General features: G+C 39.4%; 2 protein-coding genes and 1 pseudogene across 2 annotated transcripts in view; all 3 read right to left on the bottom strand.

Annotated features, from left to right (window-relative positions):
* Positions 1 to 1,972, bottom strand: part of LOC103696190 (putative peroxygenase 4) — a 2,198-nt gene extending 226 nt beyond the window's left edge. The window contains exons 1-5 of the mRNA XM_089930627.1: positions 1,888 to 1,972; positions 1,173 to 1,286; positions 977 to 1,067; positions 454 to 543; positions 53 to 178 (exon numbers count right to left, since the gene is read on the bottom strand). Coding sequence (XP_089786753.1) covers positions 53 to 178; positions 454 to 543; positions 977 to 1,067; positions 1,173 to 1,286; positions 1,888 to 1,945 — 479 coding nt within the window. The 5' untranslated portion in view covers positions 1,946 to 1,972. The remainder of the gene's footprint in view (positions 1 to 52; positions 179 to 453; positions 544 to 976; positions 1,068 to 1,172; positions 1,287 to 1,887) is intronic.
* A 24,449-nt stretch (positions 1,973 to 26,421) lies between these two features.
* Positions 26,422 to 28,420, bottom strand: LOC149753438 (putative peroxygenase 5; annotated as a pseudogene).
* A 7,475-nt stretch (positions 28,421 to 35,895) lies between these two features.
* Positions 35,896 to 48,994, bottom strand: LOC103696186 (putative peroxygenase 5). Its single transcript, XM_008777724.6, has 6 exons — positions 48,737 to 48,994; positions 48,527 to 48,643; positions 48,300 to 48,385; positions 44,781 to 44,875; positions 36,379 to 36,504; positions 35,896 to 36,257 (listed from the first exon to the last, which is right to left on the bottom strand). The coding sequence occupies exons 1-6, from the start codon at positions 48,879 to 48,881 to the stop codon at positions 36,107 to 36,109; spliced, it is 720 nt and encodes a 239-aa protein (XP_008775946.4). The 5' UTR covers positions 48,882 to 48,994; the 3' UTR covers positions 35,896 to 36,106.
* Positions 48,995 to 50,582: the final 1,588 nt, after the last annotated feature.

Below are 50,582 nucleotides of genomic sequence, written 5' to 3'. Positions count from 1 at the left end.
TCAATCAACAAGTTTCCTATATGCATTGCTTCCACTAATCGAAGTAACCCACCATCCTTGCCGGTCATTAGGTTGTTGATTCGCCTTAAGCATCTCTTTCAACTCGTCAGATGTCAATGCATCAGGATTAGTGTGTGCATGCTTCTGAAAAATCTCCTCAAATTTTTCGGGAACAAACCTGAAAAGTGTAGATATTATATCAAGTCAAAGAACCTAAGAGAGAAAAATAATAATCGCTTCTCCAATAGCTGTATAAATAAAGAGTGAAAATAATTATCGATCTTGAAGTCTAGTACAAAAACTAGAATGAAACTGCTAGATGATCCAATCAACATGCTGTGCGGCTAAGGTTGATATTCTTAGTATAAACTAAAATTCTACATATATTTTAAGAAAGGAATGATATTCTTCTCACTAAAAGTACTGCAAAATTTGAAATATCTGTAAACCTACATTCCCTCAGTGTCGTAGGCACCAGAGTCACTTCCATGTTTGCCTTTTGCAATGATGGCTACGATAATAGGAAGTGTGATTGCCGGTAGGCTTCCCTGAATATATGACAACAGGAAAAGGAAAAGAAATAAGGCATTTCAACTAATGGTATATGTGAAAGCAACTGATAAAGATATAAAATATGGAAATTTATTTTCCCTAAAGCACTGATGTACATTTTTTCATAATTATTCATGTTGGTCAAGGTCCCTATGGTGAGTACCTCTAATTTTATTGGTTCATAGATAAGACAGATATAGAGAGAGAGAGACATTTAAGAGTAATTCTTTATTTGAAGATTCGATTTAGTATTTATTAAATTCACTGCCCGCTGGCACCACTGACCTGTGCTTACTAAACCGCCTTAGGTACGGTTTAAGATCCTGGGATTTATATCCAGAGAAGCCAGAATTTATGGACAGTGACCATATTCCTGAAATGCCTGACGCTATGGGAATGGAAGAGAGGGATAGGAGAAAATGACCATACATTGTTGGTTTTCGGACTGAGGAAGGCGTGGATTAAAGGGGCGCTCACGGCGGACAAGGCAACGCTGCACCCAATAGCGCGAAATCCTGGCAAACAGGAAGCAAAGAAATTAATAATGGCCGATTGAAAGAAAGGACGGCAAAATAGTATTGAGTGAATGAAATAAAAACATAAGAAAAGAGGGAAAAGACCTTCGTAGGTCTCTGTCGGGTAAATGACGCCATCTTTGTTCCTGTCGAAGAAGGACACATGCTTCTGAAGTGGAGTCATGTCAGTTCCATTGTTCTGACCCTGCCCTTTACTCCCTACAATCACCATGGCCAAAGTTACGAAAATAAAAAATAAATCACGAGACCATGTTGATCAAAAAATAATAGCGAACATACTTCTCAACAAATAAACTTCTCTCAGCAGTCACCGAAAAAATAGAGTTCTCTCAGCCTAATTTTCCAAACCATAAGAAAAATACTGGAAAAATGGAAGCATTGTGTGTGTGACACACGCAACTATCACCAACTAGTGTTAAATAATGGATGTTGATGTCTGCGTCGTCTACATCCATACGCACTTCACTGGACGTATGGACTTGATAAAACAGAATCAAAGAAAAACAATGCACCCATCTAACACTCGCTCACCCGAAAGGCAAGTGGAGGAGAGAATAAACCTAAAACGAGATCTCGTCAACTAGCCGCAAGCAGTGCTCCTAGAAGACTAGGAAGAAAGATCAGTACAAGCTACAAGAAGGAAAGGAAACACTGGTTCTTCCAACTGCTAGAGTCTGGACGGATTTCTAAGACTCAAAGAGCCACAAAATCAGAGAGGAAGATATCTCAACTGCGGAGCCCCAGTGAGATCATATAGGTTATTTGGTTGGACAGATGATAAAAATGGTTGGAAGCATACCTGGTGCAACGACAAGGAGGAGCAAGAGAATGTAGGAAGTATAGGATAACTTGGCCATCTTCGCGTACAACAACAAACAAAATCTCTTAAGAATGTCTGCCTGAAGGATGAAGTATAGCATCCGCCGCCACCTATTTATATCTACAAAATGATGGAAAAAATGGCATGGATTTATGATTTCCCTGCGTGCAAATATTTGGTGTAATTATTTAGAATCGGTAAAGATTTGCTTGTTGGTGAATTAGGCTGGAATTCTGTACATATATATTTACACAGTTGTCATGGATTGCAAATTCCATGTATCTTTATTCTTTCCTCCTTTTGCTGAAAGGAACATAAAAACTAACGTAAATAGCACATAATGCAATTTGAAGAATAAAGAGCAATCTAATTGACAGGATTAAACTTTCAAGGCCAGCACATGATTTTTTTAACACAAGCTAGATTGAAAACCCCATTATTTCCTGAAGGAAGTTCTCCAAATAATTTTTATTGATTTGTCAAAAGGGCGACCCTTCATACAATTTATTAGAAGCATATATACGACATGATCTCTCATTCAGGTATATGGCCTAGTACAAAACCATACTAAATATAAAATTTCCTAATAAGAAAGCATTCTAGAATTGTTCATTATAAAATAATATCTTTAAAAGTTGATATAGTCTTCAATTGGAATGTTTACAGGAAAATCCGGTTAAAATCTCAAAATCCTATATATTTTCTCGCATGCTTGCTCGAAAGATAGAAATAAAATAATATGTGATTGTCAAAGTTTACGCATGCTCTTTCGCAACATATATATATATATATATATATAACCTGTTTGTCAAGGCCTGCGAATCCATTGGATACTATGAAACAAGGAATGGTACGGTCCAACTAGTCATAATACACTCCAAAAATTTTACAATCCATGATATTATTTTTATTCATATTTTTTAAAAAATTCTGGGAAATGGCACTTTGTCCGGCATTTATAATAAAATGTGGAGTATTAATTTGTAGTTCTTCTTCATCATAAAATCTGCAAAATTATTTTAGTAGCATTTTTTAAAAAAAATCAGGAAATAACACTTTTCCCTCCATTTATGATAAATTATTGGGTATTACTTTGTAGCTCATTTTATCATGAAATAGGTGACATTATTTGAGCAGGTATTTTTAAAACACTTAGAAAATAATATCTTATTATGTAATTGCTAGTTCTAATTTTGTAGCTTGTCTTTATTTTTCATACTGGTAAGTCAGAAAGACTCTTTAAATACATGATAAGCTAACACATAATAAAAATGCTATCTAATAGTAGTGGGTTCAATTTGATCCCAGATAAGAATGTGTAAGATTGATTTGCCTAAGGGTCATGACCATTGATCTGACCATACTTTGTATTAAAATTATATTAAAACTATAAATTATTTGGGTAACATATAATACAAAGTATTTAAAAATAGACCACTAAATACTACTATTACTCTTTAATTCCGATAGAAATAAAATTATCCATATTTTAAAGAACTTGTAAGAGAAAATTACATACAACAATAGGACTATGTTAAAGTTATTGATAATTTGAAATACTTTAAACAAAATTATTTTGCAAATATTACAAAGAATGTATTGAAATTATTTATTTTTTTATTTTCTATCAAAGAGAAAATGATTCATTTTTTTATGAAATATCACAACATATTTCAAATGAGTATGATTCATAATGCGAATAACCTTTTAATAACTATAATAAATCTAAATTTGACAAAGTGGATTGTTGTCATGATGGTTGGGTGGTATTTAGATAACAAATGGGTCACTGTTTGATTCCTTCTAGCAGTGGTATATAAGATGGTTTTTAGATTTTTTTAACACTAGATCCCTGCATTCTATATATGCAGGCAAATCCAGAGTTATAATGCTGAACACAGTATTAGCCAACACTTATCCTGCATTTTCAGAAACTGCAAGGATATAATGGGCCTCGTTTTTTATTTTTCCTATCATCTTTTGATTGTCGGGGATTTTATGATTCTTGTAGTGTAATATGCTGGCAAATCCGGAGTTATAATGCTCGACACAATATTAGCCAACACTTATTCCACATTTTTGGAAAATGCAAGGATGTAATGGGCCTTATTTTTTAATTTTTGCTATCATCTTTTGAATGTTGGGGATTTTATGATTCTTGTAATGTACTTGCTAGTTACATTTTGTATTGCTAACCGCATAAAGCAGGATAATTGACAGACAAAGCATATTTCAGATAAAGTTGAGTGCATCACATCGTCTATGTTCGTGCTGAATTGTCCATTAATCTGATACTAGAAACCTACAATCTCCTTTCAAAAATTGGCTATATTGTATGATTGAGGAGTTGGCAATTAGCCTCTATTATACTACATATATTGCCTTGTATATGAGGGCATCTCCAAAGTAAATTAAACCAATCAAGTCATATCAAGGATCTGCGCACTCTTAAGGCACAAATCATGTCCGACCAATCTTTGTATACTACTCTCAATTGGCTCAAACCATTAAAACATTTCCAAATTTATAGATATCCACTTGGTTTCTCTAATTTGGAAGTGACACCTAAGAATGCAAATGGATTAGTTGACTTGTGACATGACACCAAAGTCCAACCAAATTTGACCTAACCAAATCCATTTTTAAGGACTCGTGGTTGGATTGGGTTCAAAAATTGAACTAATCTAATTCTTTGGATTGGGTTTGGATCTTTTATTTTCAACCTAACCTGACCCATCCCGAGCCATATATATTTTAGGTTTAATTTGGAACAAGAAGAAAAGGGCTCAATCTGATCCAAACTCAATCCGGGCCAAACCAAAAACTGAAATCATGTAAACCTCCTTCCCCTTCAAACTAAATATTTTTTTCCAATTTTTTGAATGAACATTCATTTATACTAATTCCTCTTTTCATCTCAAGAGCTACATCTCCTCTCATCTATTTTCACTTAATTATATTTAAACATTCGCATGTCATTATTTGTTTTTATGAAGTCTTATTTACAATGCCCTCACATATATAATAAAAGTATAGTTTATTAAGTTAAGAATGATCAATTACTTAGAAGACATTAAATATTTTTAATGGAAATTCAAGTTTAAGTTAGATTATTTCAATTCATTTAATTTTTTTAGTAATTTTATATTTAATATCAACTATTATATTTTAGCTATAAAAGATTAGTTAGACATCTCACCTAAACTGCAAGCTTGACCCAACTTGAATGATCCACTAAGTCAAAAAAAATTTCAATGGATTGAACTTGACCTCACCTGATTAGAGGTGGCCAGATCCTGATCACTAAAACATCAAAGTTTAGTGGTCTCCTATAGTGACCACTGCAAAAGAACTTTTAGTGGCCGCCATGATGTGGTCACGGAAGGATGCTTTTTATTTTTGCTAGTGACCACTACTAAAAAGTTGTTTTTTTTAGTGGCGGCCAAGTAATGGTCACTAAAGAGCGATATTTTAATGGTGGCCATATATCATTCACTAAAAAGTTAAATTTTCTGCAACAAACGCTAGCAGCCACTACTATAAAAACTTTTAGTGGTAGCCTCCAAGGGTCACAAGAAGAGCTACATATTGTGACAATCAATGATGGCCGCCACTAATATGTCTTTAGTGGCATTCATGCGGTCACTAAAAGTGATATATTTTGCGACAAAGTGGCCTCCACTAAAAGTACCCATAATAGGCAAGAGCTACAAAATTATATAATAATGCACTTGAAATAATAATATTTACCTCCACATTCAAAAGCCTTCAGATCTTCTCACTCCAATAGTGTTTCAATATAACAAAAATAAATAACTTAAAATGTTCATAAAACATCCATAGAAAAATATCCATATATCCTATAATCATTATTAATTTTAAATTTCAAATATTTTACATCAAGTTTAGAACAACACATACAGCTCGCAACATCCAAATGAATTAGAGACAACTTCGTAACTTCTAACTTTTGAAACCATAGCTCTCAACAATTTTACCGCTTGCCTAACTGTTTTTCTAATTCAAAAGTAAATTATATAACAAAAATAATATCATATAATGAGAACTAAAAGGTAAAAGATGATATGCATGACACACTACCGAAAAAGATTAGAAAAAATTAAAAGTTGTGAACTTTTAAATTCAGCCTATGGCCCCAGAGAACCAGAACAAGAAAAAGGCCATGCTCCATCTTCCTCAGAGGGAGCTATCGTGGAGTCATGGCCACTCCATGGGGAGTTAGAACGGTCGCCGGTTATCCCATGGTGTCATTGTCCACGATCCTCGCAAATGGTGCAACCACCCTTGGGCTTATCCGCTTGGAAGCCCCATAAAACCCATCCCCCTCATCTCTCTGAGAGCACCAAGCTCTCTTCTTCCTCTAATCCCTCCATCTCCTACTTCTACTATGGCCATCGCCCATCTCAATTGAGTTCCGCCACCTTGGGTCCCTGGTTTTCTTTGATTTCCCTGCTTCCCCTGTTCCAAGATCCAATCGTGGAAAATGCTGTCATCACCATCCAAGCTCGTCGGACTAAGCTCTTCGACTGAGATCCCACCTCTCCGCTACTTGCCGGTGAGCCCTCCTTCCCATTGTTCTTCTATTTTTGATTAAATAGTGGCCAATTTCTTCCTTTGTTCCGGACCCAAACCGAGATCATTCTCAGTTTCTCCTTCTCGCTAGTCGCTGCAGTGGCTGCCGGCCGCCATTGTGGCAGGCTGGCTGTCAACCAGACGACGACCTCTGCTAGAGTTCAGGCCCTATTGGGCCATCTCAAATGTGGGCCAACTTCGGGCCTATTGGGTCGTGCCCATTATTGGCCAAGTTCGGGCCCTGTTGAGTTGTGTCCATTGTGGGCCGAGTTGTGTCCATTGTGGGCCGAGTTCAGGCCCTATTGGCATGTGTCCAACGTGGGCCAAGTTCGAGCCCTATTAGCATGTGTCCAACGTGGGCCAAGTTCGAGCCCTATTGGCATGTGTCCAATGTGGGCCAAGTTTGGGCCCTATTAGATCATGCCCTTTGTGGGCCGAGTTCAAGCCCTATTAGGCCTTACCCATTAAGAGCAGAGTTCATTACATATACACCTTGGGCCTGTTCATCTATTATGAGGCCGTGTACAATAGTATTTTTGACTTTGTTTAGCTCTAAAATTAACAAAAAAATTAATTATATTTTAATAATATTTAAACAGGTAAATCTGATCTGCCTACCTAAAGTAGAATTTAAAACGAAAAGAGGTAAGTAACCTAATGCTTCAAAGTGTATTTCCAAATTATTTAGGGTAAATTAATTATTAGTGGATTAGATTTTGGTACATGCTTTATACTTAATTAAAAAGGGTCAGGCATGTTAATGATCATTTTGAAATTATATTATATATTATCAAATTTAGAAAATTTAACTCAGCAAGTTATCTATTTTGTATGTATATATTCTTAGCAATGCTATGATCTGGCCCTGCCAATGGATATTATTCATTGGCCCTGTCTGACTTATAATCTGTGACGAACCGATTTCGATGCCGCACCACTAGAGATTAGAATAGTGGTATTTGGATACTGTTGCCACCGGTGGTTAATTAATAATGGTTTTTGGAACTTTGTGTGATCCATACCACTAGGTTACATGCCCAGAGTATATTGATGTTGGAATTTTAGGATCAGAGTTTTTAAAAAAATACTTAATAAATTTCAAAAGAAAAATATGTTTATTTGTGATTTATTTTTTAGTTATTAGTTTGTATTTTAATTAAATATTTGGCATGCTTTGACCCCACTCAATAATACCACGGGACTAGAGAGTGCTTTAGATTTCAAATATTTTATTCAATTATTGGCATTTTAGTTAGATTAGCAAGATTATTGGACTTATGTTTACATATGTTCTTTGAAACTTTTGTAAGAACCATTTAAATAAATTAATGATTAAATAAATTTTAAAAATTTGTCATTACTTTGATATGATCTGTTGCCTAGCAAGCCTGTACAGTCCGCCGTGGAGGCGTGCGGCACCTGCCATGCTTCAGGCTTGGGGCGTGATAAATTTGGTGGTATCAGAGCCTAGATTTTAGGATTCATCGAAAAGGTTGAGAGATGGATAGGAACTAGACAAGGGAATAATGTTAATTGCTTTTAGCTAATAACTTTTTGTTATTTTGTTTGGATGACCTTATAACATTTGCCTATTTTCATTGAATCAGAATGCTGCCACATTATGCCTGTAGTCTGAATCATATAGTTGGGGGCACTCAGGGTAGAGTCCCAACTAACCAAGCGATCAAGGCATCACAAATCTCGGGGCCCGAGAATGTGGCCTTCAAAATTCACTATGTTGCCCAGATAGACAACCCAAGAGGGGGGAGGGTGAATTGGGTTTTAAATTAATTTGAATAATTAAAACGTTATGGATGATTAATTAAAAACTATTGCAAGTTATTTAATTAATGCTAAGTGCTGTGAGTGATGTGAGAGGAAGAAGAGAAGAGACAATCCAATGCAAATACAGAGTTTTATAGTGGTTCGGAGCTACTCCTTGCTCCTACGTCCACTCTCCAAGTCTCTCTTGGGAATTCACTATAACCCCCTTGGATTACAGCCGGTTGTTTTGCAAGCTCACAACCAAACTTGTTGTTTTACGAGCTCACAACGAACTCGGTCGGTTTTTCCAGGCTCACCGACTAGAACCAACCCCGATTGTTTTCCCGGGCTCACAATCAAACCCTTACACACGTTGGTTTTAACTTGGCTCACCAACCAACCTTAATCCCCTTGATTCAATCCCCCGATTGAACCAAGTAAATACAGTGTGTAAAAGAAAACAGAAAACAGCTTCTCAAAAAGCAGATAAAAACAATATGAACAATAAATGAAGTTAAGAAGCCTCAAACGCTTTTAGATCGGAGATGAGGAATGGCTTCTTGAACTTCTGGTCTCCTCTTGAAAGAGTGGTCGACTTGAATGCAGGAGGAGGAAGCTTTTAATGTTGAGAAGATGTAGTTGGATGCAGTTATTGCAGATCTTCCCTCTTTTTCGTTGAAGAACAAGTTGCAGAGTTGAAAGCTTGAATGCTTGGAGTGGAATGGTTGTTCTCTCCCTTGCTACAGTCTTCTGTGGCTATTTAAGCCAACCCCCACGGAAACTAGCCGTTACACTGCTTTTTCTGTCCGTTCTGCACACTCTGCGCAGCCTGACAATATGACCGTTGGTGGGTTGGAGTCGACTCGCGCGATCAGGAGTCGACTCGGCTGTAGCGGGAGTCGACTCAAGCTTTTCCGGAGTTGACTCGGCAACTGTTCCAAATTTGAATTAAAGTTGCCGTCACGACTGGGAGTCGACTCGTCTTGACCCGGAGTCGACTCGCCAACTTCTGGAGCTGACCTGGCAATTTTGGAGTCGGCTCATCCACAGAAGTCCGTAGATCCAATTTTGAATTTTGTCCACTCGAGTCGACTCGACTGACCTTGGAGTCGACTCGAATCTCAGAGCCCGAACTCCCGATTCTCTGTCTTTTGGCTCATCCAGTCTTGGAGTCGACTCGAACTTCCTTGGAGTCGACTCGGCTCTCAGTTTCCGAAAGTTGGTCTTCTGCCTTTTGACGTGAAGCTTGTCTTGGAGTCGACTCGAACTGTCTGGGAGTCGACTCGAATCTCAGAGGCAGTAACATGGTTTTCTGTCTGTCGATGGTCGCACAGTCTCGGAGTCGACTCGCGTATTGCGGGAGTCGACTCGAATCTCAGAGTCCATAAAATGCTCTCTGACCTTTTCTTTGTGTACCTCTTGGAGTCGACTCTTACTACCCTGGAGTCGACTCGTTGAACATTGGAGTCGACTCGCGCACTTCAGGAGTCGACTCGTTGACAGGTTCTGAGATGAGGCTTTCTGTTCTTCTTTCTGTTCTCAGTCGGAGTCGACTCGTACTAGTCTGGAGTCGACTCGAGCTCGTGCCAGTGAACTTGATACGCTTGGAGTCGACTCGTGATACTCGGGAGTCGACTCGAGTCTCAGACTTTGGTTCAGCAGACTTCTTAACTTATCCAAAATACTATGAACCAAATCTAGAGACACTTGGACAGGATTTTCACTGAAACACTCAATTGAATTCATTAGTAATCACAAGATATACTCAAATGCTTTGAGCTCATCAAAATCAAATGGGGTTTTAATCAATCACTCCACAATCTCCCCCTTTTTGATGATGACAAAACTTTGAGTATATGTAAAATGACTTGCTCAATAAATAATGAAATAAAATCCATAAATGAATTCAAATGTCTGATAATTTAATTTATCCAAGTTTGAAAGGAGTGAAACAACAAATTTCGGAGTTAAAGCTCCCCCTTTCATTTGGAATTATATAAGCCTTCATATTATGCAATCAATTGTTTGGCTTATATGTCATTAATGATTTAGCTTGATTAAAATTCAGATTCTCCCCCTCAACATATGCATTCAACTATGTTTTGATTCTCTGAATTTCCTTTTAATGCTTTGAAGTTTTTGAACTGAATTTTTTGTTTTTAGAGGGAAAATCTGTCAATTTGTTCTTGAGTAGGATTCAGCTAATCTCCGAATATTCCTTGAATAGATTCTGGAGATTACTCCATTAGGAGCCCCAAAAGAGAGATAATGAGCCTCGAGGTACCGAATCCACTTAGAACAAATTTGTGTGTGTTTTTAAGAGTTTATCTTTTTATTTATTTCCATTGATTTCTTTTACATATTTTTTTATATTTCTCCCCTTTTACACATTTTATACATATTTCTCCCCCTTTTTGTCATCATACCAAAAAAGAGGTAATCAACCACAATCAATGGCGCAACCAATCATCAAATGGCACATAATTGAAGATAAGATGTCTACTCATTGTATTGATATGAATTGAAGTAGATTTGAGCATACAATAAGTAAAGTAAAACAATACAAAACAGAACTCAAACACATCTATGTCCTCCTCGAGGATGAAGCTCCCCCTCTCGAGGATGCATCTCCTCCTCTGGAGGATGTGGCTCCTCCTCTCGAGGATGGTGCTCCTCCTCTCAATCGGCTCTGCTCCATGAGGAGGGTGACTGCATCTGTGACATGGCCAAGCTGTGTGATGATAGACGTGGTGGCTCTGCTATGTGTAGTGGAGAGCTCTGTCACCGACGCCTGAAGCCCAGTCACCGATGTCTGAAGTGCGTCCAGCTTGTCGATGAGTACATTCGACAAGCGCTCGGCTCCCTCGGTGGTGGTGTGCATGTCACGACCTATCTCCTCTCGCATCTGTCGAGTGGAGCTCGTGACCTCACTCATGCTGTGGAACTGGGCCTGGACCAAACTCCGGACATTGTAGATCTCTTCCCGTACATGAGCCGTCATGTCAGTCACGGCTGTCAAGGAAGGGACCAACTGAGAAGATACGGGTGCAGGAGTGGGAGCAGGCACCGCACCTCGGAGCTCCCGAAGCAGCTCATCCCTCACCTCTCTGACTATCTCCTGTCGCAGCTCCCGGAGCTGCTCAGGATCAATCCGGACCGCCATAGAGGGTGGTGCCGAGGAGGAAGGTCCGGCGGAGGTGGTAGGAGCAGGAGGAGTGGATGGAAGGTCTGGATGGTCTGGAAGGTCTGGGTAGTCTGAATCGGGCTCAGGACTGGGTGAAGGTCTGGTGGTCTGAGCGGTGAGGGTAGACTTCCTAACCCATACCCCCTCTCTCTTCCGAAACCCCATCCTGTGCATGGTCCCCGTACACAAGCGATCTGTCCATCGCAATGCACGAGAGGGTTCCCTCTCAGGAATGGGAATCTCGTACTCCCTAAAGAGAAGAGTAAAAATCATGCCGTATGGGAGGGTGAGCCTAGGTCTATCTAGGGGCTCACACATATACCTATAGATGAGTTTGGGGAAGTTGACCGGGGTGTCCTGAAGAATGTAAGACATAATAGCTAGGTCCCTCTCATTTACAAAATCAAATCTTTCTGTCTTAGGGAAGATGGACCTGGACAGAATACTCAAAAGGATTCTCACTTCAATAGAAAGTGAGCTAGTAGATACCTCGTCTAGGGGGGACTGAGGTGGATGCCCTAAGACGACCGTAAGGGCCTCAACTCTATCCTCAGGGTGTGCGGGAGCCACCCCTACTAATGGAAGGTGGAGGATGTGGGCAATGAGATCCTCCGTGACACGCACAGGGACACCTACTACTGTGCCCTCGATACCTCCATCTCCCCGATGGACGGTACTATAAAACTCTTGAACAAGGCCAGGGTAAGTGGGAAGGTCCAAAGTGAGGAAGTACTCTAGGCCCTGGGCTCTAAGCCTATCACCTATGGTGAACCCTTCCCGGGAGAGATAGTCAAAGTCGACATACCTCCCGGTGGTGACGGCCTTCCCGGCCAACGGCCTTGCGGGAACCGCCCTAGGCGGGGAACGAGCCGAAGGTGGTTCCCTCGCGGGATCGTGCCGCGCCTTGGAGCGCCGCTCGGGACCGGCCTCGGGACGGGACCTCTTCCTAACCACAGTCTTACGAGGCATCTTGACCTAAACGGGAAGAAACACCTAAAGGACGGAGAAAGGTCGACGGAGGAGACTCGGGACGGACAGGAGACGACCTAGGAACGGATGAAAACCCTAAGAACCGGTGAAAAATCGTCCGAACAGAGGTTGGAGACGATCGGGGACGACCTAGGAGTCGGCTCTAGGGCTTTTTGAACAGTGGCGGCTTGAAAGAAAAGTGTTTGCGAAACGACAAACCTAGGGTTAAAAAGTCGGATCCCGACTGCGAGTCGACTCCCCTGAGTCGCGAGTCGACTCGACCTCGAGTCGACTCCAGAATATGCGCGAGTCGACTCTCCTTATGCGCCTGTAGACTTCGAGTCGACTCCCGACAATGTGCGAGTCGACTCCCCCTCAGCTGCCATCTTTGCGAGTCGACTCCCGCAAATGCGCGAGTCGACTCCCCCTTAGGAGCCGGCTCTGAAACTTACTCGAGTCGTCTCTAACTTTGGCACGCACCTAAAACTCATGCTATAATCGTGCCAAATGAGGGAAAATCACCTAATTATGATCTGATTTGATGATCATTGAAAAGAAACTCTATTTTAACCATATTGTAATCATCAAAATCAATTATTCTAGTGAAAACCACCACTAGGATGGATCAATCACTCCTAATCCCCTCCTAAGCACACTAAACCTCTCTTCACTTAGGGGTTTTGTAAAAATATCTGCTAATTGATTATCAGTACAAACAAATTGGAGTGTCACATCACCATTCAATACATGATCTCTTATGAAGTGATGTCTTATCTCAATGTGTTTAGTTCTTGAATGTTGAATTGGATTTTTAGTTAGATTTATGGCACTTGTATTATCACAATTAATGGGAATTTTATCTTGTTTAATGCCATAATCTTCTAATTGTTGTTTAATCCACAAGATTTGAGCACAACAACTCCCGGCTGCCACATATTCGGCTTCAGCAGTGGATAATGCAACCGAGTTTTGTTTCTTGCTAAACCATGAGATAAGGTTTTCTCCTAGAAATTGACAAGACCCGCTGGTACTTTTTCTATCAAGCTTACATCCAGCGAAGTCTGAATCTGTGTATCCTATTAAGTTTAGGCTAGATTCTTTAGAGTACTATAGCCCAATGTTCTTAGTTCCTATTAAGTATTTAAAAATTCTCTTAACTGTAGCTAGGTGTGATTCTTTAGGATTAGCCTGATATCTAGCACACATGCACACACTAAACATAATATCAGGTCTACTTGCAGTAAGATACAGTAAAGATCCTATCATACCTCTATAAAGTTTTTGATCTACAGATTTACCTGATTCATCTTGATCTAATTTGCATGATGAGCTCATGGGGGTGCTGATTGACTTGTTTCCCTCCATATCAAACTTCTTGAGCATCTCCTTGATATATTTTGCTTGATTGATGAAGATTCCTCCTTCAGATTGTTTGATTTGAAGCCCTAGGAAGTAGTTCAGCTCTCCCATCATGCTCATCTCAAACTCACTCTGCATCAAATCAGCAAACTCTTCGCAGAGGCGATTGTTAGTAGCACCGAAAATAATATCATCAACATAAATCTGTACTAATAACATATCTTTGTTTTGCTTTTTCAGAAATAATGTTGTGTCTACATTTTTCCTAGAGAATTCATGTTCTAATAGGAATTTACTAAGTCTCTCATACCATGCTCTAGGTGCTTGTTTTAATCCATAAAGTGCTTTGTTCAGTTTATACACATGATTAGGGTATTGATGATTTTCAAAACCAGAAGGTTGTTCTACATACACTTCCTCATTAATATACCCATTTAAAAATGCACTTTTTACATCCATTTGAAATAGTCTGAAATCCTTAGAGCATGCATATGCTAATAATAGTCTAATAGCCTCAAGTCTAGCTACGGGAGCAAAGGTTTCATCAAAATCTATGCCTTCTTCTTGATTATAACCCTTTGCCACTAGTCTAGCCTTATTCCTTATAACAATTCCATTTTCATCTAGCTTATTTTTATATATCCATTTTGTACCTATAATTGGATATTCAGAAGGCCTCTCTACTAGATCCCACACTTTATTTCTAGTAAATTGGTTTAGTTCTTCTTGCATTGCATTTATCCAACTTACATCATTTTCGGCTTCTTCTATATATTTGGGCTCAAAGTGTGAAACAAAAGCTAGATGGTTATTCAAATTTCTAAGTGAAGCTCTAGTCCTAACCGGTTGAGATGGATCATCTAGAATGAGTTCCTTAGGATGCCCGTGAGCATACCTCCAAGCTTTTGTTAGCCCATGATCCACAATAGGCTCTTGGCTTGATGATGCTTCTTCAATCAATTTTTGATTATCCTCTTGTAATCCCATCTCATCTATCTTTTCTTCAAGTATTTCAACATCATCATCAAATTAACCTTCTTACTAGATGAGATGTCACTAGAGTCATCAAAAACAACATGTATAGATTCTTCTATAACTAGGGTTCTTTTATTAAAGACTCTATAGGCTTTACTAGTTGTAGAATAACCTAAGAATATTCCTTCATCAGATTTAGGATCAAATTTTTCTAGATTATCTTTCCCATTATTATGTACAAAACACCTACATCCAAAGGCATGAAAGTAATTAACTTTTGGTTTTCTGTTTTTCCAAAGTTCATAAGGTGTTTTCTTTATAATGGGTCTTAATAAAACTCTATTTAATACGTGACAAGAGGTATTAATGGCTTCTCCCCAAAAGTACTTAGGGAGGTTACTTTCACATAACATAGTCCTAGCCATTTCCTCTAGTGTTCTATTCTTCCTTTCCACAACTCCATTTTGTTGTGGTGTCCTAGGTGCAGAAAAATTATGGGTTATCCCCTTTTTACTACAAAATTCGTCAAATAATTGATTTTCGAATTCGGTACCATGGTCACTTCTAATGGCTACGACTGAAGACTCTCTAGCATTTGTTACTTCCTTATGGAACTTCTTAAACATAGAAAATGCTTGATCCTTATGCGCTAAAAACATGACCCATGTGTACCTAGAGTAATCATCTACTATAACTAGACCATATTTATTTCCACCTAGGCTTGTTGTTCTAGTTGGACCAAATAGGTCCATGTGTAGTAGTTCTAGAGGCCTAGAAGTAGAGACACATTTTATGGATTTAAAAGAGTTCCTAGATTGTTTGCCAAATTGACATGCTTCACATATTTTGTTCTTTTCAAATTTTAATTTTGGCAAACCTATCACGGAGTCTCTTTTAACTAGTTTAGTTATTGTGTCCATGCTTGCATGACCTAACTTACGGTGCCATAACCAACTAGCATCATTATCTTTAGTTTCATTTACAACTAGACATTGGTTATGTTTTGCAAGATCTTCTAGGTCTACAACATTTACATTTCCACGTCTAATTCCTTTAAAAACTAAACTATTATCATTAGGATTTGTTATAATGCATAGTGATGGTTTAAACATAACATCATATCCTTTATCACATAATTGACTAATGCTTAACAAGTTATGCTTAAGACCATCAACATATCTAACATTATCTATAAAAGTAGAAGGGGTGATTTGAACTTTACCAACACCAATGATGTGACCTTGGTTGTTGTCTCCAAACGTCACAGCACCTCCCTTCTTAGCTTCAAGGGTGAAAAATTGATCTTTATCACCCGTCATGTGCCTTGAGCAGCCACTATCCAAATACCAGTAGTTTTTGTTGACTTTGGCTGCAAGACACTCCTACAGAAGCAAATCATGTCATCTTAGGTACCCAAGTTTTCTTGGGTCCTTCATGGTTAGTCAAGTTGGTTCCTTTTGGAACCCATACCTTTTTAATTTTTCTTTTAGTTTTACTTTTCCTAAAATTACACACATTTGCTTTATGACCTACTGTACCACAACAAAAGCAAGTTATTTTCTTAATTTTAGTTTTCCCAGCTTTAACAAAGAAGTTACTGAGAAGTTTTTGTTTATTTCTTGGTTTATATCCTAAACCCGCTTTATTAAATACGGCTCGTTGATTATTAAGTATCATATTTAACTTTTCAGAACTATACGTAAACTTTTCAACTAAAGGTTTGTATTTTCCAAGTTCTTTAGTTAATGTTTGATTTTCTGCTTTTAAATCATTTAGTTCTTTTGTGAGATCCTTGTTTAAGATTTGTTTATGGTTTTTAAGTTCTGAAAGTTCCTTAGTTAGTTTTTCATTATCTTTCGTTAAGTTGTTAGTCTTCTTAATTAAGAGTTGGTTGCTTGTCTTAAGTTCTAGATTTTCTTTGGTAAGATTATCTTTATCCTTAATTAATGAATCATGCTTATGAATGTAAGTTTGGTTAGTTACTTTTAGTTCTCTGTTTTTAACATTTATATTCTTATATTCAATCATTAATTCATTAAACGCATCATAAAGTTCATCAAATGTAAAATCAAAATGCGTATCGGAAGTTACCTCGTTTTCGTTGGCCATGAAGCAGAAATTGGCCTTCTCTTCTTGTTCTTCATCCGATGATGAAGATGATGCGTCGGAGTCTGATAGGGTGGTGACAAGGGCTTTCTTCTTCTTCTTGTACTTGCTGCCCTTCTTTAGTAAGGGACACTCAGCTCTGATGTGTCCCGGCTTTTTGCACTCATAGCACCCAATCCCCTCATTTTCTCTTTCCTTACCTTTGTCCTTGCGGTAGGAATTTGAGGGGCCTCTCCTTTGATGATAGGACTTCTTGTGGTTGATGAATTTCTTGAACTTGCGCACAAGAAGTGCCTCACCACCATCTTCCTCATCTTCTTCTTCTTCACTACTGCTACTGCAAGATAAGTCTTTGTTAGATGAAGTAGATTTTAAAGCTATTACCTTTTTCTTATGGGAGGACTCTTCCTCGTTGTGTTGTTTCATGGTGAGCTCGTGCGTCATAAGGGATCCAAGAAGCTCCTCAAGTGGTAGCTTGTTCAAGTCCTTGGCTTCTTGGATTGCCGTCACTTTAGCTTTCCACGACCTTGGTAGACACCGAAGGATTTTCCTGACAAGCTCACTGTTAGTATAGTTCTTGCCAAGGCTTTTTAGGCCATTGACAATATCAGTAAACCTAGTGAACATGCATGTGATTGTTTCATTTGAATCCATTTTAAATAGTTCATATTTATGAACCAAGATGTTTATTTTGGATTCCTTGACTTGATTCGTGCCCTCATGGGTCACTTCAAGTCTGTCCCAAATTTTTTTTGCAGAATTACAAGTTGAAACCCTATTGAATTCATTACGGTCTAAGGCACAATAAAACACATTCATAGCTTTAGAGTTTAATTGTGCCTTCCTCATGTCATGTTCATCCCAATCCTTTTCTAATTTGGGTACCTTAACACCCTCTACATATGTGGATGGGATGTATGGGCCATTCACTACAATGGTCCACATCTCATAGTCTTGGGCTTGGATGAATATTCTCATCCTAGCCTTCCAGTATGAGTAGTCGGATCCATTGAAGAAAGGGAGTCTTTGGGTGGACTGACCCTCAATGTGAGAAGATCCAAATGGGGTTGTCATTTTGATCTTTTAACTCTTGAGTGGAAGAGTTTTTGGCTCTGATACCACTTGTTGCCCAGATAGACAACCCAAGAGGGGGGGTGAATTGGGTTTTAAATTAATTTGAATAATTAAAACGTTATGGATGATTAATTAAAAACTATTGCAAGTTATTTAATTAATGCTAAGTGCTGTGAGTGATGTGAGAGGAAGAAGAGAAGAGACAATCCAATGCAAACACAGAGTTTTATAGTGGTTCGGAGCTACCCCTTGCTCCTACGTCCACTCCCCAAGTCTCTCTTGGGAATTCACTATAACCCCCTTGGATTACAGCCGGTTGTTTTGCAAGCTCACAACCAAACTTGTTGTTTTACGAGCTCACAACGAACTCGGTCGGTTTTCCCAGGCTCACCGACTAGAACCAACCCCGATTGTTTTCCCGGGCTCACAATCAAACCCTTACACACGTTGGTTTTAACTTGGCTCACCAACCAACCTTAATCCCCTTGATTCAATCCCCCGATTGAACCAAGTAAATACAGTGTGTAAAAGAAAACAGAAAACAGCTTCTCAAAAAGCAGATAAAAACAATATGAACAATAAATGAAGTTAAGAAGCCTCAAACGCTTTTAGATCGGAGATGAGGAATGGCTTCTTGAACTTCTGGTCTCCTCTTGAAAGAGTGGTCGACTTGAATGCAGGAGGAGGAAGCTTTTAATGTTGAGAAGATGTAGTTGGATGCAGTTATTGCAGATCTTCCCTCTTTTTCGTTGAAGAACAAGTTGCAGAGTTGAAAGCTTGAATGCTTGGAGTGGAATGGTTGTTCTCTCCCTTGCTACAGTCTTCTGTGGCTATTTAAGCCAACCCCCACGAAAACTAGCCGTTACACTGCTTTTTCTGTCCGTTCTGCACACTCTGCGCAGCCTGACAATATGACCGTTGGTGGGTTGGAGTCGACTCGCGCGATCAGGAGTCGACTCGGCTGTAGCGAGAGTCGACTCAAGCTTTTCCGGAGTCGACTCGGCAACTGTTCCAAATTTGAATTAAAGTTGCCGTCACGACTGGGAGTCGACTCGTCTTGACCCGGAGTCGACTCGCCAACTTCTGGAGCTGACCTGGCAATTTTGGAGTCGGCTCATCCACAGAAGTCCGTGGATCCAATTTTGAATTTTGTCCACTCGAGTCGACTCGACTGACCTTGGACTCGACTCGAATCTCAGAGCCCGAACTCCCGATTCTCTGTCTTTTGGCTCATCCAGTCTTGGAGTCGACTCGAACTTCCTTGGAGTCGACTCGGCTCTCAGTTTTCGAAAGTTGGTCTTCTGCCTTTTGACGTGAAGCTTGTCTTGGAGTCGACTCGAGCTGTCTGGGAGTCGACTCGAATCTCAGAGGCAGTAACATGGTTTTCTGTCTGTCGATGGTCGCACAGTCTCGGAGTCGACTCGCGTATTGCGGGAGTCGACTCGAATCTCAGAGTCCATAAAATGCTCTCTGACCTTTTCTTTGTGTACCTCTTGGAGTCGACTCTTACTACCCTGGAGTCGACTCGTTGAACATTGGAGTCGACTCGCGCACTTCAGGAGTCGACTCGTTGACAGGTTCTGAGATGAGGCTTTCTGTTCTTCTTTCTGTTCTCAGTCGGAGTCGACTCGTACTAGTCTGGAGTCGACTCGAGCTCGTGCCAGTGAACTTGATACGCTTGGAGTCGACTCGTGATACTCGGAAGTCGACTCGAGTCTCAGACTTTGGTTCAGCAGACTTCTTAACTTATCCAAAATACTATGAACCAAATCTAGAGACACTTGGACAGGATTTTCACTGAAACACTCAATTGAATTCATTAGTAATCACAAGATATACTCAAATGCTTTGAGCTCATCAAAATCAAATGGGGTTTTAATCAATCACTCCACACACTAAGAAGGAGGGGTTGGGGCCTCCTCATGACCATGTCCACACAGATTTCCTCTAGGAGCAAACTCTAGAGATACTTCTAGGAGCATTCTCCAGAGATGAGAAGGTCGGCTCCTACACTGAAGGCTTGGTGTGCCAACCGATCGTTTCAGGTTGAAAATAGTCCAAGCAGTAGACCGGCCCCCGCGCCGAAGGCTTGGCATGCCAACCGACCACTTCAAGTTAAAAATAGCCCAAGCAGAAGACCGATCTCAGCACCAAAGACTTGGCATGCTAATCGATCTCTTTCGATCGAAAATGACCCAAGTAGGAGACCTAAACCATGCCGAAGGCTTGATGTGCCACCCGAGCTCTTCAAGTCAAAAATGGCCCAAGCAGAAGACCGGCTGCTGTGCCGATGGCATGGCATGCCAACCGACCTCTTTATATCGAAAACAACTAAAACAAAAGACCAGCCGCTGCATTGAAGGCTTGGCATGCCAATCGACTTCTTTAGGTCGAACGGCTCAAGCTGAAGACCGGTCGTCGCGCCGAAGGCTTCACATGTCTTTCGACTAGATCGAAAATAGCCCAAGCAGAAGACTTGGCTCCATGTTGCAGGCATGGCGTACCAACGAACCTCCCTAGGTCGAAAATGGTGAGAGCTGAAGATCAAGCCCACTCAGAATTCCTCTCACATCTCAATCCAGAGATGCCTCTAGGACTATAGTCTAGAGATGAAAGGAGACACCCGGAGCCAACCTAGAACCTCCTTCAGCCGGGCTCACTCAAAATTCCTTGGGAGACGAACTCCAGGAAGATCGATTGAGGAGCCCAACACAAGCTGAAGCCCCACTAGGGGAAGAGCTTGGTGCGACGACCCAAGCTCAAATCAAAAAGTGGTCGAAGATAAGTAAAGACTGAAGTCAGATGCTTTGAGAATTTCTTAACTTTTATTATTATCTTTTAATGTAGACTTTGAGCTCAGCAGAGCCTGAACGAAAGGAACTATACAAAAGGTCAAAGCTTGGGGTGACAACCTCAACACAAGGAAAAGTGAATAGGAAGGATGAAAACTGAAGTAAGGTACCATGAAAAAAAATTTACTTTCATTACTTTTGAATCATTACACTGACCTCAATAGAGGCCGACCAAAAAGAAAGGACATCAAGCTTGGTGTACCCGAGTGAGAAGAAAAGGCACGCAGAAAATGATGAAGTCAAAGACTTCATCCTTCACACTTGTCCCCGTCGGTGCCTTCACAGCAGCCGACATCACGACCCTTGCCATTGATTGGGCTGCCACTTCTACCACCCCAGCCTTCACCGATGTAAATCGAACAAATCAACTCAAGGGCTTCTGTTGGCTCATGATGTATGTACCCACGAGAGACTTCTAAAATCTCAATACCGATAAAGTACCTCAAGTCACCAAGATCTTTCATTCTGAACTGTTTTTGAAGGTGTGACTTAAGAGATGAAATTCCCTGCCTGCCTGACACTGTATGGTATAGGTACGGTATGCAAGCCAACCTCCTTGGATTTTAGGTGATTAACTACTGAAGACCCAAACCTTTGTGATCCATATACGTCATAAGCAAAGCAAGCACCAGTACTAGAGTCAATTGTTCCAGATCGAGAACCAGCCCTAATAGAAATAGAGGCAAGGATGGCAAGAGTAAAGCAAGCAGTTAACCTAGCAGCAGATCCAGTCTTAGATCAAGACCCAGTAGTTGATCCATACCTGGAGTTTCCAGCTAATGGTCCCCCCAGATAGGCTGATTCTCCTTTAGATCTGCTTGGGATCTGATTAGGACTCATCACATATGCTAGTTTCAACAATTCTCATTCCTTACATTTCTTCTTGGCTGCTTGGCCTATAGTAGGTATCTGGTTCACTGCTTTAGGTATTACTACTATGGCTTTCAACCTAAATGGTCTCCATCATCATCGTCGAGGATGGAGAGGTCCATCCCCAGGAGAAGCCATTGGGTTTCAGCTCAGCATGCCTCAAAGCCCTTCCCGAAGGCATATGTCACATTTTTCAAGTCCTCCTCTTGAAACTCCTCTGAGGCATGGTACTCCTCGACCGCCTCTGTGACCTTTCCCTAGGCACAAAGGACCTACTCCTTGGCCCCAGTAGCCTGCTAATTGGCCTCATTGTCTCACTACTTGGGCTCGCTGCCGCGCCGCTCTACCTCATTGGCCCTTTGCTCAACCTGGTCTAGCCTCGTAGAAAGTTCCACTACCTTCTGATTGGCGGCTTTCTGCTTGGGCCTGCACGGCCAAGGCGCAGGCTTCCGCCAACCTGATCTCATGCTCGGCCAACTTCAGCCTCAAGCTCGTTATCATCCTCAAGCTCTTCACTAACTTCTACCTTATTGAATTCATACTTCCTATGATAATACAAATTAATATAACTCAAGACTATTATGAGAATATGCCAAAATGGGCTGAAGCCAGCAGGCCAAGCTAACTTCAGCCCAGGCCAAAAACCAGAATAGGGCGGAGTCCAGCTCCGTCTTCTTTGGAGCGGGGCTGCTGCGGAGTCGTGGCCACTCCATGGTAGCTGAACTCTCTAACCATGCAGGAGAGTTAGAACAGTCGCAAGCCGTTCCGTGGTGCTGCAGCCATGATCCTCACAGAAGGTGCAACCGCCCGCAAGCTTATCCTTTTTTGGAGGCTCTATAAAAGACTCCCCTCAGTCCTCTGAGACAACCAAGCTCTCCACTCTTCCCTCTACTCCCTCCTTCTCCCCCTTCGGTGGCTACGCGCACCACCTCGACCAAGCTCCGCCACCCCGGGTCTTCTTTTTTTTGAATTTTTTTTTGTTTCTTGTGATTCCCCAATTCCAAGATCCTTGTTCTCTCTTTGTTGGAAGCTCCGCCGCCGGCGCCGGCGCTAACCGCCGGACCGAGCTCCTCGACTGAGAACCCTCTTTCCAGCCACTTGCCGGTGAGTCACCCTTCCCTCTGATTTTCTATTTTTGGATAAATAGAGGCCAATTTTTTCCTCTATTCCGGCCCCAACCGAGACTATTCTCGATTTCTCCTTCTTGCTAGCTACCACAATGGATGCTAGCCGCCACTGCATTCGCCTGGCCATCGACCGGACGACGGCCTCCGGCCACCCAAGCCCTGTCGCTGCTGAGCCTCTTTCCTCTTCCCTCTTCCTTCTTCTTCCTTCCTTCTTGTTTTCGAGCGCGTCGGGTTGAAGAGCTCTTATTGGGCCATGTTGGGCCCATTCATTCGTGTTGGGTTGTGTTGGGCCTAATTCAATCATTTTGGGCCCTATTGGGCTGTGTCCATTTCGGACCAAACTTGGGCCCAATTCAGCTACATTGGGTCCTGTTGAGTCGTGCCCATTGCAGGCCAAACTTGGGCCCAATTTAGCCAATTTGGGCCCCATTGGGTCATGCCCTTTGTGGCCCAAATTTGGGCCCTGCTGGACCATGCCTATTATGGGCCGAGATCGGGCTTTTTGGGTCGTGCCATTGTGGGCCGAGTTTGGGCCTATAGGGCCATGTTCAATGTGGGCCAAGCTTGGGCCCTATTGGGCCGTATCCATTGCAGGCTGATTTTGGGCCCTATTGAGGCATGTCCAATGTGGGCCAAGCTTAGGCCCTATTGGGCCGTGTCCATTGCAGGCCGACTTCGGTCCCTATTGGGTCGTGTTCAGTATGGGCCAATGTGGGCCTATTGGGCCATATCCAATGTGGGCTAAGCTTGACCCTCTTGGGCCATATACATTGCAGATCGACATCGGGACCTATTGGATCGTGTCCAATGTAAGCCAATGCGGGACTATTGGGTCGTGTCCAATGTGGGCCAAGTTTGGTCCCTATTGGTTCGTGCTCATTATAGGCCAACTTTGGGCCCTGTTGGGCTATGTCCAATAGTATTTTTGTTTTGCTTAGCTCTGAAATTAACAAAGAAGATAATAATTTTAATGATATTCAAATTGGTAAACCTGCCTACCTGAAGTAGGATTTAAATGAGAAGAGGCTAATCACACCATTTTAATATCTTACATGTTTAGTGATTTTCCCCACTCAAGCTTACTCGAACCTAAACCCTAAGATTCCTAAACCTTAAGCTCTGATACCAAATATGTCACGCCCCAAACCCATTACTCGGGTCGACCACGTGACATGGCCACATAATCCCTAAAGTAAAATTCTAGAGATCATGTAAGGCCTAATAAGGTACAATATTCCCAAAAATGCCAAAATCAAAGATTAATGTAATTCAATCAAATCCAACTAAAATGTATTGATTTATTACATAATTTCAAATGTCCATAAATAAAAGATAAGCTACTTCTAACTATCTAGTAGTCTGACTCCATATCGATCTCACTTCTTGTCCCACCCGACAGATTCTACGAATCCAGTACCTCTGAAAAAGAAAGTAAGTATAGTATGAGCTTTTCCAGCCCAGTAAGAATCCCAACAGCCACACACAGTAATAATAATAAGATAATCAAAGCATCAAATAAATATCATTTCATCATTTCAAAGGCTTAAACAAACAACAAGTATATATATAACCATTTCATATACATAATTCATTTTTCACATTATGTGATCCATTCACGTATTACTCTGATTCCCAAGTTTTAAAAATTTATCACTTCTGGCTTTGGACTAACCAAGATCATGTCCCAGTCCAAGACTACACAAATCTCACGTATAAGCTCGTGGCAGCTATCCCACGCATAAGCCCGTGGAGGCTATCCTACGTATAAGCTCGTAGAGGCTATCCCACGCATCAGCTCGTGGCAGCTATCCTACGCATAAGCTCGTAGAGGCTATCTCATGACAAAGTTGGTCCAACCCATTTTACATATCTAGTTTTACATGTTTAATCACCTTTCCATCACATCACATATTTTCATAAATTCTCAAGAAATATGTTATTTCTTCTCAAATGAATTTATTTCAATATTTTCATAATAAACAAAATGCACGCCTCATAGGTATTGTATCAGCTCATAAAATAATAACAACATAATTATAAAATAAATCCAATGATAAATCAAATATATGCATAGAGGTGCTCAGATGCAGCGATTCTTACAGAAATTTGTAGACTGGCTCAAATACGGATTCGAATCGCAACCTATGAGCTGGGATGTTGAATCCCCTGATCAAAACCTCCTGGCACCGCTGACTCTTCCCCTACAACATCAATTATAAATTACAACTAAATCATTTATTATTTAAATATTCTAAACTATAATTCACATCTGCTATGGGGTCCATCACCAAGTCTCCAAACATCTCAATCCCTTCGGATCTAGGGACAGTCGGGGTGGCCTGACTCCCCCCTTGTACCACCAGCCTATGTCGTCACTAGCCGTGGCCGCAGCCACGCCGCGACGATGATCGATCCCGGTGAAGAGACCAAAAGAAGGGGTAGACGAGAGAGAAGGGGAGAAGACCCTTCTCTCTTCACGGATGGGAATATGTCTCCCATCCTCCACCTCTTAGTCCAAGGCAGCAGCCATGGTGGCTGCGCCTTTACCTTCCCCAACACGACACACCTCGGCCACCACTGGCCGAACCATCGCCGACCGCCACTTTTGCAGTCGCCAGCGATGGTGGCCGACCAAGAGAAAGGGAGAAGAAGATATCTCCTCTTCTTCTTCTTCCTCCCAAGAACCAGCAAAGGGGTCCCCCCCTCCTCCATCATCAGCCGAAGACCACTCTTCCCCTCCTCCAATCATCCATCAAAACCATCATAATAGTGACTCAGCCCCCACCCGACAACAACCCCAGTGGCCTCCCCCCCCCCCCCCCCCCCCGCCGTCGTCACCGCCGGTGCCAACCGACGCGAGAGGGAGAGAAGAAGGTGGAACCACGAGGGAAGCCCTCGGTCCACCAATCCCCATCCCCAACAAACCCTAGAAATCCATCACCAATCTCTACACAAACTCGATCCACCCCATCTGCCATGAATCTCGGCCAACCCGGCGGCCGGCGGCCGGCGGCGGCGGAATCCGGAAGAGGAGCCGAAACAGGGGTACCCTGTTTCGGACCCTTCTCCGATGATCTCACCGGCCAAATCCCCACCAACAAGGCCCTAATCCTAGCAAATGAAGTACAAGAAAAGGAGCCACGCTTACCTCGGTCCAACGGGATGTTCCGGCGATCCTTCCGGCGAGAAATCGGAGGAGGAACCGTGAGCAACTTGGATGAAATCGACAGATCCCAAGCTTTTGTGGGGGGCTTTCACCGAAGGGATAAGACTCCCTCCACGGCCGGTCGGTTCTCGGAACCGCTCCCTCCCTGGCGCTCGTCTCCTCCGGCAATTGACTCACGCCGCCGCCCCCCCCCCCCCCCCCCCCTTTTTGTGTTTCTTCTCCCACGATCGTGCCTAGGGCACGATCGTAAATGGTGGATGGGCCCGATCTTTTCGGGCCGGCCCGTCCACCCCTTTTTTTTTCTTTTCTTTTCTTTTCTTTTCTTTTCTTTTCTTTTCCTGGGTTCTTACACTTGGCAACAAGGAGTAAAATCTCCCACTCTGTCCGGCTAGCAACCCTACAATAATTTCAAAGCAAGAATAAGTATTAGAATTGCGAGAATGGCTTACATTTGCTTAAAATATGATAATTTTTTTAATCAACAAGTTTCCTATATGCATAGCTTCCACTAATCGAAGTAACCCACTGGTCATTAGGTTGTTGATTCGCCTTAAGCATCTCTTTCAACTCATCAGATGTCAATGCATTAGGATTAGTGTGCATGTGCATGCTTCTGAAAAATCTCCTCAAATTTTTCGGGAACAAACCTAAAAAGTGTAGATATTAAGTCAAGTTAAACAACCTGAGAGAGAAAAATAATAATCGCTTCTCCAATAGCTGTATAAATAAAGAGTGAAAATAATTATTGATCTTGAAGTCTAGTACAAAAACTAGTGAAACTGCTAACAGATAATCCAATCAACATGCTGTGCAGCTAGGGTTGATATTCTTAGTATAACTAAAGTTCTACATATATTTTAAGAAAGGAATGATATTCTTCTCACTAAAAGTACTGCAAAATTTCAAATATCTGTAAACCTACATTCCCGTAGTGTCGTAGGCACCAGTGTCACTTTCATGTTTGCCTTTTGCAATGTTGGCTACGATAATAGGGAGTGTGATTGCCGGTAGGCTTCCCTGCATGTATGACAACAGGAAAAGGAAAAGAAATAAGGCATTTCACCTAATGGTGTATGTGAAAGCAACTGATAAAGATATAAAATATGGAAATTTATTTTCCCTAAAGCACTGATGTACATTTTTCCATAATTATTCATGTTGGTCAAGGTCCCTATGGTGAGTACCTCTAATTTTATTGGTTCATAGGTAAGACAGATATATATAGAGAGAGAGAGAGATTTAAGAGTAATTCTTTATTTCAAGATTCGATTTAGTATACAGATACCAGATGGTTCCATTATTAAATTCACTGCCCGTTGGCACCAGTGACCTGTGCTTACTAGTCCACCTTAGGTACGGTTTAAGACCGGGATTTATATCCAGAGAAGTCAGCATTTATGGACAGTGGCCATATTCCTGAAATGCCTGACACTATGGGAATGGAACAGGAGGGGGTTGGGGGTGGGAGTTAGGAGAAAATGACCATACATTGTTGGTTTTCGGACTGAGGAAGGCGTGGATTAAAGGGGCGCTCATGGCGGACAAGGGAATGCTGCACCCAATAGCGCGAAATCCTGGCGAACAAGAAGCAAAGAAATTAATATTGGTCGGATTGAATGAAAGGTTAGCAAAATACTATTGAGTGAATGAAAAAAAAACATAAGAGAAGAGGGAAAAGACCTTCGTATGTCTCCGTCGGGTAGATGACGCCATCTTTGTTCCTGTCGAAGAAGGACACATGCTTCTGAAGTGGAGTCATGTCAGTTCCATTGTTCTGACCCTGCCCTTTACTCCCTACAATCACCATGGCCAAAGTTCCCACAAAAAAAAAAAAAAATCACGAGACCATGTTGATCCAAAAATAATAGCGAACATACTTCTCAACAAATAAACTTCTCTCTGCTGTCACCGAAAAAATAGAGTTCTCTCAGCCTAATTTTCCAAACCATAACAAAAATACTGGAAAAATGGAAGCATTGTGTGTGTGACACACGCAACTATCACCAACTAGAGTTAAATAATGGATGTTGATGTCTGCGTCGTCTACATCCAAACGCACTTCGTCGGAAACCCTTCGTCACTGGACGTAAAAACTTGATAAAACAGAATCAAAGAAAAACAATGCACCCATCTAACACTCGCTCGCCCGAAAGACAAGTGGAGGAGAGAATAAACCTAAAACGGGATCTCGTCAACTAGCCGCAAGCAGTGCGCCAAGAAGACTAGGAAGAAAGATCGGTACAAGCTACATGAAGGAAAGGAAACACTGGTTCTTCCAACTGCTAGAGTCTGGACGGATTTCTAAGACTCAAAGAGCCACAAAATCAAAGAGGAAAGATATCTCAACTGCTGAGCTCCTGGGAGATCATATAGGTTATTTGGTTGGACAGATGATAAAAATGGTTGGAAGCATACCTGGTGCAACGACAAGGAGGAGCAAGAGAATGTAGGAAGTATAGGATAACTTGGCCATCTTCGCGTACAACAATAAACAAAATCTCTTAAAAATGTCTGCCTGAAGGATGAAGTAGCATCCGCCGCCACCTATTTATATCTACAAAATGATGGAAAAAGTGGCATGGATTTATGATTTCCCTGCTTGCAAATATTTGGTGTAATTATTTAGAATCGATAAAGATTTGCTTGTTGGTGAATTAGGCTGGAACTCTGTACATACATATTTACACAGTTGTCATGGATTACAAATTCCATATATCTTTATTCTTTCCTCCTTTTGCTGAAAGGAACATAAAAACTAACGTAAATAGCACATAATGCAATTTGAAGAATAAAGAGCAATCTAATTGCCAGGATTAAACTTTCAAGACCAGCACATGTGTAACAACCTAGGACCTTACCTAAATAATACCTTCTGGATAGCTATTTTGGGTGAGGTTGATAATCTGGAGGTAACTATATAATTTTTACTGGTGGGTTCTTCTATTGTTGACAATTCTTAGGAGAATCTTAGACAACTTAAATTTAGTGTTAACGGATCGATAGTTTTTTGGTTGGTTTTAGACATGAAATGTTTTAACATTGATCTCCTACTCCTAGCTTTGATATTGTTAATCTATCTATTTGAAATTAAAGGGTTTGAGGTTTTCCTAGGATAAATGTTGATCATTAAACTATGGACAAAGTTAAGAGAAGAAAGAGAACTATAGATTATAAAAAGCATTTGATGCTTGCCTTCTTTCGAATTAGATCAAAAGAATAGTTGCAAATGGGAAGAATTAAGTTTTGAGATGCCATGATATTGTATGTCAAAATCTTGAGTGGTCATTCTAAGAAGGAGATTGTTTAGATATTTGAGGATGATATATTGGTTGGGTACTTTCTTAATTTCGAGGACAAAATTATTTTGAGGAGAAAAAATGTAGTAATCCAACCTGGCCTAGCCGGTGTGTTTGTGGGCTGGCCCTAATGGGCCAGGCCCATGAATTGACCCATGCTTGGCACGTGGTCGAATGGGGAAGAAGACCCCAATCGGGGTCTTCTTCCTCCTCCGCTTCCGGCGGAAGGGAGGTCTCTCCGAGGGCAGTCCGAGAGCTTACCTATATAATTTTCTTCCCCTCCTCTAATTTCCTCCACCCAAGCCACCGAGAATCGCTGAGATTAATTCAAGCCTTCTTCTTCGATCTTTAATTTTTTCTCCTGGATTTCTTGCCGAAAACGGTGCCAGAATGTCGCTAAACTGAGGTGAGCGTCGCTTGTCTTCCTCCTCTTCTTTTTCTATGTTTATACATTGTCCTTTCTTGGGTTTGAGCCGGCTAGTCACCGGGATTCATCCAAAAATAGAACACCTATTTTAGCTTCTACTTCCAAACCTGCCGCTGTCAGCCGCCGAGCTTGGCCGAGCTTTACCACCTCTCGAGAGCTCTGAGTTCAAAGGGTTGTTGGTCAAAGATATAGGCCATGATTAGGCCGAGTTTGATTGGTTGTTTGAAGCACTTCTTTCGCTTTCCTTTCCTTCTTCTCGTCGGCCGACCACCATCGCCGGTGGCACTGTCACCTAACCGACCTGATTGGAGACATGAGGTCGTTCTCTAGTAGTGCTTGATTTTGACTTCGCTTGACTTCTGAAATAATGGTGAAGAAATTTATGATGTTTTAATTATATTAAAACAAATGCATCTAACCTGTCTAATTGAAATAGAATTTTTTAAAGCGAGAAAAGGTGAGTAACCTAATGCTTCAAGGTGTGTTTTCTAAATTTTTGGTAAAATAATAATTAGTTTATTAAATTAGATTATGATATATATTTTATACTTAGTTAAACAGGTCGAGCATATTATTGTTTTTATAGTAAATATTACATTATGTGTTATGTTATGAAATTTAGAAAATATGATTGGGCAATTTATGAAATCTATTTTTATATATATATATTCTCAGCATAGCTATGATCTGGCCCCGCCAATGAGATTATTCATTGGTCCTATCGACTTGTAATCTATGCGAAACTAATTTTGACACCGCACCACTGATGATTAGAATAGAGTGTTTAGACACCGTACCACTGGTGATTAATAATAGTAGTGTTTGGCACTTTGTACGATCCATACCACTAAGTTACGTGGCCATAGCTTGTTGTTAAGTTTCTGGTATTAGTTTATAAAAATAATAGTATATTTTTAAAAAAAGATATGTGTATTATTCGAGATTTTATCTATTTTCAGTCAATATCTTATTTTTTAAGTTATACTTTGGCATGCTTAGACCTCACTGTAGGGTATTATGTTGCTTACTGGGCTAGTGTAGCTCATTATTATATTTTTTTATTTTTTAGATCTGAATGCATAATTTCTCGGGACTTGGTGAGTGTGCTAGTTCTTTCGAAAATACTTTCAGTCATTAGAGTTTTAGTAAGTCCAATTAGAATATTTTATTTGAGTTATGTTTGTAGTTAGCACATGTTGACTTATGTCACTTTGGAACTATTATAAGAACCATTTGGAGAAGTTCTTAATTAAATAATTTTTTAGAAATTATTATTGCTTTGATATAATCTATAGCCTCGCATGCTTATATGATCCACTATACAGGTATGCGGCATCTGTTACGCTCTGAGTTCAAAGCATGATAGCTTGGCATGACAAAATTTCTAGCAGCTTGATGCTAGATGGACTAGCAAGGGATGAAGCCTAGGCCGACCCTTTTACTCTCATGAGTCATGTTTAATCGACAAGGGTGTCTATAAGCTAGTTAGGCCAAGGATCGAATCCGCTATAAGATTAAAAATCTCAAGTTTAAGTTAAACAAAGGCCAAACAAGTGTGCTGAACTTGAAATTAAATGATCGACTCAAGTTTGTTGAGGTAATGTTCTGAACCAGGTAGGATTCAAGCATGTCTTATTTCAGGCTTGGTCAAGTCAGACTCAATGATCCAAGAGGATCACTATATTCAATTTGGACTACTTTGGACCACTTTGGCCACTACAAGTAGGGCTAGACAAGGTCCAAGAGCGAGATCCACTACATTGGAAAGTTGAGTCACAAGCCAAACTTTCGAAGGCCATAACCTGATCATATGATGTCCGATTGAAATGATCTCCTTTTTTTTAATCGAGTAGTTTTTTTAAGATCTACGATGTGATGCCACATCCTGTCCTTAGTGTTCAAGCCTAAATACTGAAATTCCATCATTTGGGGCTTGAAATAGGCTGATGAAACCGAATGTTTTCTTTTTCATAAGAATTTGATTGTACGCATCTCTCAATCTGAGAAGAATCAGCTAAAGCGATAAAATATAAAGTTGATGTAGAAGTCAAGATCTACTTTTTGAAAGAATTTTAACTTTTTCGAGTTTATTTCTACTAATTATGCCTATTTTAGAAAGGTGGGTCTTGTTGGAACTAGGAAAGAGAATCTAACCCAAATTATGCAAGGACGGGTATCACTATTGTAAATAAAAGTTATGTGCCTTGGTTTGAGAATCCTCAAAGAAAGAAAAGGCACTATAAGAAACTACCATTCAACATTTGTTGTGAGGGGACTTGAGCTATACTTTCATAATTTAGGGGACGTAAAGTTTGTCATTATTTAGTGAACACTTTGTGATGGCCATCACTCAAAAAATATCATTTAGCGATTGCATTTTCATGACTGCCACTGAGAGTGTTACTATTTTTTACCACTAATTGTTGCTGCCACTAAAGTTTTCTTTTGGCCAACATTAAAATTTCCATTTAGTGGTTACCTTCTTATGGACGCCACTAAATGTTTGACTTATATGAGGGCCTAATTGGGTCACCACAAAAGAGGGCCATTTAGTGATTGCCATTCCTTGGCTACCAATAACAATCTATCATTTAGTGTCCACCACTTTATAGTTGCCACTAAAAACATAACCTTTTATAGGGGTCGGTAATTGCGGCCACTAAAGAGAATCATTAGTGGTGACTATATAGCGGCTATTTCTAAATATTTATGCTTTCGTGAGAGCCCCTTGTGGTGCTACTAAATATCAGAATTTAGTGATAACTTTCTTTGTGGGCACCACAAAAGTGATCCATTTAGTGTCCACATACTACAGCTACCACTAAAACTCCAACTTTTTGCATGGCCCATAGGTGATCGCCCCAAAACATGATATGTAGTGCCTAGTAGTGATTGGCCTCCACTAAATAAGGTATTTTATGCGGTAGTCATTTATAGCTGCCGCTAAATATCTTCATTTAGTGACCAATCTTTTCTGGCTGCCACTAAAAGCTTCTCGTGTATGAATTTTCCTCGTCAATTAGGGAATGTGATAACTTATCAATTAGGGAGGTGAAAGCGTCAATTAGCTGGCCTAGCACCGAAGATGACTGATAGTTCAAACCATAGGTCCTAAAGGTGTATTGCTACATTCTACCAAGCAATTGGGGCCAAAACCAGATCTGCCCGGTTTTCTGGTTATATCACACTAATTTGGGTTGGCTCGACTAGGTTGCTGGTCGGACTCAGGCCAGGGCTAGCTTGGTGTTCAAGCTCGAGCCTGGATTTTGTGGACTTTTCACCCTAAGCCTGACCTAAAGCTCGACAAAACCCAGCCCAGTTGGCTTAATTCTATCCCTATTGAGAATTCGGAGCATCATATATAATCAAAACTAGGTCTTGTCCTAATGGGGTCAAATCTCCATTGATTGGCTCCCTATCTATCGCTCACCACCTCTCTTTTTTGGTTACAAGGAAGGAAGATACTAAACACGAAGGAAGGACACACCCCAAGCATTTGCTCTCATCAATTGGGCAAGACTAGAGGGGAATCCTTCGTTGGTCTGTGGTCGCAGCATTCGCAAGTTGATCCACCCAGTTGGCTTGTCGATGGACATGGCAGCAGGTGAACTTGGCTATCCTAGAGCTTGGCCTCCTGATATTTCTAAGTGTTGGATGGTGAGATGGGTCCTGACCACTGATCCATGTTATATTGAGGAATCACCCTCTAGGATGATTTCATCAAACTGCACAAAGATTATGGCAGCTATGAGGCCATGCCAAGCTATCATCAGCTCTATGATCGGAACAAAGCTAGTGTAAAGGGGAATCAACGCTGCATGAAGCACTTTGCCTTCATGGTTCCAGATAACATATCTAGCACTTGGACCCTCTGAATGAACAGAACTATCAAAGCTTATCTTGACATAACATAGCTGTAGGGTCTTCCAGGCAATGAGCAAGTTTTGAGAAGGAGACGCAAATATAGAATGTGGGAGTTAGTAGACCAATTGACAAAAAAAAAAAGAAAACAGGATTTATTTTGTTTGTAATGTTTGCTTTTTGGTGTTTTATATTGAGTGTATCATATGGGATCATATGGCCCTTAGCTTCCTTATTATAACTAGTAGTTATAAATGTTACGGTTTTTTTGATAAAAAGAAAAGGAGGAGTGTTTTGTGTAGCCATTCAGTGTCAAAAAGCTTCTACCATGTCAATGTGTTTTGGTTTTTAATATTTGTGTAGCCAAATAATTTAAGCAATTTTAATCTCCAACATCTGGTATCAGAGCTTGGCAGTTTTTAGGTATGGCTCCAAATATGTCTCATGTACCATATACGGTTTTCAAATTTGATAGAAAAAATAACTTTGGGCATTGTACGGTTTTCATATTGTACATCTTAGATCCCTACGATTTATTCACAATATCTAAGGAGAAGATCAAATACGCTGTCTCTGAATTGCATAGTGAGAAAGCACCTGGCCTGATGGTTTTGCAAGTAGGCTTTTTAGAGCTTAATAAAATTTGCTTTGATCACCATTTGCGAGGAGCTCTTCCAAGGCAGAGATGAGCTCAACAGAATCAACTATTCTATCATGGTCTTCATGCCTAAAAAAGAAGTAACTCATCATCCTAAGGACTCCAGAATAGCATGTTCTTATTTACAACTAAATCTGACTTTTTTCTAATATCAAAAACTAGGAAAGCTGAATTGAATTAAATTTGCAAATGGTTCGGCTCCACTTGTGATCCAAACCAAGCTATAATTGGTCTGATCGACTTTTTGGATTTGTAGGTTGGATTTTGGTCTTAAGTATGAATATTTGGAAAACCTGGTCAGGTCTAGGTTATCTATTTTCCTACCTAACTCAGGCCAATCTGATACTTGAACTAAGTAAGTCTAAAATAGGTCAAAATGTTAGGTGATCATATCAGGGGCAAACGCAACTCAATGTAGCAATCCATAATATTAAAATTTCTGCCACCTCCGTTAGAAACTTTAGGTTCACAGGTTCAGTGTGGTGAAGACGAGGTTCGATGGTTGAATCACATTGTTACATGCAACATTAGTGATAGCATTACGTACCAATACTCTTTTCAGTTCTCCCCCCTTGTATATCACTAATTTGCTTCTTTAAATATAGAACAAAGAGTATACTTTCTTTTCCAGTACTCTCGTTGGACCAGAACATAGACCCAACCTGATCGAGACGCAAAGAAGTATTGGCTTTGGCCTGGATCATGCTTGACCAACCTGACCTAAATGATGCAATAATATAAATTATTTTCCATGGACAGCTAGTCTAGCAGTTGCACTTGGGTTTACAATTATGATCCGAATGTAAACAGAGTCTGATCCAGGTCATGCTAGAGCGGGCCAGAATTCATTGTAGGCATAAATCCAGTCTGCCGAATGAGAAATACTGTGATCCTTTTACAGGGAGAGAAAAGCTAAAGAAAAAAAAATGACACAATACAAGTTGGAGAGTTCTCATTGCAACCTGCATGAGGACTTAGATACCCTGAACAGCTGAGCTCTTTAATCCAAATCTGGAAGTTTGTCATCATCTCAACACAATTTCATCATTACATCTCTCTGTAAACTGCTCTCGCTCTTTCATGCCCAGCCTTAGAAGCTATTACTTTTGCAATCATGAAGTAACGCGCTTTTTTATTTTCTTTTCTGGTTGCTGCCATTGCTAAAGCTGAATTATTGCCTTGTTTTGGTCCACTTAGGGAGAGAAAACCTTCTCCCGTGATTAAAAAAAAAGAAGGAAAGAAAAAGGAGCAGCAACCATGAGAAAAACTTGGGACCTATTCCCTCAGAGAAAGCTATTGACATTCCCCCAGCAAAAACCATCAGAGAAATATGAAGAGAGACAACTCTCTAATCCTGCGACGAGAAACAGCTCGCCGATCCTGCAAGTTTTTAGAGCTTGTGCCACTTTAGCTCTTGTTGGATGGTAATATCCGGAAGGCAATTTAAGCATAGTGGTCAAGCAGCTGCATGGATGCATCCAACAGGCCATCCACCTATCCATGACACAGTTCTTTTTCCTCGGAGGAAAGGAAAAATAATAATAATAATAATAAGGATTCCACCATTCCACAATCACACCATGCTGGAACTAGAGTTTAGATCTTAATGGTTGTTCGAATTCCAACAGGATGAAAACGATCTTCAGTGAATTGTATCAGATCCTTTGTTCCCTTTCCCATCGTCGATAAATTCTCTCTTCCTAAACTGAAATAGAAAAACCCTCAATATTCCATTAATTTATTTTTGAAATTTGAATTGTTAATTTACAAGTATTACCAATAATATACAAGTACTACTAATAATATACAAGTTCACAATGTTACTAGGTAATCAATATTTTGAAATATAATTCACACAATATGTTTAATGAAGCAATCAATGTCAGACAATCCATTCTCCAGGCTATGTATCCATCATCATGCTTTCTTTTGAGAAGACTCTCTCTTCTTCTCCATTGTAAGAAATAGGCTGCCATCATAGACAGCTCTTACGGTCTCCTTGTGAAGCAATCCATCTTTGTCCTTACAGAGAGTGAACAAGATCTTCCATTCCGTCCAGCTAGCAAACCTGCAAACAAGTCCCAAAATGAATATGCTTATTGGACCAGTGAGAATGACTTAAATATACTTGTATTTGGCTAACAGTCGTAAGTATTGAATTTCTTAGACTCATGGCTTCCAAACCCTACCATCCCTTGTAGTCATTAGGAACTCGATTTGCTTGAAGCATCTCATCCAACTCTTTCGATGTCAGTGCATTAGGATTAGTGTGAGCATGCCTCTTAAATATCTCCTCAAATTTTGCAGGAACAAACCTGAAATTTAAATAAATTAAGTCAAATCAACAATCTAAAATAAAAGCAAAAAAAATTGTAAATACTCATTTCTTCTACATATTTGATAAAAGGAAATTAAAAAAACCCATTATTAATTAAATGGGCAGGTGACTCCTGTAACAGTTCATCATGCTTTTTTCCCCAAAAGAAGTGGGGGTGGTGGGGGAGCTGGCTCTCTCTCACACAGTTCATCCGGGGAGCCAGAAAACATGTGAGTGCAGCGAAGGAAAGAGATTTTTTACCAAACTTGACAAACAAGCTATATATATAACACCCCACTAGATAAAAAGCATGTACTATGCCAAACAGACTAATCAGAACCCAGTTGGCTCCCCTTTCCTCAAGGGAGATTTTTGAGTTCGACTCAGGATAGCGGCATGCCTACCGTTATTTTCTCAAAAGAAAAAAAAAGTATGCATCATCAAACTCTTGTTTCCCAAGTTCTTAGTCGACCATTTGGTCGTTACCAACACAACCAATAGGAAAACACCTACAAGATAATTTAAACAAAAAGAAAGGAAGAATTATATTTTTATATTGCTTTGTACAACATTAATCTTGGTGACGATCTAAACAATGATGGCCAGTATTCTTCTTTTATCCCAACTTCTTAGTTGACCATTTGGTGGTTACCAACACAACCAATAAGAGCACCTAAAAGATAATTAAACAAAAAGAAAGGAAGAATTAGATTTGTATATTACTTTGTACAACATTAATCTTGGTGATGATCTAAACAATGTTGGCCAGTATTCTTCTTTTATAGTGGACACTTCATTAAGCAGGTTAGAACGTTAAATCTTTTCAGCAGTTATAATTTACTAATTCCTATAATTGTTGGATGATACAAGAACCTTCTGCAGCTATTTCCTAGACTAGAATGATAGGTGCACATGGCCTTAAGACAATCGGAATAATTGGTAAGGAGACAAATTTGGTGGTACAGGAAAAACACAATATTAAGTGGAGATGGATTTCGCCAATTTTAAGCTACTTGTACTGATTTTTTCAACTCTGGGTTACATTCGTTGATGGTTTGTTTTCTATTTGGTAGACTCTTGTCCACAAAAGGTGAAAGATACTATCATGGTCGGCTGCTATGGTAAGGTTATTGGATGCAAATAATATGATTAGGACAAATCTGCCTCATTCATCTCCTTCTAAGCCTTGAATTAAATCCCTGAATCTGATCTTTGTCTGCTGCTCTGTTGCCCATTTTCTAAGATGATATGGCTTCATGTCGCCAGTAAGTTGAAAGTTTGCAATTCTGTTGGTTCTCTTACCTCCTTGTGGCGCCGGGAGAAGAAACAGAATTAGAAGAACCCTAGGATTGGATGGAATCGTTGAGCATGCTTATTATGGCCATATGATGGTGATTTTAATGGGAAATTTTCCAAGCTTTGCTGCTGTTTTCACTGATTATGTTACCAAAGAAGTCAATTTTTTGATGGAATATTGAACACCAGATGCTCGTAGAAAGTTTGAATGCCAGATTGCTTTTTATGGTTACTTTTGTTGTGTGCTCTTTCATCTAATTGATTCTCTGAAATGAAATGAGGGTGTTGCTCATCTTTCCTCTACACAAATAAATGCATGAACATGCGTGCACACGCACATGCACAGACTTGCATGTGTTTGGTGTAATCTTTCGCTTCACAGACTCTTTAAAATGATTTCTAAGATCAGAGAAGTGTTCATATAACAGCAAATATTTGTAAGTTCAAGCCAAAAAAAAAAATGGCAATAGGTATCTGGATTGTAGGCTAAACCAAACCCCATAATAGGTATCTGGATTCTAGGCTAAACCAAACCCCATAATTCATACTCATTTTGGGGCCTATTTAAAGGATTGGGCTGAATATTCTATGGGATTCATAGGTTGAGCTAGTACAACCAACAAAATCATAGGATTACGGGCTAGGCTAGGCCTATATTCATAAATATGTAGGAGTAGCTTTGGAGTGGGTCAGCTTGAATTCCAACAGATTTTTTTTTTCTCCGCGGGCACACTTCAAAGCTACTCCTAGGTATTTATGAATATAGGCCTAGCCAAGCATGTAATCCTATTGTTTTACTGGTTGTACTGGCTCAACCCATGAATCCTATAGGATTTTCAACCCAATAATCAAAATAGGCCCTTAGTGTTAAAGTTCCGAATGAAGACATGGATTGTTCTCTTCCCTATAATCTTTTACTTTATATATTATTTTTAACTTGAGGTGAAAAGGGTTTTTTTCAAATAAAACAAATCAACAAAGCAAATTTTAACTTCCCGCATCAGGCACTTCACATTGACATATGAGCCATTTTTTGTCCATCTTTTAAGCTTGGAATCTACCATTTTGGACGCATGGGAAATTTCTCATTACACCTATTATTGAAGATCAAAGTTTGTTATATAGGTTTTGGGCACCATAGTGGTAGCTTGCCGATACAGTATGGGTCAACAAGGTATACCCCCCGTATCGGCACACAGTACACTACTAGAGGTGAGCCTATGGACTGCTGAACCAAGCCGAATCGGCCGGTTTAGCCCAAACCAAACCGACCTGGTCTCCAATCGGGTCGGTTCGACGTTAGAAAACGGTTCCGGCCACCTAGGGTCAGAAATGGCCAAAATTGGCTAGAACAAGACGGAACCAGTTTCATCCGTTTCGACTCGGTCCGAACCATTCCGGTCGCCAACCGGTACGGATCTCAGTACTGGTTTGGCAAACCTTGGGTGGGACAACATCTATACTATATATTGATAAAATATTGTAGTGAGGCCCTGTACCACAGTAGTACCTTACCGATACATTATGGAATGTCTAGTACCAGGCAGTACGTCTTGTTATTGCTAACTTGGTAGGGATTGCCTCATACATTAAAATCACAAGGTCTCAACTCTATTATGTTTAAAGAGATGATGGAAGATGTATTCAAGTAGGTAAATGTTAACTATGAAGCCTTGTTAGATTGAGAATGGGAGTTAAATTCCTTCCAAGAACCCACTCATCACTCTCTCTTATGGGAACAAGCAATTCAATCTAAATCACCTATGTCAAACAATTCAAATAGGTTCCTAACCGCATATTTATAACTATTGACTATTGAATTAATCTAAAATATATCAGCGCAAAGATGGTTATTGTTAATCATAAATATAGAGGGTTTCACAATACAATCCTGACTTGTCAAGTCTATGGTAGCAAAGAATGATATCATATCCCAACTATCCATAGTGTAAGATTGTAAGAACCCTTATGGGCGTGTGTTTAGTCTCACATGAGCTATATACTGGATAGATCTTGGATAATTATACAGAGTCAAAGAACTCAAATAATGCCTCTCAGCTAGCTTTTCTAGATAAGGTCTAGATTGTTACAAATGGTATCAGAGTGAATCCAGCCTATAGCCCATGTGGACTAAAAGGCAGACACTATAGAACAGGCCCATTTTGGCAAACCACGGGCTAATTATGATGTTTATGATAATATGTTTGATACTTATAATTGGATTTGAATAAATTTGGATCTTTAGCCTGACGAGGATGCCAGAGCTTAAACAAGGAGAGTATGTGAGAACGCGTGTGGGCGTGTGTTTAGTCCAGTATAGGCTATCTATTGGGTTGATCTTAAATACTTATATATGGTCAAGGAACTCAAATAATACCTTCCGACTAGCTTTTTAGGTAAAGTCCTGAATTGTTACAAAGACTCATGAGGAGATGATAGCACAACTTTATTTTGACTGCAGAAAGCTTATAGAAATATAGGGACATCTTAATGTATGGGGACGACTTCAAAGTTTTGTTCCAGGAGTACATGGATGTAGTAGTTTGTTTAGTTGTTCCAACAAAGATCAGTCTTTGGTTGTGATGAAATGCTCAATAGGCTATGTAGCAAGGATGATCAAGGACCCAAACAATGTAGTTTTTAACCAAGAAGGATGCAGACCAAACAACTCTGCATCAAAAACTATAGCCATGGCAAATGAATTCCATAAAGAATATGTATAGCAAGGCACTAAATGATGTCCCAAGAGATCCAAATCCCAAGTGTAGCTACAGGATGCATTGCATCATGCACCATATCAACAAAAGGTGTTGATCGATATTGTTTCATATATTGCCTGATACACACCTAGTACTACCTATTTTGGCCTCTAAAATTATTTTTTGCTTTTTCCTTTTGTTTCATTGTTTAAATGCTGCCTTTTGCAAAAAATATAGTGAGTGTATTAGTTTAAGTGCATCCGCCATCTTATTTGATGTGTATTGAAGTTTCTTATTGTTAGTTTATTACATAATACAACTTGCTATTAGAAGTACAATGAAAAATATATGTATATATAAGCATTGACAACTGAAATACAATTAGGATTTTGGAAATCACTGAGTTGATGAATAATACTTGTAAGGTCCTACCACATGGCCCAGCCCATCAGCCTGACTTATTGGCCTAGCTTGGAGCTGGAAAAGCTTGCTCTAAAAAGAGACTCTTGCTCGAGTCAAAGGAGACCGACTCCGGCTCCTTCCCAACTTTGCCGGAGATTAGGAAACCCTGACCTTCGACTTATTTAATTTATTATTTGAATTATCTAGTAAAGATATTCATTACATATTGGGCTGTTGAGCTCATTATTTGGTCACTCTTTCTTTATAGATCCAAAGAACTAGTTGCTAAAAGGGTAATTCTATGGAAGTATGAGTAGATACGAGAACGGAATATTCGGCATAGCCTGAAATTAGAATTGTTTCCTTAGTATAAATATTGAAAATATTTTTATAGAATTCTTTCTTTGATTTAACATCTGAGAACAGCTGACATTGGACTCTTGTGAACAAACTTTTTGAATTTTCTTGTAAGTTTTGGTCCCGTTAATTATTAAATTTGGGATTTTGGTTGCCTAGATTTTATTCCACTGCCTTATTTATTCTATTATGATATCATGATGGATGCCTTGCTTGCCTGTTTGGTGATACCTATGCATATGCAGTGGTTTCCATGTCTCTGATTCATAATTTCTAGTTTGGGCATGATAATACTAAAGATTATCAAGATTTAAGATAAAATACTCTAATACTAGTATTGTGTTGATAAGTGAACAAAAATAATCATGTTTCAACATAAGAATGTTGGCCCTTGCGTCAATTACATATCAAGATGTGCATTAATAATCAAAACATAATAAGCCATCTTTTACATAGAAGAATATATATGTGCATGTGCGATACTAGAATATGACTTTTCTATTGAAGATTTAGGTGTTATTTTGTCATTTTAGTTTAACGGCTTTGTGTACTATGATATGCAACTTTTATTATTAAACTTTAGAGTTTTAGAAATATTTGGATCAATTAAAATTTATAAGCCATTAAGATTTGAGTAATACGTTAATATTTAAAACATGAAACTTTACAGAATCCCAAAAATTTGGAATTTGAACTAAACCCAAGTAATCAACTTTTTATTCTTAAAGAATTTAATTTTTGAGTGGTTTATTGAACTCAAATAGGGGGTTGTTCTTTATTAGTGTCGTATATTCTAGGTAAATGGAAACCATTTACTTAAATGGTATATACGTAAAAGCTCAATACTTGGTCTATCTGTTAGTAGTCTACCTCTTCGAGTTTTGTTCCCACCTTCAAATGGTAGAAAAAATAAAAGAACATGTTCTAAAAACATCCTAAGCAGTGCAAGTTAAGGCCAATTCAGGCCCAACCTTCCCTAATAAAAGCAGCCTAGACCTAGTTCAGCTATTTTGAGGGCATACTTGCTCGTACAATACCAATTCAAGACTAGTCTAGTACAAATCGGCCACCATAGGATTTGTATACATAAGACTAGTATGCTGACCACAAAAAACATATACGGGCAACACTTAAGGCCATGGGCAACCAGCTCAAGGTTGGTTTAAATTAGCCACTAATGCCTTAAGTAGTAATCCAAGTAATGTGTTTTGCTATATGTTGTTTTCAAAGATGACCACAAAAAACATATACGGGCAACAGCTAGTTGGGTTACTGTAGTAACCCAAGACCTTACTCATAAAGGCTAGATTGAAAGTATTGTTTGTGCTCTTTGGCCCTGTATAAGTACACAAGATCTACCCAATGATACAGTAACCCAAGACCTTACTTATAAAGGCTAGATTGACAGTATTCTTTGTGCTCTTTGGCCCTGTATAAGTACACAAGATCTACCCAATGCATATGACGATGTGAAACTAAATACATGCCTGCATAGATCGTGTAAGCCAAACTAAAGGTCCAAATTCATTCATCCAGTGACAAGTACCACAAATCCTATCGCAAATGCCATCATCAGCATGTGGTCAACCTAAATGGGCCCATGTTATAGTGTCCCCTACTCCACATGTGCCATGGGCTAGGTCCACTCTAATCCCATGTGACATAACCCAGGACCTCATCTAAAAAGGCTAGGCAAAAAATATTGTTTGAGTTTCTTTGCTTTATATAAATACTCAGGATCTACAAAGTACATAGCTAATATGGGATAACCACAAACTTGCATGGGGCATCAAAGTTGCAAAATTAGATCCAAGTTTTGCGTACCGGTGCAACACTAGCACTATGTCAGTACGGTATGGTACAGGATCTTTTTAGTGTATCGAATGTCGGCATGCCACTGGTATCGAATGCCGGTATGGTATGGTATGCCTCGTAGTGGTACGGCGAGCCATGTTTGGATCCTAATATGGAGAACTAGTTGCCATTAGAGAGGCAATTAAAGAAGCATTGCAATTTTTAGATAAAACGGTTTAGGTAGTGATGGATGCACATTGCTTGATAATTTAACACTTATGATCTCAATTTCATGGGATGGTTGTACCTATATCCCAAGACAAGCCAACATAAGTAGATTGGCTTGCTAATTGAGTCACATTTACAAGTTATGGGACTTCATGCAAAGGACCTATTTTGCATCTAATAGGGAGTACAAATTCATAAAGCTCGAATAATTTGCTGGATAAGACTTTAAACTCGAAAATGAAAAAAGATGGGGCTACTTTGAGTAGAATATTGCTGAGAGAACAGGTATGAGAGAGTTTTTGGTTCTTAAAAGAACTGTTCAATGATGAGTTTCAAAGTCTTGAACAAAGGCTGACATTTTGGCATCAGTAATTCCAAGATCTGACTTCTTCTCATATTATTTGGTTGCTGCTATATGTCAAAAAGAGGCCTCTCATCAATCATTATGGACAGTAAAGATAGTTCTATGTAATTTTTGTTGGGAATCTTATAAGGTAACCTAGGAATTATGAAGGAAGAGGAACTGAGAAAAAGAGATTGGCAAGGAGGCTAAGGAAAGAACACCAAAATCGAAGATCTTCAAAAGGTCTTCACTAATGGTAGTCACTTTATTTCTCTTCTAATTTCCACCAAAAGAAGGCATATCAATGTTGAATGTGCAGTTTACTTTCTTTAAGAGGTTACAGATTGTAAGGAAGCTTAAACTTCCAGGTGAACCAAATAAAAGTCTTGCTCATATATAAATATCGTAATTGTCAACGCTTGTACATGTACTGTAAATTCTATTTATGTTTTGATTTCACTTTTGTTGCCCTATCTTTTGCAATTGTAATGGATGTCTAACCGCAATGTTTGACCATATTTTTCAAGAAATCCCCCAAACTAGGCGGTTCAGAGGGGAACTAGTGGGAACAGCTCGGTACGCATTGGTTCAAACCCCCCCCCCCCCAACCCCCCTTCTTCAATTTCAATAATAAAATAGGGTCTGCTGAATTGGGGTGAACCAGAAGTTTCAAACCCACCCCCCTTCTATTTCAATAATAGAGTATGGTCTGCTGAATCGGGGTGAATCGTCTGATTCATCCCATACAGAACTGGTACCATACCAAACCAGTAACCGACAGGTACCAGTACCAGTTTGGCTAACCTTGGTTTATAGATTCCAAAATCTTTGTTTCCAAACAATTTTCTGTAAAGGTTCCGATGAAGCTATACATTTATTATTATTACTTTGGTTTTGTCTCAAGCTAGTGAGTTAGTTCAGAATATAACAATCTATGCAAAGAGAAATCAGTTGTATGAATTTTTCATTTTATGTTTAGTACATGTATTGATTATCTTTCAATTAAAAAACACCATTATTTTGGAATGAGTGTGTTTATGAAATATCAAATACAAAATGTTAATGTTAATATAATTCTAAAAGATGTTCAAGCAACTTTTTTGAACAATCTTGCCATGTAGTAATTATAGAAAGAGATGATGTATATGATGCTACCTCCCGTCGCTATCATAGACACCCGAGTCACTCCCATGTTTGCCTTTCTCGATGTTTGTTATGTAAATAGGGAGAAGGAGTGAAGGTATTTTTCCCTATACGATGTCAACAAAAAGGTATATTCAGAGTATTAAAAGAAACTGGATACGCTGCAAAGTAAGCTTTACAAATTCCCAATAGATTATACATGTCAATTGAGGTCCATAAGGCAAGCAACTATTAATTTGAAAAGGAGTTAAGAAGTAACTATTTGTGTTTGAAAGATAACAATTAGTCCAAGAAATGAACTGAAATGAAATGAAAAACAACTAATATCATGTGCAAGGATCATCTTCACAGACTCCATGAGTTTCCACATATTGATTATGACTTTATAAGAACCTTACTTACATGTTCCCACATGTCATCAACACAGAACAGGGGTAAATATGTTTATACTATACGTGTCCATCATATGGATTCATATCAACCCAAAGCAATGCATAAGCATGTGGACCATTATATTCAAATAAGTGCCAGCAGAACATTATACCCAAGGTTCGTCGTCTCGATACCAGACCCTGTACTAGTTCCACACTAGCACAATATTGGTACGGTATGGTATGGGGTGTTTTCGGAATATCGAGTGTCAATACGCCTCTCATACCATATATCGATACCGAACTGGTATGGTAAGATATACCCCGTACCACTCTATTCAGGCAGGTACGGCATGCAAACCATGGTTATACCTAACTTTTCCATTTTAAACTTATGCTTGACCGTATAAAGAACCTTATTTATATGTGTGATAGTATGCAATTTTTCTTAATCTTTTTGTTATCCATTCCTATAGTAGGTAAGTGTCACAAATGTATCGCAGAAGTATCTAAGCCATTAAAAAAATTTGAAAAATAGTTACCTAAAATAAAATTTCGAAACCAACAAATACGAATATATGATACATATCCAAGATAAGCACATCATATGAAATTTCAACTATCCGCGCTTCCTAGCTCAATATCAATTATTTTAGTTGTCTATCACCAAAAATCATTAAGAATTTTATGCATCATCATCATCAGACTGAATATATTAATAATGTTAAAATGTTTCCCAAAAAAAGGCAATACATAGCTTTGAAAAATATAGAGTTTAATGAAGATCCTCTAATGGAAAGACATGAAAAAAAAAAAAGAAACTTTTGTTAAATCAAGAGGTAATTTTTCATGAAGCTGTTTTCCTTATGCCACAAGAATGTCGTGCGGGAAAAATTGCTGAATAAAGGAGAATTTCCTCCTGATCAAAAAACAAAGTAGGAGCCTTTATTCATCAAGGAAATACTGTAGTTAGTTTGTCCACGAAAACAGCATTTGGGATTTTGGTGTAGGAAACTGTTCTGAAAAGAAATGCATTTTCAATCATAAACTATTTGGATCTTTCTTGAGCTAACTCAATGTGCAACAAATGAATGGGAAGCCACAAGTCGTATGTTGACTAAAGATATAGAAATATCTCTATAATGGAAATTGAATTTCTGACCAATTTGGTGATTTGCAGTATAACCCATATAGGCTTTAATTTCTTTTCTTTTTCTTCTTTTTTGGCTAAGAATCAAGGCTTTATATATTAGTTCTAAATTAAGCCATCGGGATGAAAGATAGAATTTAAAGTATATCCTAGAAAGAGTCCTCTTGGATGTAAGTAGTTGATGTAATAATTTCCTATGGTTTTACCGTCATATATGATGGCAACAATACATAAATGTTAGCAATTTAATGATGAACTTTGTACAATTTGTATTTAAAAAAAATATGTCTTCTTGTTTATCCCATTTATGGACTTACTTTGAAATCAATTCCTTTATGACATAATAATATGATCCTAGGGCTAAAAATAAGACATAAACATCTTTTTCAAATGTCAAATTGACATTCTAGCCGTAATGCACTCATGCAACCCTTTGTTATAAGGATCCATAAGATTTTGTTAAAATGAATCCTGGACAAGATATCGTTGAATGCAGATGGAAACAAAAGGTAGCGAACTACTTATGAAAAAAGAAGGGATAGTGATGGAAGAATATTGGTCATCCCAACCTCAAGTTATCCCGACCTTCTTGACCTCAGACTTAACCAAAGTCATTGACCTCGGTATTGGCCGATGTGCTATACTAGTCGGTCTTGCCCAGGAATAACACCAAAGGCCATTGAATGGGTTATGATCATGGTTTTGGAAACGGTTACAGCAGTAAAGACACGATCAATGCGATGATCGCTACTTGAGGATCGTGGATAGCCGTTCCCATGCGGTTAATGCATGATTAGCCATTGTCGTGCAGTTATGACGCTACCCGATAAATCAGAAAATGGATACCACACTCAACCTATATAGAGAGATGACAAAGGAACCCTTAGATAAGCAATACTACGCTCCTCTATATTCAGTCTCTCTCTTTTTCACTGTTGCTCTAGATCTCTGACTTAAGCATCGAAGGATCCCCCACCGAAAATCTTCAAGCAAGTGGACTTTTTTGCAGATCAATTCCACCTTCCCCCTCGGTTCCAGCTGGCCTCAGCGTACCTCGGTCCTAGCCGACATTAGTCTACCTAGGTTCCAACCAATCTCAGCACAGAGACTGATCTCAACCCAGATTCTAGTAGCAACAGGCAGTTTGTAATTTTTTTTCTTTTCTTCCTCCTACATTTTTTCCTTTACATTAACCAGAACACTCCATAAGCTTTATTAGTTGCATCATTTTATCCACTTCACATATCTTCTTAGGCTATTCTTGAAGCTTTTGTTCCCTTCCTCCTCTTTCTTTTTTAATGTAACCAATCTTAGTTAGGTATAGCTTTTTCAACTGTAGTAGATAAGTGCTACTAAACTGATTTTCAATAAAAATCTCAACTTCTATTTGCCAACTTAGCCTTTCAATTTGACTAATAAACTTCCAGGTTAAGTAACATTTTTGTTTTTATTTTTTTGAGAGAGGAGGATGGAGAATAGTGTTGGGAATAGGTAGTTAAATTGAAATTAAAAAAAAAAAAATCATATATACCCTTGTAAAAAAATCCAGAACGTACCGGGCGAGTTTTGGGGCCAAGCTATGTAACATGAAGCTTTTCTCAGACTACCAAATTATAATGTGAAATCCATATGGACCCATATAGTATAATTCTTAATTATAAACTCACTGTTTAACTTGAATTTTGTGGACCCACATTCCGTAATACCTCTGAAATGTTAAAACCCAAGCCTTTTGATTCTTACTTACACTCTGATCATTCTGTAGTCACATAAATCCCAAAAAAAAAAAACTGACTTGCCTTGATCCAAACTAAAAAAATTCCACCTTAACTGGAGCTAATCCAATATTTAGATATAGATTTTATGTAAAATTGGAATTGTAGTCAAGTGAAAGTTCATAGAATGGACACCAAATACTTGAAAAATCCAACGAGCAGGATTCCCACATAACACCATTACAAGAAAGAGTATAGAGAAGAAAGGAGAAGAACAGGAAAAACGAGAACGTACAGGGCGAGTTTTGGGGCCGAGAAAGCCGTTAATTAGGACGGCGCTCAACGTGGACAAAGCAACACCGCACCCAATCGCACGAAACCCTAACAAAACAAAAAATAAATAAAATCCGCATGGCAGTTCGACACATACTTCAGTCAGTTTAGTGAAGAATGAAAAATTAATAACAATAAACAACAAAAGAACGTGAATATGAAATGAGACACGGGAGAGAAAGAGGAGACCTTGGAAGGTCTCCCAGGGAAAGATGATTCCATCTTTGTTCCGGTCAAAGAAGGCGACATGCTTCTGCAGCGGAGTCAGGTCACCGCTGTTTATCTCCTCCTCCTCCCGTTCACTCCCTGTACATGACATTCCCAAATTAATAGGAGAAATGTGGTCACAAAAGAAGCCATGAGATCTATTTGGTTGGAGAATTAATGGAGAAGTAGTACCATTAGAAGGTAACGATGAGGACGCCATTGTAGAGAGAGAGACAGAGAGAGAACAAGGGAAAGCAATGTGGCCTTGTCCCAGAGTTCTCTCGATCTTTATAAGAAGAGAGAGGGAGGAGAATGGAGAGAAGTAGGGTAGGCCCATGTCATGTCATGAGAGAATGGCCATTGCTTTGCTTCCGTGGGGTGGTTTGCTTTCCCTTTCCACAAGCCCCATTGAGTCATTGAGTGGAAGCGATCGCCCGAGCAACTGAAATTAGCTCCGCACGGCGATCCCCTTGAGGAGCCGTGAAGGCAACAAAGACCGCTCGCAGAACAGCTATTTGAATATTTCTACAGAAGTAAATTAAAATTTCTGTAGGATTCGAACCTATTAGCCCACCTAATTTATGTTTTCTAAGAATATATCCAAACTTAGCCCAGGTACTAATCTTTAAGCTGTAGAAAGAAAAAAAATCCATAAAATCATGCTTAAATAGGCTATTCAATTCACGAATTCTACAAAATTGTCAACCTAATCATAATAACAATATCGAAATAGAACCTAATTTTTTTATACAAATTAAATTATTAAATATATAGTACCAATCATATCAGCCATTATAAGTGGACGAATATAAGAAGGAATCAAGTTGAGTAAAGAGTAGTCTTCATTGGCTCCTCCTTCTGTGGATTTGTCTACTGGTTGATTGCCCTCTCTGAACGTATGAGTTGCATGGAAAAGAAATAGCGGTTGCTTGGAGTACACTATGTCCATGAAAAATGGATGGCTTGGGATCATACTTGCATTACTATGATATACATTAATCCAACCTCTGACTGTTGCTGCCAAATCTCTTCGCTTGTCACCCAGGAAAATGATGACTCCCAGGATGGTGAAGTGCACTAATTTGGACGCCAACTAATTAGAGGGGATTACTTGATTCTCAAAGTTATGGAAAACAGTTGAAAAGATAATTAGTTTTGGGCTCTAAGAAATTGTTGAACTACCTGTTTTATGTGACACTCGAGGATTGGAGTGCTATACAAGGGCAGATAGATGTTAAGCAGGATGGCAACATTATTCAATCAATTACAACATAAAATTGGTGACCTAGATGGTTATAGAATGGATGATCTTTAGCATTTTTATAGAAAATTCAGAATATGATTTGGTGAATTATCAACTGCTACGTCCAAAACTAGTAAACTAAAAGGCAATAGAGCAGATGGCCTTCGGCATAACGATATGAATCCAAACCAATGTGTAAAATTCGATTTAGCATGAGCCCGAGAGATGAACAATGATGGTATCTACTTAATGGCCTTCTTGCAAACTTGGAACTTTTGAGGGCTAGTCCCGTTTTTCTAACATTATTATTCCAAGGCCATTAGCATGTTCAATAGACAAGAACCATGTAGATATGAACCCCATGTCAATAGAGAGCTCCGTGAAAGAGAAGATCATGGAGATACCTGCAACACCATTATGTCAAAAGGCGAAACTAGCCAAGGCCCCGCTTGGCAGAGCTTTTGGTGGGCCAAAAAAGTATTTTCTAACCCTCCAAAAGCACTTTTAGATGGTACCGTGGTATTTTGTAGAAAAAATCGGAACGTTATTTTAACTTTGCTAGAAAGCTGAAAAAATCTACTTGGGAGAAGTTTCAAAATAGAGCTTTTTTGAAAAAGTACTTTTAGTATGCATTGGAAAGTTGTTTTAGCTTTATGTAATTTTTTTTAGACCAAAATACCTATGATAAAATTATATAATTATAGAAAGTATCTCTTTATATCATAATGCATGAAGAAAGAAATCGTGCAGAGAAAAGAAGAAGGGCGCTTTTACGAGCCCCAATACATATTATGA

This window comes from Phoenix dactylifera, chromosome 5, assembly GCF_051530095.1.
Source record: "Phoenix dactylifera cultivar Ajwa chromosome 5, Ajwa_hap1_PhDact_Kaust_v1.1, whole genome shotgun sequence".
Classification (NCBI taxonomy): domain Eukaryota; kingdom Viridiplantae; phylum Streptophyta; class Magnoliopsida; order Arecales; family Arecaceae; genus Phoenix; species Phoenix dactylifera.
The sequence above is the reverse complement of the archived record's forward strand: the minus strand, read 5'-3'. Positions and strand labels throughout refer to the sequence as shown.

What these genes read in the sequence shown, in the direction of transcription:
- LOC103696186 (XM_008777724.6), bottom strand. Translation starts at nt 48,881, where the DNA reads ATGGGCCTACCCTACTTCTCTCCATTCTCCTCCCTCTCTCTTCTTATA. An exon ending in CTCATCGTTACCTTCTAATG is followed by an intron (nt 48,644 to 48,736) that starts GTACTACTTCTC and finishes TGTCATGTACAG; the next exon opens with GGAGTGAACGGGAGGAGGAG. An exon ending in TCGGCCCCAAAACTCGCCCT is followed by an intron (nt 44,876 to 48,299) that starts GTACGTTCTCGT and finishes GACATCGTATAG; the next exon opens with GGAAAAATACCTTCACTCCT.